The 72,089-nt window shown below is 45.7% G+C and overlaps 1 long non-coding RNA gene across 1 annotated transcript; it reads right to left on the reverse strand.

The window, feature by feature from the left end:
* Positions 1 to 5,273: 5,273 nt before the first annotated feature.
* On the reverse strand, positions 5,274 to 23,164 carry LOC139055483 (uncharacterized). Its single transcript, XR_011511791.1, has 2 exons — positions 23,004 to 23,164; positions 5,274 to 5,453 (listed from the first exon to the last, which is right to left on the reverse strand). It is a non-coding gene; the product is annotated as an uncharacterized lncRNA (long non-coding RNA).
* Positions 23,165 to 72,089: the final 48,925 nt, after the last annotated feature.

Consider the following 72,089-nt stretch of genomic DNA (forward strand, 5'->3'; position numbering starts at 1 on the left):
CGAGACATTGTCATGGGAGAACAAGCTGGACGTCAACCCCGGCCTGGTGTCCTGCGCCAACAGTCCCGGAACGAGTCACCATTCCACCGTGAATGACGGGTTCATGGAGGAGCTCATGGCCATCGCCGACGACTAGTGCGGCAAGAAATTAACATTCTATAGACCGCGAATGAGAGGATTTGAAACGCACCGAATAATGCACATGAGAGCAGTGCGCGAGAGGGAAAATAGTCACATGACCTTTTGTTCTAACAGTTGCATTGTTGGAGGTGTTGTACAGGAACCAATAAATTCGTTCTTTTATTCATCTTCCATTGCGTGCTTTGGTTTCTGCTTTTGTTTTAGCAGTTCACGGTATGCAGGACTTACTCGGGTGTAGGTGGTATACACATTGCTGCCATTACCAAAAAACACACATAGTGTAGTACGAAATGCCAATTTGTGCTTATGTGAGCTTTAAAGCGAAGCTTTCTGCGCGTTTTCTTTCGTCTTTCCCACTGTTCCTGCTGTGGCTGCTGCTGTCGAGGAGCGGTTGAGAGTGGGTATACACCGTTCTTTCATAGGCGCCACCATATTGCTACGCAGTGGCGCCGTCTATGGGCAGTCGGCATGCTGGCTTGGGCGAGCGCTCCATTTCGCATGGCAGGTAAACGCTCGGCGGTAGTTTTTGGTATTTCTGTTCGCGCTCGCACGCTCTATTTGTCATGACGTGCGTGTTCTACGCGCTATACGGTTGTGCGAGACGTGCAGAAGTGGTTTAAGTCACAATGGCCGGACTTTCTACTCTCGATGAGGCGGACGGAGCACGCAGCGCGATGTGTGCGCGCATGTTTGAGCCTACAATCAGCCACAGAGATCAATTGTGCATTACTGACAGTTACATTCCCTAATGGGACGTTATTGCAGTATTTGCCTCTAGTTTTAAGTTGCGGTTTCGGAGCAATGGAATATACACGACGATGGTAACAGCGTGGGAACCATTCTGCTACAATAGGAGCTGCACTGTTATACTTTGACAAGCGTTCAAGCTGTTAGCTGCAGATACCATTGCGTGATTACTTGGTTCTGTGTATGAGGTTTCCACCAATGAATATAAAATAGTTTGGTTAGTAATAACAGCATACCTTACAGTGTGAACTAACTTTTCCAGCAAAGCGACCGTTTACCAACTGTGCGAGCATCCTAAGCAGTGGTAGGTGCTGGATTATAGATAACTTTGTTCAATATAGCGTATGTTCCAAGCATGCGGCGTCATTGTTTATATATCTATAAACGTTGTGCGGCATGACAATACGTGTTTTTTTTTCGGGAAGAGGTTGATAACCAAATTTTTTTTTGGTTGTGTTCGTTCCGTTCTCAATGGCGCACTCACACGTATTACGGAAAATTTGTCTTCAATAATGACCATCGCTTTCTTATTATGCGATCCCTCTCATATGTTGCTTTACAGGGCGAAAGGGCAATGCCGACGAACATAGCTTATATATGTATCATGCTGGTTGACCAACCGCAGTAATCGCTGTGTTGAGCAGCGCCATCGGCCTCATACAGGAAGGCTAGCGTATAGATACAGTGATTCCAAGCCTACTAGAGTTGAAATGCGTGATAATGATGCGCGTGTACCACAATTATTTGATAGCGCCTACCACTTAGATGTTTCGTGGTTGCCTTAGGTTGGTTGCACACGAACATGCGCTCTTACGTTTTATGTTTTAGTCCCTAGGCCGAGCGATCAGATAGTGAGCAGATTTACCATTTCATGCTGGTAACACAGAGACACCGGTTCTATTCGTTTAATTAAAACGGATATACGCAAAGTAGTTCACAACACTTACACACACCGTCACATGTTACACGATAATGCGCGTCACATGTTTGCGCCCTCAAGCGCGTACTGTAGTTACCGGTGCACCTAAAGGCTTCCCTGACGACCTTATATGAACGGACATGCGTAAATTTCACAAAGTCAGATCTAAACCATCCCGAAATAGTTCCGCCGCTCGCGACAGCAATACCGTGAAGCAGCACCGCGCAGGATCGCCCAAGCCAGAGAGGAGGGAAGGCTTGCCATGAGTTTAGCCATGCGCGCTTTCCTCCTCGCTCAATGAGAAGGTCTATATACATGGAAAGAGCTTGGTAGGGAAGAGACACAAAGAACTCGTTTGGACCGCACCATGTCGAATGTGCACATTGGCTCCTGGACCTTCCGGGTCAAGGCCACATTAGCCTTTTGACAGCTGTTATTTTCCGTGACCCCACGCAAGCCCTTACCTTTTTACCAACGTGCCAATCCAGAGTTTATCTAGATAGAATGGAAGGAAGGAACGGCAAGAGAAGGCAGAGAATAGGTTGAACAGACGCAGTCGCGAAATGAGTGACTAACAGCCTTGCCACCTTTTGTTCGCCGTTCTCATACAAATACAAGTGAGGAAGGGCGGAATAGAAAAAGCTAACGTGAGACGGCAAATAAACGTTAGATCAACTTAAGCTCAAGGTACGTCACGGTCTGCTTCTGCTATTTATAAAAATAAAAGCATCAAATTAGTCTTGCCGTAAACATACGCAGGACATGCGTAAGCAGAGTCGCGTTACACAACGGAAGCGGCCGCACGTCAAATAAACACTTCTGTGCCCGCCGAAGTAGCATTGCGGCTAGGGCATTGCTCGAGGTCGCAGATTTGACCGAGGCACCCACATTTTTACGAGGGAGAAAAAAAAAAGACACTCGGGCACTTTGATTTAGGGAGACGTCAAGGAGCACCATGACGCCGAAATTAATCCTGAGTGCGCCACTACGGCATGCCTTATAATGCGATCGTGGTTTTGGCACGCAGAGACCCGTCATCAAGTTCAAGTTTAGGGCTTCTGCCATCATGCGATGTGCCATGCGAGGCAATGACAATGCTCAACCCTCTCTGAGGTGACGAAATATGGCGGACAACGCCTAAAGCAAACTCCTCTCCCTTTGTGTTTTGTGTACTAAGCAGAAAGGCAGTAGTGGTGCAAACAAGGTAACGTTCAACATCAGCTCACTACATTCGTGTTGAGAAACCGTTGAAAAAAAGTAAATATTTGCCGTCAACATCATAAGTAATCATGACAGTCAAAGCAAAGAGCACAGAAAGCTTCGCTTACATAGATTCCCACAGTGCGTGGGATCTGCGTACTTTAATTCTTTTCGCGGATCACAATGTGCGCACCCAGTCGACACCCATCGGAAAGAGTGCTGCAGTACTGTCATATGCAACACAGTCTTTTTGTTTCTACACAGGTGAAGTAAAATCACACGTTTGCACAATTCGTTGAATTAGACATGATTTTCTGCTTTGACAGACAGCGAAATCTTTCGTGAAAGCAGGTACATCACATCTATTTTGCGTCTGAGGATATATACGATTCCTTCTAATTCATGTTATACTGCAAGTCTTGCGGCCACCTCTGATTCCGCGATCACGGTTCTTACCTTGATAACTATTTCTCTCGCGTAGGTAGAAAGATGCAGAGGAGGATGACAAGCATTTTCCCCAATTATCTGAACTCTAATCGGGCTCACCTTTTTTTTTTCTCCCACGGCACATCTGATGGTTTACGAAACGGAAAACTCGACTTGTCTCACGATTTCAACGTATGTAATTAGGCAGTCAGGTGTTTACGGCAAGGCCTGCATGGCGATTTTCGAGTTTCTGGCCCGCGTAATTAATTGCACCTAAAATGAATGTCAATTAAGAGAAGCAGACTTGGTATTGTGGACAGTGTTAATTGGTAAACTAACTTAGGATTGTGAAAACAGCCAATCTGTATTACGTATCTATAAAGGTTTAACTTAAGGTTAGTCGCATGACGGTACAATTTTTTGTGGGACCAAAGAGTCCTCTATGCGCGCAGGACAAATTGTCCGCTAAAATGTATGATGCTCCGCTTGTATTAGGCGCTGGAAGTGCTACTAGCGCCCAGCTGCGGCCACCTGACATGGAGGTGCTCGCGACTGCGTGCAACTATTCTACAGTAGGAGAGGAGGAGGTCACCAGAGGCCCTTGTCTACCTGGACGCCACTCTCCACAGGTGCTCCTGCTCTCGGACTTCAAGCATGACCAGACAGCAAAGAAATAATCCACATACCTGGCGACACAATTATTTTCCTTAAGGGTGTTTTGACAGTAATATTTTTGAGAACTGAAATCACCTTTATAGCGGCGCCATTTCGAAAATAATTCACTTCCGAAATGCTTCACCAAAAAATGGTTTGTGAATCTATGCCAAAACGCTAATTCTTGCAGTCTTCAAGCTGAAGATACTATGAGAATGTAGGTGATGAATATCCAAGGGGGACTTCATAATTTATATTTATTGTGTAGCTCTAAAAGTCTCCCACGACATGGAGGATGGTAAACAACTGTTTAGAAAGTTCTCAAGAGTACAAAAGTGTTTAAGAAAGGGTTTTATGATTAGTGGATACTGTAGCAAATGAATGAGCATGAACATACGGTCAGCTAACAGTAACAGGGAACAAACAGACCGTGGCACAACATGGCGTGTGACAAAAGCAACTCTTCATTAGGTGAAGCTGTGCCCACAAAAACAAGCTACATTCCGGAACCAGGACATGCGCCGATGGTTGAAACCTTCTCTGAAAGCGCGTTCATTTCACTCACGCAATAAAGGTTTGTTTCGTTATTGTAGCAATTGTAACACCGCCACCATAGCAAGCACAATGGACCCATTTTATCTTGTAAAAATTTATCCTTCATATTTTTTTTGTTCATTGGGGCGCGCAGTGGGAACACGAATCTCAGGTTTGCTTTCCACCTGCTGCCGGACGCCTGTAGATGACCTCTAGGAAAACTTGTTCTGCCGTGAAGGTGACTTGACGCGTCCGAACGAGCATTCAGATACTGCGCATGCACAAGTTCCCTAAGTTGTCGCACCACAGCTAGCGGTGATTTTTCTTTAGAGCTTATGGGAGTATGGACCAGGTAGCGCGTCGGTGGAGCCTTCTTGTTTTTTTTTTTCATTCGCTTATGATAGCAGTCTTGGTTCCTCATTCTTTCTTATTTAACGCGTCTTTTGGATAAGTTGAAGAAATTCAGAAGTGAGTACACGTGAAGCGTAGCACAAGTCAACCTCCATTCGTTCCCGAAATATGCGGCAATGAAGAAAGAACTGGTGATGAAGCTGCGAATGGACTTCCGCTTCACCCCACCGATGAAAGTGTGCAATGTAGATTTTTTCGGCATTGACTTCTGGAGCTGCGCATGTAAGAAAACAAAATTAGCTTGCATGTGCTGCATTCTTTATTGGCTTTCTACACCGCAGCAGCATAAGGCTATGGGTTTATTGGGTTTTTCATGTTCGTGCGGGGTCAATAAAAATGGTGAGCGTGGGCCGATCCTGGTGGTTGCGAGATACCGTGCTGACCAGTGGTGGAGGCGAAGCAGGCTTGAAGCACTCCGCCCCTATAAATAGTCGTAATAAACGATACGTGAAATACATAAATCAAGATGAATTGTTTCATGTCGATGGGTGTAGTGGAAATATCTCTGAACAGCACATGCACTCACGAGTGGAAGGCGTTGCCATATGCACAAAAGACAGAAAAAATGTTGCATCCATATACCTTTAGCATTCGAGAGAACAATGTCATCGGATTTAGGAACGTATGTGCCGCGCAAATAAAAGACGGCATCGTGATATCCACTGTGTACATATCTCCAGGCACACTTAAGTGCGATATCGAGAAGTTCATGACCGCATACTTTGCATGGTTACGCCGTGATGACACAGCCCCTTTGATGATCGTTGGAGGAATCAATGTGCGCAGTTAATAACCAGGCAAGAAATTGTTCACTCACCTGAGTTGATGCTAGAAGAGTTTGGTTTGAAGGACCACACAAATATTCCACAACGGTCGTCTAGATATTTAACATTCGCCAAGGTTCGGTCTTAGGTCATAAGCGAACCGATCACTGTATATCACAGTAATCACAAAACTATCGTCACAGCCACTGACAAATAATCAAAATAAATATATTTAGCCTTGTCTAACCCTGAATGTGAACAAAGGGGGTTAACTGAGGGGACCTATTTTTTATTAATCATGTTGCCACGGCATAAGGCGGGTGAGGAAACGAGGAGAAAGACGTCAGCTGACGCCACCACGGGACGCAATCTCCCCCATCAGCTTCCCCGTCATCTCGAGATTTTATATGATCGACTTCATCTGAACGCAGTGTTCACCAAAACCTAACGAGATACACCAGCTTGGACTGACCAAGCTCCTGCATTGTGATAACAGTGGTGCATCCGAAACTGTGTAACACATTTTATTGGAATGTGGAGATCACAGAGACGAGATAATGTACTATTTTGTTTGAATAGACTGTTTCCCGAGAATCATTAGATTTAGGAAGATAAATAGGGTATGTGCTTTTCACTTTTTACATTCCTTGAAAACAACGACGTAATTTGCAAACTATAGCATGTTTACATAAACACCCGTCCTATTTGCTCCACGTGTAAATACCAAGATCATATTTTTGCTTTTTCCCCTTCACTAGGCAGAATAGCATGCATGCTCGTGCTTATAGACTGACAGAATCATCTGTATTTCAATGAACAGCTTCACCTCTCTCTCTGTCTATTAAGCGTAACGCGTGTGGATGAACCGCGCAATTAACCTAGACGGAGAAATTTTTTTTGTTTTGTAGGTTTCTTCCTATTCTCAATCCTTGCGAAGTATGGTAATTAGCATGTCTAATTACGCAGTTAAGGAGAATATAAAATATTTCGTGACTTCCTCCATAATATGCAGAGAACGCATTTTGACCGCGATAGAAACTTACTTCGGTTGATAAGTTTGTTTCCTTCTCTATTGTTTCTTGTTTCTTGTACAATTGCTGTGATTTTGCGAGATGTTACTGCCTTGAATTCTAAAATTGGTATCTTCAATAAGCCTAACCAATGGCATGCCATTTGTTGGCTTATGCGCAGGTGTTCCTCTGAAGCGATTCAAGCGATGCCATAGTATCAGGGACGCAGCTGTTGGAGGAAGCATCAGAGAATGCGCGGAGACAGTGTCACATGAGGACAAACTGGATGTCAACCACGGCCTGGTGTCCGGTGCCAACAGTCCCGCAACATGTCACGATTCTACCGTGGATGACGGGTTCATGGAGGAGGTCATGGCCATGGCCGACGATTAGTGCGCCTAGAAATTAACATTCTCTCAACCGCGCATGACGGGACTCGAAAGGCATCCAATGTTGCACGTGTCGCCAGAGTGCGAGAGTGAAAATGGTCACATGACGTTTTGCTTTATTTCCTCATTCATTGTTGCATTTGTTGGAGGACGTGCTGTATAGGGACAAATAAATTCATGCTTTTATTCACCATACATTGTGTGATATGGTGTCTGTTTCTTCATTTTAGCAGTTTACGGTATGCGGGACTTACTCGTGCTTAGGTGCTGTACTAATTGCTGCCTTTAACCAAGAAACACATATCGTGTAGTAGGAAATACAAATTTATGTTTATGTGAGTTTGAAAGTGAAGCTTTCGTAGTCTTTTCTTGCGAATTTCCCACTGCCGTTGCTGTTGCTGCTACTGTTCGGGAGTGATTCAGAGCGTGTATATACAAGGAAGAATCGTGGCAGGGAAGAGTCGCGAGGAAGTTGTTTGGGCCGCACCGCGTAGAATGTGCACAATGCCCTCTGGTACTACCAGGTCGTCACCAAGTTAGCCTCTAGACAGCTGCAATTAACCGTTACCCGCCGCAAGCATTTACCGTTCTACCAACGTCTAAGTCCAGAGGGTAGCTAGATAGAATGGAAGAGAGGAGTGGAGACAGAAGGCAGAGAATGGGTTGAACCGATGCAGTCGTGAATCGAGTGAATAACAGCGATGCACCTTTTCGCTCGCAGTTCCCATACCAATGAAATGGGGGGGGGGGGGGGGTGTAGAGATGGGAAAAAGGTGACGCGAGACGGCAACGAAACGCTAGATAAACTTAAGTTGGAGGTTCGGTACGGTGCAATTTTGCTATTTAGGAAAAATAAGCAGTGCAAATATGTCTAGCGGACAACTTGCGCAAGGCGTGCAGAAGCAGAGTCGCAATAATCGCAATAATTGAAGCGCAGCGCAAGTGTCTAGGCGACAGAACGGAAGTGGTCGCAAGTCATACCAACACTTTTATGTGCGCTGCGATAGCATTACGGCTATGGCATTGTTGGAGGTCGCAGATTTGCCCGAGGCAGCCGCTTTCTTACGGGGGCGAAATAAACGCTCACGCACTTTGAATTAGGGACACGCTGAAGAACACCACGGTGCCGAAATTAATCCGGAGTGCGCCACTACGGCCTGCTTCAAAATCAGATTGTGGTTTCGGCAGGCACTGCCCTATAATCAAATTCAAGTTTAAGGTTTCTGCCACGATGCGATGCGCCATGTGAGGCAATGACCATGTTCAATCCTTTCAGTGGTCATGAAATATGGCGCTCAACAACACTTCAAGCAAACTCTTCGGCCTTTGTGTTGAGTCTAACACATCAACATCAAGTCACCACTCTGGTGTTAATACCAGGTTGAAAATTTGAACATTCGCCTTCAGCATCACTACTAAATATCGTCCATAAAGCAAACAGCACAGAAAGCTTCGCTTACATCGATTCGCACAGTGCATACGATCTGCACAATTTTATGTTTTCGGGGTTCACAACGTGCGGACCTTGTCAACACTCACTGGAAGCAGTGGTGCAATACTGAAATATCCAACACAACTTCTTTTTCTTCACAGGTGAAGTAAAATCACACGTTAAACAATTTATTTTAATTTCACATGATTTCCTGCTTTCACAGTTGCTTAAATGCTTCGCGAAAGTAGGTACATCACCTCTATTTTGCGTCTGAGAACATAGACGATTGCTTCTAGCTGATGATATTCTGTAACTATAGAGGATGTTTCTGATTCCGCGATCACAATTGTTATCTCGGCAGCTACAGTTTTCACGCAATAGAATGATGCAGATATAGGAGGATGAAAAAGATTTTTACCGATTATCTGCACTATACACAGGCTCAGCCTTCTCCATTTCGACGCCACTGCTGAAGGCATATAATATGGAACATTTGACTTTCCTCACGATTTGACCTCTCGTACGTAGCCAGTCTTAGGCTACGATAAGGCGTTTATTGACGATAAGTTCCACTAGCTATTTACACAGCTTCATCTAAAAAAATAACTGCATGCAAATTTTGAGCAATATTATGGCTAATGAGAAACCATGCTATTAAAAAAAAGAAGTAGATTTCAACAACAGCAAGGCTCTGACGTCGGATGAGCGTAAGAACAAGAAAGGCGTACACATGACCATGGTTTTTAATCCGAATCATTTTATAAGAATCTTTCGGCAAGTACTGGAAGGTCATTTTCAATTTTTTGGGCCATAACAAAATAAACTTAAAAATTGGAGGACGCTTAAGCTTCGCCTTCAAGAGTGGGACGCGACAGCGTTCCCGTCGACCCGCCAAGGGGTATAAGACAATGCGCTACGGCACAGCAATCACTTACGATGCGCCCCGCATCGGACTTAGCGCCCACCTATCACGCGGTGAGCGTCAAGCAACGCAGCGTTCGGCGCGGCGACGAAACGTGCGCCTGAGCGAACGAAACGAACCAAAGAACTCGGTGTCTCGGAGGGGAAACGATCTACGCCGCCAGAGAGATAGATAGTAATCTAAACCGGAAGCACGGCGAAGCGTCGTCAGGGGAGAGGGAGTCCCGCGACGCGCCTGGCAGCGGTCCCAATGCGCGCGCGGCGCTCCTCCTGTCGGGGCAGCGCCGTACATTGAGAGGAGGGGGTCTTCTGTGTTTGCCGCAAGATGGCTCTGCGTGTGCGGAAAGCGCAGAAGAAATGCAGCGGAAACGCACTTCGCAACTCGTGTAATTGTGACTTCTGTACGTTACATGTTCATAATTACCGATATACACCGCAGTATAACTTTCCACGGCTCGTTTCGAAGGCAACACCGCATTCACTAGAGGCGCGTTTGCACCGCTTGGAAGCATCGAACTCGTGGCTGAGTGGTAGCGTCTCCGTCTCACACTCCGGAGACCTGGGTTCGATTCCCACCGGGCCAATCTTGGAAGTTGCTTTTTATTTATGAAGCGCCTGCCGTGATTTATCGCTCACGGTCAACGCCGCCGACGCCGACACCCGACGCCGACGACACCGGCTTTTCTGCGACACGAGCTCCTTAACGCTATCGCGTTAAAAATGACAGGAAGTCCCCAGAGACCTTGATCTACCCGGACGCCTCTCTACACAGGTGGTCCTGGTCCCGGACTTCAAGCATGGTTCGACAGTCAAAAGCTGGTGTCAATCCTCCACACGCAGAACCCGTCATAGTGCAAGAAGCAGGTGGCCTTTATACCAGCTGTGCCATTGGAAGAAATAATTCACATACCTCGCAAAGCGGTAATTCTCCTTAATGGTGTATTGACCGTAGTATTTTTGAGTATGTAAAGCGCGTTAGCGTCACCATTTCCTAAGTACCCAGTTTCGAAAGGCTTCATTAACCAAAGGTGTTGTGAATGTCTTGGTAAAGGAATCATTTTTGCAGTGTTCTACCTGAAGAATGTGGGTGACGTATCTCAAATGGTGCCCTAATAATTTATATATTTTGTGCCGTTCTGAAAATTCATTTATGCCACAAGTTTATCATGACATGGAAGATGTATATATTACAGTTTAGAGAGCTTTCAAGTGTAAAAAATATTTCGTAAGGGTTCAATACTAGCTGAGACTGTAACAAATGAAGCAGGATGGGGATAGGTTCTGCTACTAGTGATAGGGAAGAAACAGACCGTGGGTGTACAGGCGTCAGGCACGTACCCAGGATTTTTTTTCGGGGGGGGGGCCCACCACCCCCATCATCATCACCCCCATCATCATCATCATCATCATCGTCGTCGTCGTCGTCGTCATCATCATCAGCCTGCTTTTTGTCCACTGCAGGACGAAGGCCTCTCCCTGCGATCTCCAATTACCCCTGTCCTGCGCCAACCGATTCCAACTAGCGCCCTCGAATTTCCTGGTTTCATCGCTCCACCTAGTGTTTCGTCGTCCTCGATTGCGTTTCAGTTCTTTTGGTACCCATTCTGTAACCCTAATGGTCCAACGGTTATCTAACCGGCGCATTACATGACCTGCCCAGCTACATTTTTTCCTCTTGATGTCAATTAGAATATCGTCTATACCCGTTCGCTCTCTGATCCAAACCACTCTCTTTCTCTCTTAACGTTATGTATAGCAATCTTCATTCGATCGCTCTTTGCGTGGTCCTTAACTTGCTCTCAAGTCTCTGCCCCATATGCACTGGCAAAATGCACTGATTGCACACCTTACTTTTCAATAATAATGGTAAGCTTCCAGTCAGGAGCTGGCAATGTCTGCCGTATGCGCTCCAACCTATTTTTATTCTTCTGGGAATTTCCTTCTCATGATCAGGGTTCCCTGTGATTAATTGACCTAGGTAAACTTACTCCTTCACAGTCTCTAGTGGCCGACTGGTAATCCTGATCTCTTGTTCCTTTGCCCGGCTATTTCAAGTCAAGTCAAGTTTATTTACAACATGTACAAGGTACAGTGTTGAAGGCCACCCTGGAAAGAAAGCTGTAAACATACAGCTTGACGAGGCCAGGGGTCCACCACCAGGCAACATCAGCATCGCACACATCCGCAGTGCAAACAATAAGCTTCGTAAGTAGCTGCAGTAGTACAACACGTGGTACATATCCACTTCCCTGGGCATGCATAGATCTTTATACATACATAATCATTAAGAGCGCATTGAAATTCGGGTGGTTAATGTTAGCGCCACGGAAATATATATTGTTACACTTTAAAAATGAACATTATTAAAAGCAATAATTAAAAGGAAGTTAAACAACAGTAAAGAATGTGCACGTGCAACTTAAAAGAAATGAAATGAATATACATGTGATGCGTACATTGTGATTAGGTATGAAAACCAACTAATTTGCAAATTTTAAACAGTCAGGTGAAATTTATCAAAGACAAAGATATCGCGAAATAGCGTGCGTGATAAAACCGTATCTCCATTTACACATTTCTGCAGTTGATTTAATTGCGCGGGTACGTTGTATATCAGGGTTTGCATAAAGTAGTTTGTTCGATGGTGCCTTATCATCCATTTTTCCGATCCTCGTGTTACACGGGTGCTGGGTCGTTCTACGAGGGCGTTCTACGAGGGCTGACACATTTTTTAGGAATTGTATGGTTTTGTTATCTGCAAATTGTAATTGGTGTAGAAGACGGTATGCGTAAAGATTTTTGACGTTAATTATTCTGCTTTCTTGAAATAATGGTTTTGTAGGGTGCAAATAGTGAACATTGGGAATACAACGAATAGCTTTCTTTCCGAGCAGCAACAGCCTGTTAATGTTACGTTGTGTAGTCGTAGCCCATACTAAGGTGCAATAGTTTATATGCGACCGAAAAAGGGAATGATAAAGCTGGAACATTACACGAGGTGGGAACATATGACGGCATCTAAATAACACAGATACAGCAGACAATTTCTTTGCAACAAGGTTTATGTGCGAGTTCCACATCATGTGACTAGAAAATACAACACCCAAAATTTTGTGTTCCTGTACTACTTGAAGCGAATGGGAACCTATGTTTAAATCGATGCATGACACAGATCTGTTCTTTGCAGAAAAAACAACGGCCTTTGATTTTTTTATATTGATTTGTAGGCTGTTACATAATGACCATTAATCATTATTTATCATTATCAGCATTTATCATTATCTTCATCTTCTGCATAATAATATTCAACCCCACTCTTACACTCTCTCTGTTAAGGTCTCCAAACATTTGTTGTAACTCGTCTGCATTGTTGTTGAATAGAACAATGTCATCGGCAAACCGAAGGTTGCTGAGATATTTGCCGTCGATCTTTACTCCTAAGCCTTCCCAGTTTAATAGCTTGAATTCTTCTAAGCACGCAGAAAATAGCTTTGGAGAAATTGTGTCTCTCTGTCTGACCACATTCTCTATAGGTATCTCCCTGCTTTTCTTGTGTAGAATTAAGGTAGCTGTAGAACCTCTGTAGATATTCTAATGCGAAGGATGAGTAAGTAAGACGAGAAACTATTTACAGGTTATATTTACAACAACGGTTGCAGCGCTGACCGGTTAGATTCACAGCGCGAGCCCAGTTCGTTCTTCCTCCTATTTTCTGGGGTGATGGCGCCTACGCGCCTCGTTCAAACAAACAAATACCTCACGCATATAGCAATATTTTCGAAGATTTTTGCGTAAGCGTTCTGTACTCCTTGATTACGTAGTGCCTCTACGATTGCTGGTATCTCTACTGAATCAAATGCCTTTTCGTAATCTATATAAGCCACATAGAGAGGCTTATTGTACTCTGCAGATTTCGCTATAACCTGATTGATGACATGGATGTGATCCATTGTAAAGTATCCTTTCCTGAAGCGAGCCTGTTCCCTTGGTTGACAGAATCCAGCGTTAACCTTATTCTATTGGAGATTATTTTGGTAAATATTTTATATAATACTTGGAGCAAGCTAATGGTCTCACAATTGTTCAATTCTTTAACGTCTCCTTTTTTTGTGGATTAGTATAATGTCTGCATTCTTCCAGTTTTCTGGGACCCTTGCAGTCGATAGACACTTCGTATAAAGAGCCGCCAGTTTTCCTAGCATGATGTCTCCTCCATCTTTGATTAAATCGACTGTTATTCCACCTTATCCTCCCGCTCTTCGTCGTTTCATGTCTTGCAGGGCCCTTCTGACCTCATCGCTAGTTATGGGAGAGTTTCTGTATCCTATTCATTACTGTTTCTATGTGAACTATCGTGACTCCTCTGGGTACTGTGTACAGGTCAGCTTAGAATTTTTGCGCTGCTTTTACTATATCTTCCAGATTGCTGATGATATTATCCTTCTTATCTTTTAGTGCATACATCATGGTTTGTCCTATGCCAGGTTTCTTTTTTGTTGATTTCAGGCTGCGATCATTTTTTACGGCTTCTTCAGTCTTTCTCATGTTATAGTTTCGAATATCAGCTATTTTCGTCTTGTTGATCAGTTTTGAGAGTTCCGCGAATTGCGTAACGCTGTGCGGCCGCCAGTCCCATACAACCGCGTAGATCGCAGGACTCTGCCATTCTAGACGTACTGCGCTCATTGCAAAAGGTTAGAAAAACACCCACATAAGCACAGCAGAGAAGTGGCTACGTGAGGCGGTTCGACCGATAACTGTAGAAGCGTCATTCAAAACAAGTAATTGTTCTGTACTTCCGGCGGCGTTTTCTCTACTTCCTTTTTAAATAAAAAGATGTTGATCCATAAATGTTCGCATAAACAACGGTTAACTTTTTATTATTCGCTTTTGCTTGTAGTTTGGTTGTTGCCTTTGCTCTCTCCCTTAGTAGATCGCTTAATTTCTCAACTCCTTGCGATTTTTGTTTCCATTTGCCAATTTTGCACGAAAAGTGCTATACAGTTAGGGAAAAACAGACGAGGTAACGGGCGACAGTCATCTTGCTTATGGGTTTAAGGGTTATTGCAGGGTTTCATGATGGACGCTCTTTCACATTATTTTATTTTCCACCTTATCTAACCAATATCACGTGTAGATGGTTCCGGGCATCTGCCAGCGTCGCGGCGAGCCGTAACTCAAGGAAACATTGAAACAAAGGGGTAAGTTAAACGAAGTTGGCGTTTTCCCCGACCGCAACTCATTCCATGAGAGTACAGACCAGCTGAGTAACAGCCGCATCCCTCTCCTGGTCCCAGGATCAGCCTAAACAAAGAAGGCTGAACAAACAAAAGCAACCGCTATGTGCGTGACGGTTGAGTAGATGGTGACAACTGAACGCATCTCGAGTTAATCGCGCGGGTGCGGAATCTATGATAAAACTGTCCTTCACATTACAAGAGATGCCGGTAACTACTGCCAGCTAAAAGGAGTGAAAAAGGCAGCATAATGCTGACCGATGAACAGCTGCGAAGTCTCAACATTGATCTGGCGACGCTTTAGGAATGTGTGAGGAGTGGTGGCGTGGGTGGGGAGGGGGGGGGGGGTAGGCCACTTGATTACGGGGGGGGGGCCCGGGCCCCCCCGCCCCCCCCCCCTGGGTACGTGCCTGACAGGCGTCATCATGTAATGAACTCTTTATTGGGTGAGCCTGTGCCCACAAAACAACTTAGACTCCGTCGGAAATATAGGGACCAGGACAGGCGTCGATCGTCGAAATCTGATCTGTGGCCCAAGGAAGGTGTGACACTGGACAAGTTGGTATTCCTTATTCATATATAACCAGCGCGAACGCAGACGCAGAACACAAGGAGAAGCGATAAGGACAAGGGCTGACATCCAACTGGCAATTTGTGTGTCAGCTTTGCACTGGTCATGTCAACTACGGGTCCAGTGCGCCGGCTATTCACGCATGACTCGTCGAAGAATTCCAGTAAAATCAATGGTGCTCGCGTGCGTTCTAGAATATACACCACTATTCGCATCGCGCATATGCAGTCTGATCACAGATGGTTCAGTGACAACAGTGAAGAATCTTCCGATATATGCAGCCGTGTCTTGCGCTGAGAGGTGGCTTTAACAATGGCCAGAAACTCAAAAGCGGTCACCGTAAAAAGAATAAGCAGCGAACACGTGTTAATATGATGCGAAAAACGGAGTTGTTTTACCCGCATCTGGGTATTTTGACATTTCCGGACCTACGCGTGACTTAATTCCGATGATGTAACTGACGCAAAATGGAAGGAGGTGGGGAAACACCGTGTTCTTCACATCGGCCGTGTCAAATAGCTTAAAAGGTAAATCACAAACAAAACAAAAGCGGCGGTGACATCATGCTCCTCTCCTTTCGCCCTCCTTTGACGGGTCCGAGCGAACATTAAGACATTGCGCATGCGCATTTCATTGAGTTGTCGCATCACAGCTAGCAGCATTGTTTTTTTTTTCAGATCATGGGAGTCTGGAGCAGGTGGCGCGTCGTTGAAGCCCGCTGGATTCCTTTCTTCAGGCGATCATGGTAGCATCCTTGACTACATCGTTCTATTTTATTTTACGCATCATTTTAGCAAGATACAGAAGTTCAAAAGCAACTACATCTGAAGCGTACCACAAGTCAATCTCCATTTATTCCCTAAATATGCGGCAATCAAGAAAGATCTGGTTCTCGTGTTGCGGATAGGCTGGCCTTTCACAACACCATCGAAAGTGTGCTGTGTAGATTTTGTCAGTAGTGACTTGTGGAGCCGGGCTGGTAAAAAACATGTGCTTGCATATATGCGTTGTTCTATTTGCTTTCTTGCGAAGCTGCATATGACCGTCGGTTTCACGCATTTTTAATGTCCGTGTGTCAACTATAAAAATGGTGAGCGTGGGCTGATCCTCGTGTTTGTGAAATATGGTGCCTACGGATGGCTGAGGCGAAGGAGGCTTCAATCACTCCACCGCTATAAGCATTCATAAAATTAAATGCAATATACAAATGAAGACCCACAGTCGATGTTCGAAGTGAAAATATTTGGAAACAGCACATGGCCTCATGAGCGGGAGGCGCTGGCATATACGCAAAGGACAAAATTTATTTAGATCCACGCACTCTTAACTTGCAAGAGGACAATGCCACTGCCATCTGGGATGCCTGCCGCACAAACGAAACACAGAATTGTGATATCCAGTGGGTATATATCTCAAGGCACACCCAAGTTTGATATCGATAAGTTCATGACCACACACTTTTCATGCGTAAGCCGCGAGCACACTACACCTGTGATCATCGTTGGAGACATCAATGGGGCGATTTAATACCCGGACAAGAATTGGTTCACTCAGTTTGTGCTACAAGAGTTTCGTTCGTTGGAACAGACCAATCCAAGTCAAAGGTATTCAACAATGGTCGTCTGTAGATTTAGAATTCGCCACGATTCTGTCTAAGGTCGCAAGCACACCAATTAACTAAATCGCGGTAATCACAAAGCTATCGTCACTGTCAATGCGAAATTACGAAAATAAGTATATGTAACCTTGTCTAACCTTGTTTTATGTGCTACAGATTGCCTGATCAGCCACCAGCACAGATTGGAATGGCTGGTCAATTTCTTTGTTACAGACAACCAATGCGTTTGTCACAAAAAAGCCCTGCGAAAATCTATTGCAACAGCACAAATAAAGAAATTCCTTGGATGGACGTGCTAAAAACACGATATAATTATCAGGCTGATTATCAGTGATAGCACAGACTCCGGATTGTTTAGATCACGTGATGTCTTCTAACGTACACCCAATGCACGGTACGCGGGCCCCTTCACATTTCGCCCCTGTTCGAATGCGGCAGCAGTGGCCGGTATCAGGGCCCGCGGTCTCGGGCTTCGCAGCGCAACATCAAATCTATCGCAGCTTTCTCAATAATAATAATATTTGGGGTTTTACGTGCCAAAACCACTTTCTGATTATGAGGCATGCCGTAGTGGAGGACTCCGGAAATTTTGACCACCTGGGGTTCTTTAACGTGTACCTAAATCTAAGCACACGGGTGTTTTCGCATTTCGCCCCCATCGAAATGCGGCCGCCGTGGCCGGGATTCGATCCCGCGACCTCGTGCTCAGCAGCCCAACACCATAGCCACTGAGCAACCACGGCGGGTTCGCAGCTTTCTCGTGGCCTCCGAAATGCACGGCGCATGGGTAAGCGAGTGAGTACTGAGACACGCGTTATGCGGCCACCGGGCTTCTCTGTCGCGCGTGTTTATCGACGCGCTGCGCCATCTAGTGGCACCGCCGATAAGTCTGGGCGTGGGCTCCGAAACGAGAAACGTCGGTGGGCGCGAACACCGCGAATTGTTTCCTCGTTTGCCGCACACTCAGTGGCATACACTCAGGGACCCAAGAGGGCGAGACGTAAGTTGAAGGGGGGCGCATACCCATTGCATCAAAGGTGTAGACGTGAAAGGCGTTGGTATAAATGTTGCACGTAGCCGGTGCATTTGTGACCGAGCCTGCTGAAAAGTGGAGCTGCTGTGCTTCATGAACCCTTGCGTCATAAATAAGTTGGCAGCGCCCCGCTCGCAACATCTCCGATATTATTCCACAACCACACCGACCACCGGAGCGCTTAGCTTGCGTGCGGGCGAGCCAGATTGCAGGAGACGCAACAACTCCCTGGGGAATAGAAGATAAAGGGGGGGCAAAAAGTAGCATCAAAGCAAGGTACAGCAGAAAATTGCATATTGAAGTAATGATAACACGTCAAATAATTACCACAACCGACAAAAACTTAGTACATATGATGAGAAGTATCGTGTCGATAAGCTTATAGAAAACTGTTGTTCCGCTTAAGAAATCAATAAAAATATTCAGGTCATGACATTTGGTGTTTTCCATGTTTTTTAGGGGGCTTGTAAAAATTTTCATTTAGCAATAAGCATGTGTGTGTCGTGTACTGCGCGCGTCACCAAAACAAACGCAAGCACTCTAAAGTTGCGAACAAGTCTTCGGTAGCGGAAGCTGGTAATACTCTGTTTGCAGCACGGGGATCACAGTTAGATTATAGTTACCACACAGCCAGACGTCTGCCCCTGCGTCTTTTGACACAGCGACCAAGGGTGTTGCCCAATCGCTCCGTGTTACCCGCTTCCCGACGCCGGCTTCCTCCCAAGTATTCAGCTTATTTCCGACTGGTTCACTAAGAGCGAAATGTACCTTACGTGGTCTGCAGAACACGGGTTTGCTGTCCGGTTTTATTAGCATTTGCGCTTTGAACCCGAAAATTGGTCCTAATTGCTTCGAAAAAAGCAGGCGCAAATTCCTGTCTCAGCTCAGTTACAATGTCTACTGACCCTATGGCAGCGCCTTCGTTCCAATTTACCCTTAGTGGACTCAGCCACTTTCTTCCCAGTAGGCACGACCACTGCTTTCCTGCATCATCGACTATTATCAGGGAAAGGGCGCAAATCTGCTTGTTGTATTGTACTTGCACATCGACCGAAACAAGAACTGGGACAAGCTCGCCCGTGTACGGTGTTAACTGATCAGCCACCGCCTTCAGGGGCAGGTGCGCCCACTTCTGCTGATAGATCGGTTCTGCTGAACCGTAGAGCAGTGCGGCTCTTGCGCTGTCCGGTGCGCTCCTGTCGGCCCTTGAAAATCCGAGTGAGGGAGTGTGATTTTCGTGCCGGACCATACCCACATCCGCAGCAGGTCTCCAAGGTGAACAGCCTCTAGTCGATAGACCAATGTAGGTAAGGGAAGTCGGCAAAACGGATCCGTAACCTTGGGAAAAGGATTGGCTCTGAGGGCTGAGCCGGTCGGGCTGGGGTCCAGAAGCAGGAACGGCACTGCACCGGGTCCACACACCGCCCGTCGCTACTACCGATTGAATGATTTAGTGAGGTCTTCGGACCGATGTCCGGCGCGGCCTTTCGGTTGCGCCGGTCTGTTGGAAAGATGACCAAACTTGATCATTTCGAGGAAGTAAAAGTCGTAACAAGGTTTCCGTAGGTGAACCTGCGGAAGGATCATTACCGGATTGTTCGAGGGTGACGAGCGCCATTGTTTCTACCCCGTGTGGGTGAAGCAGCTCGCTGCGCCCGACGCTTTCCGCCGCTGGCCCCGCTTGGACGCGGGGACGGCTATACCCGAACATGCCGGGGATTGTCCGAATTTTGAAGGGCGCCCCGTGCCAAATTTGTTGGCCACAGCGTAATAAGATAAATATTACACACTACACAATAGCTTTCCTCAAGACAGCTCACACCCATATGACGTCTTGGGGAGGCCAGAGCAGGGCTGCAAGGACCGACGTGCGGTGGGGCTCCCCCTCCCGCGCTGGTCCTCTCCAATCGTCCTGAACACTAAATCTTGCTGTGGCCAGCAACACCACAAGAACTGTGGTAATTTATGTTATAATCCATTATCATTTATGTTATAATCCATAGAAGTGGACTCCAATCCTCCGCAAAACGCACCACGCGCAACCGGAGCACCCGAGCAAGGGACAGGCAGAAGGCGGCAAGGTCTGATCCCAATTAAACCCGGCATGGTTACCTCACCATCATGGAGAGTTTTTTAGAGGAATCGATATTGTTTGACTATCCAGACGATGACAATGCAGAGTGGGATTTGGAAGAAGAATGGATTGATCAAGATCCATTGGATGCGGATGAGTTTCGTCTGCCTAATGATCCCCCGGATTGGATAAAAAAGGACTATGACGAAATCATCTCTGTTGACTATAATTTAAACTCTCCTCTCATAGCAGATGAAGTCGATGCTGCCCTCGCCGCTCTGAAATCGAATGACCCGCTCCCTCTTCGATTTCGCTCAAAGCAAGACACAGTTGCGGCAGTAGAATTGTTGTCTAAACAAGGAATACATTGGGGTCTTTACCAAGATTCACAGGCATTCCACAAATGGGTAGGAAATCTTCTTGTCCAAAGTACTCAGCTGCCACATCATTTAACACAAATTTTGACGGGTGCAGCAATGTACTGGAATCCGTGTTTCAATGTTCTAACTACGTATTTCAAAAGATGGGCAGACGTGTCCCTGCCAAACTACCAGCTCCTCAAGAAGCTGCCCTGTCTGCGGGACTCTAACCTAAGAGAGGTTTCAGAGCGAGTGTACCATGACATTGAGACATTCTGGGTACTACATTGTTTGACCTTGATGATGAACAGTTCACATCCTCGGGAAAGGAGGAACCTTCGTCTCCAATCCGCCACCAATTTAAGGTGGAAGGTCACGGAACACCCAGAGGGAAGATTTCTGGCCAAGGGTCATGCTCCTCTCTATGGTGACGTTATTGTTGTTAAAGGTTATTTGGTTTTAATTCGCCAGCAAATTCTGTTGGACCGTAACATGCTCCTTATGGTGAAAGACTTGTACGCGGCGCGTGCCTGTTCTAAACTAGCGTTGCTTGGTCGACCCGACACGGAGACTTGCAAAGATCGTCTACGGAGCTTGGACCGTTTTTATCAGGCCGGTGACCGGGTCATGGCAAGTTGTGGCAATGATTGTTACGCAGCCGTCAAGTTGATTGAACCACACGCCAACCACCGGATCATTCAACTATGCCAAGCCTACAAACCGGATATTCGAATTTCAAGCGACTTTGAGCGGTTTTTAACTGAAGCTCGCGCAGAACTGATTGGAAAGGGAATGAACTGTAGTGACTGGTTTGAGTTAATCCTGAACGAACCAGATCACGAGACCGTTCTACTGTTCTATGGAGCCTTTCGACACTGGGGGCATCCCTTTTTGGATGCCCCCAGTGTTCCACATTTGTGGACCCGGAAAGCTGGTGGCTCCCTGCGCTGCTGCAGAACTATTGGGGCTGCTCCGGCTGCCATTGGGGCTGTCTTCTTGGTCGTCTCTGGACGAACTTCTCTGACACTCTTCTTGGTCGTCTCTGGTAGAATTCCGTGTTCCGGGGGCAGCTGCTGTAGCCGGCGGCTTGCTCGATGTTCCGGGACGGCGCTGGTGTTGTCTTTGCGGTCCGGGCTTGAATTACGGCTTGTCGGGGGCGTCCTGTACATGAACGTAAAGCACCTCCACTAGATGTGACGTGGTGGTTACGTTGAATAACACAGTAGCAATACTGTGAACAACAAAACTAACTTTTATTGGGCGAACCTGTGCCCACAAAACAGGCTACACTTATAGCAGAACAATAGCGGCGAACACAGTCGGCGATCGTCGAAAATAGAGTCGTAGAGCAGTGCGTAGAGCAGTGCGATCGTCGAATAGAGTCGTAGAGTCGATCGTCGTAGAGCAGTGCGGCTCTTGCGCTGTCCGGTGCGCTCCTGTCGGCCCTTGAAAATCCGAGTGAGGGAGTGTGATTTTCGCGCCGGACCGTACCCACATCCGCAGCAGGTCTCCAAGGTGAACAGTAGTCGATAGACCAATGTAGGTAAGGGAAGTCGGCAAAACGGATCCGTAACCTTGGGAAAAGGATTGGCTCTGAGGGCTGAGCCGGTCGGGCTGTGGCTTTGGCAACAAGAGCGGACATTGCCTTTGGCATCACCGTCACTGAGGCGCCCATGTCTATTTGCATGGTCACGTTGTGGCCCTCTACATCCACGGTAACATAATACGCGGACTTGTTGGCGATACTACACATCTGCAAATCATTATCCGATTCTTCCGCGGAGTCGTCCACCCAATTTAGTTCTTTGCGTAGTTCGGTTCCCCTTCTGCACACCGTCCTGAGATGACCTTGCGTGCCACAGTTGTGGCACTTGTACCTGTGGTATCGACATGTTCTTTCCGAGTGGTTTTTTCCACATCAGAAACATTCTACCGGTTCTGTCCTGGCTCCTCGCCTGCGGTTTTGTCTGACGGAGAACTGTTGGCCCGAGAGCTTGCATATTTGCCTGCTTTCAGCTGTCAGGTCCCTCTGACGAGCTGCTTCATAAAACTAAATTTGTTGCGACTGATTCGATGCCATTTCGCGGTTCAGAGCGATTTTGCAAGCCCCTTCAAAGGTCAGAACCCCGGCGTGAGCCGCAAACAGCTCCCGCTTGGTGCCCGCGCATCGCAGCCCCGCTACGAGCCTGTCCCTCAAGGCTTGATCAAGAAAGCCACCGAATGCGCAACTTCTGGCTAAATTCTTCAGCTGGAGTATGAAGTCTGTCACGTTTTTTGTTCAAACTGTACGCGGTGGTTTAATCTGCTTTCCGCTAGGATGGCTTTTCGGGGGCTGTAATGGTTCTTCAGAACCGCTTTAGCCTCATCGTACGTTTTACTGGACGGCGCATGGGTGTACGAGCAGGTTTTTCAGTATTTCCTATGATTTCGGTCCTACGACCGTCGAGAATACGGCTAATTTCTTGCTGTCGGCTACTTCACTTGCATGCGCGTACAACTCGAACCATTCCACGTACGAGTCAAAACTTTCGGCCTTCGCGTAGAAGCAATCGACTCTTCCCACCTTTGACATGTTGCCGTTGCCTCGAGGTTCCGCCGCCCTGGCGTGGTTGACTGCCGCGCTTGTTAGCATCTGCCGTGGTGCCGGGAAGCCACTTGCGTCGATCCCATCCTCGTCGCCATGTGTCCTGTACTGCGCGGACGGTGACGCGCGCAGGCGCACAGCATGACGAGAAAGAAGACCAACGGGCTCCGGAACAGAGAATCATAAAGAAAGGACTACAACAAGAGCGGACACTGCCATAGAGCCCAGCGGCCAAATTGACTGCAGCGCACCAAGCCGTGGATGTTAAAACCCGAAGCACACTTCCGGTTCCGGTTTTATGCGCGCGCGTTTTGAATATTAGCTCGTGCGCGTCTCACCGGCTCAGTTTTTTTTTGCTTTTGCACCAAATATTTCTTTCTTATTTATTAAATAATTATTTGCAAATCATTTTATTAAGTAAAATTGATTGCGAACGATCTTAACAAGCCTCCATTTGAATATGGGCCACGTACAATTTCATAAGGACGCAGGACACCTTGTGATATGAGGAAAAATTAACGTTTATTTTATTCTTTGTAAATGCTCGTCGCGGGCTTTTTGTGCGTTCATCCAGCGTTGTGGCACCAGGTAAGCAGTAGTTTCCGCAGGGAGCTCCACCAGACGACGTGAGCTGAAAAAATTACAAGCGTTGTTTTGGTATTAACATGTAAGAGTTGTGCCTGTAGAGGCGAAGCGTGCGAAAGTGGCGAGTGGGCGGCGTTACAAACAAAAGAAGTTCGTGTTTACACACACGGCGTAGAAAATACTCGACTCATCCCAAGCAATACCGTACATACAACAAACACATTCTAATTCCAAGCATTCCCCTCTTCCCAATACTTATTTCCTGCACTTTATTAGCACGAATGCGCGGGCAACGGCGCGTTTCGCGAACTTCGCTAATGATGATGATATGTGGTTTTTAATGGCGCAAGGGCCAGTTATGGCCAAAGAGCGCCATGACAAATGGTAGTTTAAAGGATTTATTCTGAATGGCGTGGACAGTGAATTTATTATGGTAGGTGTGACATGGCTGTATAAGGGCCTAAAAACTTTCGCTGTAAATGACGTAAATACATAGCTAGTAAAATAATGACACTGATTAGTTATGGACGTGGACGATGGCAGTTGTGTTTTGATAAAAGCATATGAAAACGAGACAACAGTTACACGAAATCATTAAGACGGCCCTTGAATGTAAGGGCTGGTAATCACGTGTTAAAATTTCTTGGACAAATTATTTTCAGAATGTCGGTTTCAGCTAAGAAATCTAAAACTATTTGCAGTTTAAAAAGCGGTTCATCACTGAGAAAAAATGCAGGGTGAAGTGGTATATTTTCCCGATATGCAGAAGGGAAATACTTTTTCCTCTCTGTTTCTTTTGCAGGGCACTGGATAAGAACATGGAGGACCGTTAGGCTATCGCCGCACCTACTACAAGTAGGAGGATCCCCGCCAGTCAAGAGGTAGGAGTGAGTACTGAAAGTGTGTCCTATTCTTAATCGGCAAAGAAGTACTTCTTTGTACCGTGCTGTTTTGTCACTTATCCAATTCTGCAGTTTTGGTTTTATAATACGTAACTTATTCAATGTTTGTGTATCCCACTCTGCTTGCCAATGTTTCCTCAATCTACGGCGCAGAGAGGGCTTTAGGTCTGTGGCAGGAATGGGGATATTTCCATCTGTGTCGCTAAAACTCACTGACGTAGCATTTTCGTCAGCAGCTACGTTGCCTTTTATACCTTTATGGCCAGGTACCCAGCATAGGGTAATCGCTTGGTTGCACATATACGCGAAGCACAACAAGCTATACAGCTCATTCAAAACTGGATTACCATGATTTCGCAAGCTAATTAGGGCTCTCACGACACTTAATGAGTCTGTAAATACAACAGCCTTAGCGATATTTCTGCGCCTTATGTTTTTAATAGCCGAAAGTATAGCGTACGCTTCTGCCGTGAAGATACTAGTGTGTGGGTTTAGTGGTCCAGATGTTGAAAATGAGGGTCCGAGAGCTGCGTACGCAACACCAGCAGGAGACTTTGAGGCATCTGTGTAGTATTCGTCACAGGAATACTTCTCTTTAAGTTCTAGAAAATGCGATTGTATGTGGGCCTCAGGTGCTTGTTTCGATATTTCTAAGAAGGAGATGTCACATCTTATAGTCTGCCACTCCCAAGGCGGTGGAAGCCGTGTAGGAGCCATTAGGACATTGTGTAAAAGAGGGACCCCTGTGTTTTCTGAGAGCGCTTCCAACCGGAGGGACAGAGGAGGCCTTGTGGCCGGGTGGTTACGAAACAGCCTAGCAGTGGACAAGTCGCATATAGTGGAAGGATGTTTAACATCTGAGCTAACTTTCAGGGCGTAGGAGAAAGTTAAATATGTCCTTTGGTAGTGCAATGACCATTCGTTTGATTCGACGTAGAGGCTTTGCACAGGGCTAGTCCTAAAGGCGCCTGTAGCAAGGCGGATACCTAAGTGGTGAATAGGATCTAGCATTTTCAAAGCGCTGGGTGCGGCAGAATTATAGACTATTGCTCCGTAGTGAAGCCGTGTTAATATTAGGCTTTTGTAAAGTTTTAGAAGGCACCGTCTGTCGCTTCCCCAAGATGTACGTGATAAGAGCTTCAGCAGATTGATAGTCTTGAGGCACTTTGCCTTAAGGTACTTCAGGTGTGGCACAAAGGTTAGTTTACTGTCTAGAAGGATCCCTAAGAATTTGTGTTCACAGCTCACAGATAACCGTTCTCCATTGAGATTGAATACGGGTTCCGGCAGTATACCTCTCTTTTTAGAGAACAGAACGCATGTACTTTTTCTCGGATTTAGCTTAAAACCATTTTCGTCCGCCCAATTAGATAATTTATTTATGCAAAGCTGCACATGTCGCTCACAGATACTTGGATTACATGATTTAAAACCTATCTGGATATCATCTACGTATACAGAATAAAACATATTACGTGGTATGGCAGTCTGGATGGAGTTCATTTTGACAATAAAGAGAGTGCAGCTCAGCACACCTCCTTGTGGAACACCAGCCTCTTGCGTAAATGGACGAGACAGAGCGTTACCAACTCTAACACGGAAAGTGCGATCCGAGAGGTAACTCTGAATGACGCATAGCAAGTTGCCTCGAACTCCCATTTCAGACGGATCACGGAGGATTCCAAAGCGCCAGGTTGTGTCGTATGCCTTCTCCATATCTAAAAATACGGACAGGAAAAACAGTTTATGGACAAAGGCATCACGGATATTTGTCTCGATGCGGACAAGGTGATCTATTGTGGATCTACCCTCTCTAAAACCGCACTGTAAGGGATCGAGTATCTTGTTGCTTTCAAGAAAATGGATGAGGCGACGGTTAATCATTTTCTCAAATAATTTGCATATACAACTTGTCAGAGCTATAGGCCTATAACTGTCGGGTGAGGAAGGGTCCTTGCCCTCTTTGAGAATGGGGATTACGATTGCTTCTTTCCAGGCAATCGGAATGTAGCCTGCGGAGAACATAGAATTGAAGAGTGACAGTAGTGTTTCTTGGGTTTCAGGGTGTAGGTGTCTGATCATCGCATACATTATTCTGTCACTTCCTGGGGCGGACTTGTTGCAATAGTTCAGTGAGGCCTGGAACTCAGCCATTCCAAATGGACGATTGTATGCTTCATTGGATGAGCTGTTCCCACCCAATTTCATTTGTTCTGCTAGTCGCTGGTATTTTAGGAATGTATCTGTATAATGAGATGCACTTGAAATGTGCTCGAAATGTGCTCCTAGACAATCTGCCTGATCCTCAAGAGTGTCTCCTTGTGTACTTAATAAAGGTAAGGGATGAGTTTCGCGACCTTTTATTTTGTTCACCCTGTTCCAGGCTTTTCGTTCTTCTGTATACGAGTTAATGCTGCTGATGTAGTTTTTCCAACTTTCTCGTTTAGCGCGGCGGCGCGTTCTTCTACCTTGCGACTTGATCGCCTTGAAATTAATCAGATTCTCTGTGGTTGGGGAGCTACGGAGGACGCTCCAAGCCTTGTTCTGCTTTTTCCTGGCTTCCCTACACTCCTCATTCCACCATGGAATACGTCGTTTCGAGGGCAACCCATTTGTTTGGGGAATGCATACTGATGCAGCCTCAATAATGAACGCTGTTATGTATGCTACTGCGTCGTCTAAGCAAAGTTCAGAGATATTATTCCAGGGCAGCTGTGTGAGTTCACGAAACTTTGTCCAGTCGGCTGAGTCAACTTTCCATCGAGGAAGATATGCATGACACTCACTTTGTTTTTTAAGGTTTAGAACGATGGGGAAGTGATCACTTCCATAAGGGTTATTAATGACATCCCACTGCAGATATGGCACAATTGTACTAGACGCTATGCTTAGATCTATCGAAGAAAATGTTCTGTGTGTAGAGCTGTAAAATGTTGGCTTTTCCTTGTTCAGCAAGCAGGAACTTGAAGAGAACAGGATGTTTTCTACAAGCCGTCCTCTCGCATCACAGCGAGAGTCGCCCCACAGTGGGTTATGCGCGTTTAGATCACCGACGACTATGTAAGGGTGATGCAGCTCATCAATAAAGCTTTGAAATGTTGTGCTAGAGAGTTGATAACTTGGGGGGATGTATATGGACGTGATAGTAACTAGTTTATTGAATAGTACTGCTTGGATAGCAACTGCCTCAAGAGGGGGTCGGAGTTGCAGTTGCCGACAAGCAACGCCTCTGTCTACTATTATTGCTACACCGCCGGACGATGCAACAGCATCATCTCGGTCCTTCCGGAAAATAGCGTATTGCCTAAGAAAGTTTGTCTGCGTAGATTTAAGACGTGTCTCCTGAACACACAGCACCTTTGGATTGTATTTGTGTAAGAGTTTTGATATCATCGAGGTTGTGGATCAGGCCTCTCACGTTCCAGTGTAATATTTGTGTATCCATCTTGTTTGTGTTTATGTGCGGTGTGTCAAGAGATATCACTTAGGTTGGTTCAAGGGACCTTTCCAGGCCCCTTGATGCGGGGTATTTCTTTTTTGTTGGCGCGCTCCAGGGAGCAACGCCGTGCCTTCGGCGTCTCAGACGCCGGAGAAGTTTTTGTTACATCCATCGCCTCGTCAGAGGCGCTGGATGACGCCCGCTCAGCGGGCACGCGCGGGGGTTTTTCGGGCCTGTCTGCGCGAGCAGTGGCCCTGGGACCGGCAGGCTCGGAGGTCTGCTGGCCCTTCGTCGTAGGGGGCGGAAGAGCCGTGGCTGCTCCCGCCAGGGGGGCTGATGGCGTAACCGCCGTCACACTCCGTGTGACTTGCGCGGCCGCCTGAAGATGTAGCGCTGCCCCCCGGCGCGCCACATCGGTGTAGGAAGGACTGGACTGATTTTGGAGTGCGAAACGCTTACGTGCCTCTGGAAATGATAGGTTCAGTTTTACTTTCAGTTCTATGATTTGTTTCTCTTTTTTCCAAGTAGGGCATGATCGAGAGTAGGCGGGGTGGTCTCCTTCACAGTTGGCACAATGGTTTGTTGATGTACAGGTGTCCGAAGCGTGTTCAGAAGAACTACACTTCGCACAAGTAGCACGTCCTCTGCAGTTCTGTGACCCATACCCAAAGCGCTGACACTTGAAACATCGACGTGGATTTGGGATATACGGTCTCACGCGAAGCTTACCGTAACCGGTTTCTATTGTTTCAGGTAGGTTGCAGGTTCCGAAAGTAATGATTATGTGTTTGGTAGGTATTTGCTTGTCATCTCGCCTCAAGGTTATTCTTTGAACTTTGACTACGTTTTGGTCTTGCCATCCTTCAAGCAGTTCGCTTTCGCTCAGTTCAAGGAGGTCATCTTCTGAGACGACCCCGCGCACTGTGTTCATTGTTCTGTGTGGGCCCACTGAGACGGGAATTTCCCCAAATGCTACAACTTTCGACAGTTTGTCATACTGCACTTTGTCGCGGAGTTCCAGAAGAAGATCGCCACTTCCCATCTTCGTTACTTTATAGCCTGGGCCAATTGCTTCAGTGAGAGATTTAGCTACAACAAATGGTGAGATCATTCTGACTGTTTTCTTATCGTTCTGACTATGTACAACGTGGTATTTTGGGAAAGATTGTTTTGGCTGCATAAAGAAAGTGAAAGTCTCGTCGGTGCGCCCCCTCTTCAGGGAGCGATGAGGTAGCGGAGGAAAGTTATTTGCCATATAGAGCAGGGAAATTCGGCGGCGATGGTGGCCACCCACCACCGAGCCCAACAAGGGGACGCTACAAGGTTGGAAGAATACCTGCAGACGCCAGCCATGCATCGCCGCTATAACCTAATATATATATACCCAAGGCAGGATATATTACACACGGTTAACCCTAGCCGCCAGGAAATACGGAAGTAATAAGAAGTGAAGAGAAGACAGGAAAGATGGAAAAGTGGGAGAGAAAGACGAAGATTGGAGAGGAGGACAGGAAAAGGCGACTGCCGATTTCCCCCGGGTGGGTCAGTCCGGGGGTGCCGTCTATGTGAAGCGGAGGCCAAAGGGGTGTGTTGCCTCCGCCGGGGGGCCTTAAAGGTCCAAACACCCAGCATCGGCTCAACCCCCAGGATCCCCTTTTCCCCAGACACGGCGAAGCCGCGCACGGCTACACGCGGGAGGGTCCAACCCTCGTGTGCTCGGGTACGTGGTGGCGCAACACACCAAACGCCTGCTGACGCAGACGCCCCTGCGGGGGCGAACTTGGCTACAACCGACGCGATAGTACGCTACGAATACACAGAGGTGGCCACAACACAGGCTCTCAAGCAGAGCATGCTGGACGCTCGCAGAATTCCTTCTACTCGCACTCAAGACCAAATGCGTGGGTGCCGTTCAGAAGACAAAATTTTCGAGTTACTAGTTCCTGGCGTTTGAGCTCCTTGGCTTATCTCTTGTGCATTCTGCAGGCGCAAGAAACGCACTCCCGTGTTATCACTCTTGACGATTGGTCATCGCGTTTTCGACAAGCGTGGGTACCGAAAGAAGGCCTAAATTGTTGCGGGGACATAAAAATTGCCACAAACTTGTCGCAGTAAGATTCTGTACGCGCCAAACTGTCACCACGGCCGAGCTGCTTTTCGCTGCGTCACAACAGGCGCGGCAAGTTGGCCTCATAACATAAAAGTATCGAAAAGAATTTTAAAGCGCGAAACCACGCACCACGGCCGAGCTGGTTTTCGCTAACCGAGTCACAGCGCCTGGCCCACTGCGCTCGAAAGCTAGCCCAAAAGGTAATGAAATTAGTTTCAATAATGTTGGCAGTCAGAGAAAGCGCCAAAAAAAGTCCCAGTAAAATTCAGTACACGCGAAACTGCGTCACAGCACCCTGTGCGACTAGCGTGCCCAAAAACTACCGAAATTAGCTCAAATATTATTGGGGCTTGTAGGAAGCGTCGCAAACATCTCCCAGTACGATTCTTTATTTCAAATTAACTGCTCCACGACGGCCACCCTGGTCTTCGTTAACTAAGTCACAAGTCTAGCCTAGGTGCCGGGCAGTAAGCCTAATTGCTTGAAGTGCATCGCAGACTGTCGAACTAAGTTTCTCACCTTGCCGTAGTCCAATAGTGCAGTGCTGCCATGTCGAAGTTCCGAATGAACGCAATAATTCGCCGGGAGGCCACCAAACCAGGCTAAATCCTAAAATAGAAAAACAGGCAGACGGGGGCCCGAACAGTCCAACGCTCAGATGCGCGGCCGGTCACTCTCGCTTCGGCGGTGTGTCTGACGAATGACGCAAACATCGGGCTCGTCATTCGCCGGTTCGCCTGTCGCTAGGCAACGGAAATAAGCCGCAAAGTTTAATTTAATTTACACGCAGATATTTTAAAATTTTCCGGGAAAGAATAAAAAAAATAAAAGAATTTATGTTAATCTCATTTCACATTCTTCTTTTTTTCGATGCTCGCGGCCCCAATTAGTCGATGTTAATGCTATAGCGTGACGTGTTTCCTGTTTCCAATTTCGCCGAGTGTCCGCTCTTGTTCAATCCCTTTCTGTATGAGAGAACGCTTTATCGGGAACAGCACGCGCATCTTATACGCGCTGGCGGTTTCTTATCCGCTTCTGATAAACACTGAACGACGCCTGTCGGCGCTATCACAGTGTGTTATATCAGTACCTCATCTAAGTGTACAGAAAACCCCACTTGTGTTAGCTCCTTTTGCCGTAGTGGCTAAAAGCCAAAAGCCAATCGCACCTTTGCGGCGCTTTTCTGGGAAAATTGTGTGGCACGGGTGTAGGACCGATACCTATACCGGTATCAGAACGCCTGCTTCACCATCGAATAAGCTGTGTTTTGTCGTATACTGTCCCAGCGCAGGCAGTGGTATCTGCAGTTGTGACGAACACATCTTTTCTCACTGACATCGCTTTGAAAGAGACTCCAGATTGGGTGCTGTAAGAGGCCACGTCGGTAGCCAAGCTTGAGCAGTGAGCAGTGTATAGTCGGAGAGCTATTATTTGCGTTTGTGAAATCTGCTGGACTGTATGAACAAACGTTACACTCACTGAAATGCCTATTGCGTGCTACATTTTTGCAGTTTTTTCCTCTCTCCAATTCGTTTTTGTAATTTTTTCCCATATACCTTTTGTTTTTCTTTTTCCCATTTCCAGCGTTTAGAATCAGCAGCCGGCGCCACAATAGTGTACAATTTTTTTTGTAAACTAAAGTCGGGTACAACTTTAGAAAAAAGGCGAGGCCCCGCCCAGATGACCGAAGTGCGACAGAGGAATGCCTCCGCGACTAAAATAGCCCATTCAGAAATTCCAACAAGACTATGTTTGTTGGTATGCTGAACTCTGGCATCTCGGCTTGTCGGCCTGTTGGCTTGTCGCGCTGTTGGCTTATCGGCCTGTGGGCACATTGGCCTGTTGGCGCATCGGCCTGTTGGCGCATCGGCCTGTTGGCTTATCGGCCTGTTGGAGCTCATGGCCTCAGCCTATTTGGCCTGCACATACACAGCCCTGTGTTATTTGGCATAAAATAAGCCTTTCTCTGAATACCTGAAATTATTTTTATTTACCGAAAGTACTACAGTCTACAAAAAAGCTTGCGGCACAAACAATCACTGCCTTCACACGTCGCCCGGCTTCTGTGCAAGGTGCTTTCAAACATTCTTCATCCTTTTTTCTGGTCTTCATCGTGCACATCGCTGCCCATGCATCACTGCCCAAGAGAGCTCCAAATAAATAGCAAGGAGCAAATTGAAAAAAAAAAGCATGTTTATAAATGCAGTTGGAATGTATATGTATACAGTGAAGCGTTCCATAAATATGCATGAGGCTCGAGTGCTATAACATGTGTTTGTACTATTTTAGTCAATGTGAGTGTACAGTGAATTTAGGTGGGATGTTGGCAAAGAATGCAATGCACCTGTGAATACAACCAGCGTTATAGGGGTTGAAAGAGGCAAGCTGGCTTTCTTCACTGTTTGTTTTGGGGCCCCCAACCACTTCTTAGAGGCACAGATGGGACCATCCACAGGGATGCATCATCCCACAGACAGGTATGAGCCATTCAGCGGGAACACACAAGCACCAGCCACCGTCGGCAAGAGAGGTGCAGGCAAGTTCACTAAGAAAGCTTCACTTTAAAGAATTATGTGGATCTCGTACACATATGTGGGAATCAATGCAACTGTTCATTTGTGTTAAATAGCAACACACTCTTCGTTATTTTCTTTTTACGTGGTTACAATCTGTCATGAGCAGCTTTAAATGGTGCGGACTACCCTTAATGTCTACACTGGAGCACAAAAAGTGGCCGACAATGACTCTTGCATAATAACCTATGGTCACTGAAGTGTTTAAGAGAAGTCTATCTGTTCATGTTGCAAGAGAATGTAGATTTTGTGCATGCATTTCTCGGTAGCGATGCCATGACATGGATAAAATACCGATTGGCCAGGTAGCATGCAAGTGCATGTGCATGCAACAACGTATTGACAAGCCTTTTTGGTTATTTCTGGAATATATCTTCCTGGCAAATTCATTATTTCAGATTCGTGATTATTCGGATGATTAGGCACCGACCACCATGAACCCCCGACCCTACGCTCAACAGCAGAAACTATAGTAACTACGCCATGTACTGTGGTTTTACTTGAGCGATAAACAGCACAGCTAAACTAAACACACGTTGACAAAGCACAACCTTTCATTGACAAAGCACAGGCAACATAGCCAACCTTACACATGCAAGAGGCTTCTTGGTCCAATACTTCAGCATACTTAATGTTATGATTTATGAACATTGCAAGGTTCAAAAATCTGAATAAGTGAACTGCACACTGGTCGGCCACCTCAGTTGAAACAGTAGTCCAGTGTAAGATCTAAATGCACAACACTGCAAACCTTTTAGTGAGGCCACCTTCTCGGGGGTTAAAGTGGGCCTCGGCTTCATCTGCCCCTTTACCCGGTACTCATTTGACAGTATTCCTGTCACGTTGCCGTGCCTCAGTTGATCAGGCATTCAATAGAAAGTGATTGCCATGTAGCAAACAGGGAATCCACTGAGGCCCGAAACAAGATGACCCAGCCTCCTTTTCGAGCCACCGGTCGCTCCCAGCATAGATCAGGAATATAAAGAATTGCATTAGGCAATATATTTCAACATGCGCAATAAATACCATTTAGAATATCCTGAAACAGCATGAGCTGCATATGCCTGTGTTGGTACACATTAAATCTGACAGTTCTGGCAATTCACCCTTCTGTCTTTTCTTAAATGAGAGCCCACCGGGGAAATAGCACAAATAATGAATTGTTTTACAATATTCTGTGCATGACTAAGGCGAACTAAACAAAATTTTGGCTGTGTAGAAAGCCTAGCCCAAAGCAGCATATCCAGGCAAAATTTCGCATTCGAAATACAAGCGGGAAAAAGAAGCTAGCAAAAAAATATGACTGATCGCTCTTTCATAGGAATCAATGGAACACAAAAGTGAAACATGTCTTCACAGAAGCGGTTGCGTGTTTATTGTACTTGAAGAATGCTTTAAAATACATATGAACACGGGTTACTACATGGATATAGAGAATCGCTGATGTCAGTAAATTTAATAGGTACTTGGTGAAATATGCCACGGATGTTCACCAAAATTTCGCAAATTTTAAAACACCCTGTAAAAATTCATTAATTTATGTAGATATTCCTAGCGCTTTTTCTTCAATCACGTAAAGATGGAACTAATTTAATACCTTTCATAAGACAGAATTCAAGCTACTGAGTGTCATTTGATATACAATGACAGAATGATCTCATGTCTGGTGCAAATTCTCTACACTGGTTACCACTTTTCTAATTAGTTCCGAGTAAGATTCATTTTACACGGACCTTTTCCGCCAAAGAAAATGGTGAAGAATGATGCATATGTGCAGTTTTTGTTTCTTCTTTTTAGCAAGGTTTTCAGACACATATTATCCCTCAGGTCCCAAGTCATTCCCGTAGGCTGACATATCAGGTACATTACCCTACTAAGGCTATGCATTGGACAAAGAAAAGCAAATATGTGTTCACAGAGGCTTCCGCTTATTGATGCACTTTTTGCTGAGTATAAACTTTCAATACCCTTCCATAACGAACCAGTTTGGAGCAGCTTTTGCACTGATGAATATGGTCTGTATACCTCTAAATAAATTCTGTGTGCAGTCAAATTTGCCCACCATAGTCTACTGTAGTTTAAAAACACTGTGTAGACAAATTCCAAGAGGCATGAATCAGATAAATATTTATTTTTTTCAAACAATATTGCCTCCTGAAGCTAGGGAAAGTATTAAGATATAAAAGTATAGATGACGTAAGGAGCCAATAATATATTGCGACATTCAATAACAGATCAGGCCACTGCCGATAGGTATAAATGCAAAGGAATGATTGCAGTGAATGCAAATCCAGAGAAAAGAATCCACAATGATTTTGCAATATACAACAGAACTTAAATATAAGAAAACGTTTAAAAGTTTACAACAGAACGTAGTTTTTTTTATTTCCATAATGTAAATCATTATGCAGTTTTCGGCCGCATAATTTTCCTTGTTACAATGTAGGCAGTGTTTTGCACCTTTCACTAAGTTACAAAAATATGGCTACGGAACAATATGTGCGATCGCGAAGAGGCGAGCAGTGCGAAGACTACGACGACGATGAGAAGCTAGCGCAGGCTGTTGTCTCTTGGCCAAGCGCCGTGTATGTTATTGTAAATATACTTGTACATAGCTTTTCGTCTGCGTCTTCCTACGCAGCATATCTGGTGGAGGTGGACATTCCCTGTACCTCGTCACGGAGATTCGCAGTGGACGGTACGTCGAGCCTTCCCTCATGGCTCCCGGCAACGACAACCGGACTCCCCCTGCTCCGACACCTGCTGCCACTTCGACGACCTACATCACTCTCCCCGCTCCCCATGATCCTGGCGTATTCTCGGGCAAAGATGGGGAACACGTCGATGACTGGATCAGCCTGTATGAACACGTCAGCCGCAATAACCGGTGGGACCCTACTATTATGCTCGCCAACGTAGTCTTTTACCTCGTTGGCACACCTAGAGTTTGGTATCGCACGCACGAAGACGAGCTCGCCAGTTGGGATTCACTTAAGACACAGCTTCGGAACTTGTTCGGCTACCCCTACGGGCTACCCCTACCCCTACCCCTATGTTGCCCCATACGTAACAATATGAACACACAGGCAGAAGCACTCAACACCCAGGATGCCTCATCTAAGAATAATTCACTTGAAATATACAGAATGTGCCAGTAGGAAACTGCCTAATACAATGGAGGACCGGAGCATGGCATAGAATGTCATATTTGTAATATCAATGTAGAACAGAAGCTAAAAAGAAGGAAATGGAGAAAATAGACGTCAGTTACATATAAATTACAAACATTGTATACAGTAAAGCATGAAAGTTTATGAACATTACAGAATTAATTGGACGCAATGGTAGTGAGCATAGCATGGCTGCTTAATAAAAATGTACTGAAGATCTACGGAATATAAAACATGAATACACATTGACCAAACATTGTACAAATATGAGGCACTACACAACAGTCACAGGACAGAAAGTATCATCAAAGTATGTACAAAACACAGAATTCCTGTGAGAAATGCACTTGTCTGCCAAGATCTACCAGTGCTTGCCAGACCAGGGCCCTTATGGACATCACAGGCGCCCTAGACTAAAGGCTGCTACTAAACAACCAAAATTACTTATGTTTCTCTCTCTCTTTCTCAGCATCACCAACTTTAAGATCATATAGAATTTGGCATCTATATAAAGAATTGTAAACAATTCTTGTAATAGACAGGGGCTGCAACTCGTGCTTTTAACTCTGTGGTTGGCTTTCATGGCAGCCTTCTACTGATAGCTCTGCTGCTCTACATTAGGCATACTACAGTAGTCATCTTGTTGCCTCATTCGGCATATAACTGCAGTAGTATTTTAGAGCGCAGCTCTTTGGCGTCCGTTCCTGGGTTTCGCGTCGGCGTTGTCGTCGGCCTCGTAACCAACTCCGCCCCCCTTTCATCCCCCCAGCGCTAGCAGCGACCGACTGATACCGCTGGATGCCGCTGACGCCGCTAGAGAGTCAAGATAACGTGACTGCATAGAACACCGTCGCCGCCATGCAGAAAGAGGAGGAAAGGGTCCCCCCCCCCCCTGATTCTTAGCGCTGCGGAAGCGAGGGTATCATATTGTTTGTGTCGGCATCGGCGGCGTTGTCCCTGAAACCAACTCCGCAGCTGGGGTTGACTCACTATCGGCGTCAGCGGCATCAGTCAGTCGCTGCTATCTCTTCCCTCCTCCCTTTATCGTGTTGTCCGCTTGCTGCACGCGCTTCTGCCCCCATCGTTTGCCGCTGGGTGTACACGCCGCCCCCCTCCCACCCCTTCCTGCGAGTCTCCGGTTGTCAAAGCGCCGGCTCGAACTTTGAAGTTGGCGAACTGTGCGCCGCAAAGTTGCCCAACGGCTTGCTGGTAGTAGCTGCCTACTTCGCCCCTACCGCACTCACGAAAGACGTCGTGCACTTCCTGCAACTCGCATTAACCGTCCATCGATCCACACCGATGTTAGTAGTGGGGGACTTTAATGTTGACATAAAGACAAACAGCAATTTCCTAACAGTTATGCGGGAGAACATCCCGTTCCTCTCGCTCGTAACGCGTCCCACGGCTGTGACAACCTCGCGAGGCACTTGTATAGATCTCGTCTTTGAGAATCAAGCATTGGTGTACCAAGTCGAACATATATCAGTCTATTTCTCCGACCACAAAGCTTCCTTCATGACTGTCAAGAACTGTTAGTGGAGTCTTTGTTAAAGGAATACGTGTGAAAAATAAAAAAAAAATTCTGTGATAGCGCATACATGTGTTGCTCGATTTCTTTGCCTCAATCTATCGAAAAGGTGAAACAGCTTATTTGCTGCGCTCAAATTTCGCATTAGGAAGTAACGTAATCGTCGGTAATTTTTTCACTGGACAGATGGTAGTTTGACAAGTAGTGGTTTGCCATTCAGGCACTGCTCACTCAGAAGAAAATTGTCACAACCCAGAAATGTTCAGTTAATGGGACCAAATCATACTGTGATACATTGCTCTTGCTCTCTATCAAATGTATTGGTATCTATACACTGGGCAAAAACACAAAACATAACACACAACTGTTTTCCTCACACATTATCTGCCTACCCATTTTGACTCAAGTGAAACCAACACTGCAAGAAAAAGCAATACTCAGAACCGAATTAAAGAACAGTGGCTTGCTTAAATTGCTAGGTACAGTTGGCACAAAATAACCTACTGATTTTCTTCCTAATCACATAACACCCAGCTTTTCACCAAAGATACCAGAGGTCAATAAGGTCTTTTGATTTTGAACGCTGCCGAGATCTGCTTTTACTTCTGTATCATCGGTCACAGAACAGTGCCAAAAACACTGAAAACCTGACAGGGAAAGGTGCAACGTGAATTTGAACATTTTTTGCGATTATCTCACTTCACAAACAATAAAAGGTTAAAACATCTCATTTTGACAAGTCATAGCACTAGTAATTTAAAGACTTTTCACACATTTGCATAGGAATACACTTGATATGCTAACCTGCATCCCAAGGAGGTCTTAATTATACCAAAATATGCAGAATCATGAACAAAAGCCTGGAGAAAAGCCTTCCTTGCAGTGTAGGCTTGCAGCCTGAAATTTAGTTGCATGACATGCAGATGTGTTTGATTGTGAGGTATACGGAGTTGCTGCTGTGGTTGTTGTGTGGCCCAGTTTGTGCGAGTACTGCACAGCGAAGGATGATTTCACATGCTGCTGTATCGGTTAATTACTGCAAACGAAGGATGCGGGTTGGCTCCGCAAAGAGGGGACAAAGGAGACACCCCATGAAAAGAAATGCTGCTTAGTGGTTTCGTTGTAGAAGAGCTGCCAAATGCGCACCCTTACTTGGAACAAAAAGGAAGACGCTTCGAGCTGAATGGGAAGCCTTCGGGGAGACTGGCGTGAAAAGGAGGGGGTGTGTTTGAAGTCATCGCTATAGATGCCCCCGGGCTTTTCAGATGTCACGTTGATATTCTCGGCCACTACTGCGGTTTGTTTGTGGGCCTCGGCGGAAGACGGGAAAACATAGTGACAGAAATGAGGTGACGTGACACACAGCCACCCAGTTTCAGTGTCGCTGTTTGAAATCTGTGCTCGACTTTTCAGAATGCCTTCAGAAAACGGAGATATTTTTACGACTACCGAGAAGGCTGCAAGTGATGGGTGCATTTATGTGTGATCGGCATCGGGTCGCAATTACGGTGTTCGGGCCGTTCAAGCAACCTGGCCCACAGCTGCAAGGAGTGACAGTGTTCTCGATGCTGGCAGGGCAGCCCACTGTGAGGCATCAATAGCCATGGCTTCGTGGGAACATTCTTTGCAGCCAGCATGATGTCTTCTTACAGATGGTCAGCCCATGGGCTGGTGCATAGACAAAGGGGAACGACACTAGCAATTTATGGTTACAAATGCAAACACGAGCCTCGCCTCTGGTGCTGAACGACATCAAGGCCAAGTGAGGCACACATATCAATAGCCGTGGCCTCGTGGGAACATTCTCACGGCCAGCATGCCAACTCCTTACAGATGTTAAGCCCTCAGGTTGGTGCATAGACAAAGGGGAACGATACAGGCAATTCATGGCTGCAAGTACAAGAACGAGCCTGGCCTCCAGTGACAAAGGACATCATGGGCAATACGAAGGGTCTAACGTAGGGAAGAGTGAAAAGACATGTGTATTTTGGGAATCTATCCCCTTGCATGTTCTAGATTGTGTCGTCATTTTAACCAATGTCATGTCCATCCCAAAAGCTTCGGGGCTAGTGGTTGCAATGGTGTGAACTCCCCATGTGTGATAGCCTGGTTTTTGACTCTGTAACTGAGAATTTAAAGAGTCATGTTTGGGTTGCGTGAGGATGAGCAGAGGTTTGGGCTTGGACCCAGACAGGTACCTTGGCGTTTGAATAATGTGTCTGTTTACTGTATAATGGTTCTTCCTTTGCCCGGCCACCACGTACTCGAATCATCGACGGATGCCGACTTCGGACCTTAGACACCTTCCCTCCTTAACTAGTGTTAAAGCTAGCACAGTATAACGGGCGAAAAATTAACCATCCCCTTGTATTCAGGAATGGCGCCTCCGAAGCTACTTCTGTATCAAACTAGTCACTAATGTACTTAGAGAATAAAATTACAGTTGAATTTTTTTCATTATATCTGACTTCAACGATCATTGGTCAACTGTATGCTGAACTGTAGCCATATTCAAATAGGTTCATCAACTATACAAGAACATGTGCACAACACCTTTTTAACACTGGACTGTTTTACGTCTTGAATTACACAATCCAGTTTCTTTGTTCTGCACATTACTGTTATCTGGAATCTTCGCTAGTCACGCAAGAACATCCTCTGCTAGTAACGCCCACCATTCTAATGATGTGCTGCACTGAAGCTACTTAGAGCCATATGTCAGGACGTCTCAACAAATATGGGAATTTTTATGCGAACAAAAAGTGATGAAAATGAATGGCAGAGTACTCAAGAGAAGAAAAAGACGTGGCAAATTTCCTACTAGAAATGGCTTCACGGACAAGGCTTACAGAAAGCAAGGCTGCCCAAGTGACATCGGGTACTTTTCCACAGAAGTTTGTGAACACGATAAATAGTAGCAACGTAAATACATTCACAGGCCTGCCATCATTCGATGTTCTGAATGCTCGTGTGACGTGCTACACAAAAATTCACCCACTTTCAGGACGGCACCAGTTATGTGTAAAAACAATTGCATTGACATTGGCGAAATTGAAGCATATTTCCACTGCATTCTTGAGTCACCTTTTTAACTGTTCTCTAACTAAATGTAGCAACATAATTGCAGAGACTGCTCAGTTGATGTGTGAAATTTTAAAAGTAACTGTGGCTGTGCCACCAAAAGATGAATTCCAGTGGCACGTTTGCATATTCGGCATTAGGTGATTCACCTGAAGTCGTGCCATGGCTGGCGATATTGCAAGTAGCCTGTATTGCTTAGAGGCATTTGTGCGTGTGACCTTGGCTCCATCAAAGCGTGGCGGCCTTGAGCAAGTGCGGTCTTCTGTTTGGAAATCCAGCATTTTTTATGCCACTCAGCCACTTCATACTTTTCAGACACGGTCGTTGCCATGTGATCTACATGCTGCACTTGTTTGCATTGGCCAAACCTGCAGACTTCAACTTCAACACACTTTTTGTAAATTAGCAATGCACATTCTTTTGCAACTTGTATTCTTCATTGAAGTGCTGATTTACACTACGCATTCTGATGCAAGTTTTCATCTTATGGTATTCCGAGATATTTGCAGTTCACTTATGATCTGTGTGCATAGAGTTGTGGTTATTCTTCAATGGCTGTTTGTTGTCCCTTTCCTTACTTGTATTTTTTCACAAAATAAACCACATGCACTCAATATTTTGTTCACTGTACTTGCCTCATACGTTTTACTCAAGCCCATTTTTGTTGCACTTTTTAGCATATGAGGGTATATCTGGCCAAACAGAACATGAGAAGTAACATGGAACAGTGTCAAACCTGCATACGATGAGTATTTAAAAAGTTTGGCCACCAGAGTTGAGTACTCTGAAAGAATGGTTTGATTCAAATGACCCCGGCTGGTATATGTACCATAATTTTTGCTTCTTCCCAGTTTGTTGAATGCAGTGCAAATGGCTGTCCTGGGAAGCATAACTAAACCACTGGTAATACAACATGGGGAGACACTTGTGCAGACTTAACATCAGTGAATGATAATTATTGACCTCCAGAGAGCATACAGAGCTGTCCTTACTATCAACATATCAATAAATGGAAAGTAAGTGACATAAAAGTTTAACATGCACTTAAAGCACTTAACAAACACTTAAAGGGGCACTGAAACACTTCTGACTGATCATAGTTACCTCACTACAAAAGGACACCGCCTGCTGCAAAAATTTTTCGAATCATTGAACTGTAAGCGGAATTAGTAGCTATTGCACTGATGCATTGCTTTCTCCTTTCGCCTCAGCTAGTGTGCTGGAAGCTACACGGTGCATGGCAAGGTAGCAAGGTCCTGGTCAAGTTTTTTTTTTACACATTGCTACTTGTGGTTCAGGCATGTGTGGCACTCTCTAAACGCGAGATGGACGCCTGGAGCTACATCACTTACAGAGAACAATAAATACACACGGCTGTCTGATCGTCCTGCGAACAGAGCTTGTGGTGGTCGTGGTATCTATATTATACGGCATGCCAGTTTCAGGGCCCCTTTAAGAAGGGCAATAACAAAGACAACAAAAGTTGGTTTCATGAGTTCTGCCTGAGTCGCCACTGATATCACGCAGTTGCTCGAGCACAAATTGTGAAACAATAACGTATGAGCCATAGGAGACGAACAGTCATGTCGGCAAAAAAAGAAAAAAAAAGCAGGATATGTATTGTGATAGGTAACCCCAAGCGCCACAGCACAAGGTGAAGCTAAGTTGCAGTTCGGCACATAATAGGATCTCTTCTGCTTACAACGGTGCACGCACATGAACATTTCACTTTACTACGATCTTTGCAATATGAACAGCATTGAAACGCAATGTAGAGATGAAACATTAAAGGGACTGATAACTACACCAAATGTTCCAGGAGAAGGTGCCAGGAGAAACAGCCGAGATGTGCTTGCACTTTTTCGACAATCCAGCAGTGCACGAACACTTTGCCTCCACGATCGATGGGTCCCGGAATGCGTCGGCGATTCTCACCACAATCTCGTGCGGGTCCGCTGTCACGCCGGAGGTTTGCACATACGCGCGACCACTTCTACTTAATTACTCTTTGTACCACTGGTACCGACTAAAATGAGGTGCTCGGCGTCCACTACCCGTTCTCCTCCCACAAAACAGCGCGAATTAACATCGCAGTGCAACAACCTAAAGTTTTCACCAAGGAAAGCGTACGCGGGGACCTCCGTAAAGCCGCCATACTGCACAGTGTAGCCAGACCGGGTCAGGCTTCGCAGCGCCCCCTAATGTTGATTTGAGTTGCTAATACATTATGGTTTATGGGGAGAATGGCGGTGCCGCGAAGCAGACCGAATAATCGAGCATGTCCGAATTTTTTGAGTCCGAAAAATCGGTCGGCGACTATACACTGTTGCACCAAAAGGAAAACTAAAGACTTAGGAGGGAGAGTAAAAAGCGACAAGTCAAGCACTGAACTTCAACTGATTTTATTCTTACAGCAGAGCAGGGAGAATCAACAAATGCGCATACATACATCAGTATTGTCTAGAGCAATCACAGTGATGTTTTTAACAGCTGCATCTCGTTGTCAAAGAGGAAAACAGACACCACTAATGCAACTCGTGCCTCTCTCTTTTATGCTTTTTTAAGTATTTCCACTTCTGCCAAGTATCTTAATCTCATGTAGTAGTGGCTGGCACGTACCTGCTACGCGCATTGCCTTTATTAATTATAGACAATTCATGCTGCTGGGCCTGGTCATTGACACATTTCACATATGGTCTAGTGTGGTTTTTCTGGCATCCTGACCTTTTTGTTAACGCGACTCATATATGGACACAGTCCAGCTAACTTGCGTGGTGCTGAGAAAACAACTGGCACACCAAATGTAGCAGCATTGAGGCATATCTCATAAAAGAGATGCACGAGGTGTATCAGTGATACGTCTGTTTTTCTGTTTGACGAGATGCAGCTGTTGAAAACATCACTGTAATCGCTCTAGACAACACTGATGTGCGTATGCGCATTTGTTGATTCTCCCTGCTTTGCTGTAAGAATAAAATCAGTTGAAGTTCAGCGCTTCACCCGTCGTTTCTTACTCTCCCTCCTAAGTCTTTATTTTCCTTTTGGCACAACAATGCATTCATTAGAAACATTTAAAACTTGGCCGCGGTAAAAGGAGGGCGCTTACCAAGTTGGGAAGTTTGAAGTTGTGACGGGACTTGGCGCATCATCCGCTGCAGTTTAATCATGACGAAAATATAGCTGCCAACTGTGGATTTCAGAAGCCACAAGAGAATTCACTCGTTTTGAACCGTGCAAGGGTAATCACACATTCAAGGCATGTCTCTTGTGGGTTTCAGAACAATGCCATGTAGTGTATGATGGCGGTGGTCTTTGGAGACTGGCACGCGTAGCTCTCTAAGTCTCATGCACTGCACTGTTCTCCATGTGACACTGCCTGCAACCTTGACGGCACTCATTCTTGCACTGTTCTCTTCGTGGAGCTGCACCTATTTGAAACAATTGTTTTGCTTTCTCTATCAATTTCATAATTTCAAGGTTAGACTGTTAAATATGAATGTTTGCTACCATTAAGGTGGGAAAATTTTATAAGTTTAATCCTTTACAAAAAAGTAAATTTCTTCGTGTGGTTGGGTTTAATCCCACTTTTATAAAACTTGCTTGAGGTGCAGAAATTGGAAATTATGGGGTTGTATCAGAAATCGAAGGGGCTAATCTTTATATTATTGTTTTATACAGATGTGTTTTAATGTTAAGAGTACTGCTGAGAAAAAACATCCCTTCATATCTATTACAGGTGCAGATTGGTGTGGGGTACGTGATGCCACTGAGCAAGTGGCATTACATATTATAACCCACATGTGATGCGAAGTGCACAATAAACGTTGCACGACATTTGTGGACGCCACTAGAAGCAGGCGAAAGAAGCATGACTGGCCAGGCCTGCCGTACAATGTCCGAGGCATCCGGCAAGCTTCCAGCAACACCGGATAAAGTGGCTGCTGTAAAGAGTAAGTCAGCAGTCACCTCGTTTAAGAAACATGACAGTATATATGTAACAGTTATGTAGATGTGTTAACATTGCATGATATATGCATGACAAAGAAATGCCAAAGCAAGAATGAGGGATGTGCCTATGTGTATTATCTTTTTGCTCTGCTGTATATCCACTCTCTCTCGGCATATAATATAAATGTACTGCAATTACGAAAAGCAGCAGAAAATAATTTTCAGATATTCGTTTCTGGCAAAAACCGCCCACAATGTTTCTACCGTAATTAGAGGTTAAATGAAAAAAAGATTAAGAAAGTCAAATGGCTACATGTGCCTTAAATTGTACATGAGGGATTAATCCTGTTAGGACCTTAATTGGCAGCTCGAATTACGTTCGCCTGCTACTTATTGTCTAAATAACAGAAGCGAGCATTTAAGCACCTCATTGTCTCTGAAAATTCTGATGTAGACTTGGCATGTGTTGTAGTTTTTCATGCGGCAGTTTTCATTTCACTGTTCTTGAAAAAATGCTTCTGAAAAAAATTACGTTCCGACACAGCTTGGCAAATTTTATGGTCTGAAAAGAAGTTTTTGAAACCACTGCCTTCCAATGTGTTGACTGTGGTCACCTGGTCTGCCACTTTACAATGTGTAGCGTTCACAGCCATGCAATTGCAAAACAAAACACTGTTCTGATGATTGAAATTTGTAAGATATGGCCTATCAGCACCTTCAGTGTTCATTTTATTTGAGCATATAAGAATAAGAAAAGAAATGCTACACAAAGAAAGCACCTCGTACGTTAGTCGCATGTACGCTGTGACATGGATAGCTGATTTAGCTCTACGCAAAGCATCCTATAAACTTTCATGCCTGTCGTCGGCGCCAATGAAAGCGAGGTGGTGGGCATCACGCAGAGTTGCAGCACTCGCCGCCAGCCTAGATTAGAATGGACGACTATATAGTGTGGCTGTAACTGGCAATCTTTTTCTGGGCAGATTCAGTTGTTTTATGGATCAAAGTACCAGTAACTCTTGTACTGGCATGAAAGATTTGACGCAGATTCCGTTTTCTAAAGAATGTTTTGAAAACAAATGACCATAAAAGAAGATTCTTCTGTATTATTCTAAGATGCTTGTTTAGACTTTTTTCCATTTAGGATGTAGGTTACCTTAGCAAAGTAGCGATATGGAGATTGAAAACTAGAACACAAGAAATTTGCGGATCCCATGAACTGTGAGTATCGATGTAAGTGAAGCTTTGTATGCTGTGTGCTTTGATTGACAATAATGACAAATGTGTAATTTCTTTAGCACGTAGTCCAATATGAGAGTGGTGATATGATGTAAAATGTTTTCGTTGCATGCACCACTGCTGTGTGTCTGCATTGTCCACAGAACACACAGGAAGACGTTACTTGAGGCGTTGTTGCAAGTCATTGTTCATAATCTCAGAGGGGGAATTGAGCATTGTCATGGCGTCACATGGCGCACCAAATTGTGGCACAAGTATGAAACCTTCATTGAATTATGGGGCTGTGCCTACTTGAATTAGTTGTTATAATTGTATTTATACATTGATGCAAGCATTCGCGGTCTGCACCACATTTTGCTGTGTAGCGAAGACGCTCCTCTTCTCTGCGACGCTTCTTTCGGGCCTGGGTGTCTTTGACACCGAGTGCATGCCTGCACGCCTTCGAGCCATCCTGCTGGCGCGTGTTTACGGGCTTCTTCTACACACATGACCAGCACACTGTTGAGACTCCAGCTCAAAGCGCTCTCTTCAGGCTAAGGACGATTGTAATGTTTACACTATCACTAGCCCAGCAGCTGCATGTTTGTCGCATAGGAATTAAAGACAGGCACACCACGTGCAGTACGCGCAAACTGATATGCTAGCACAGCAGCGCTGGCCAGGATATGCGGAGGTGAGCGCCATATGATGGTGTTGCAAGAAACACAGCTGCACGCATGACGAAACTATAGCAGCAGCAGCGCCAATAAAGTTGGGAGAAGAGGCAGAGAAAGCTTCACTTTCAAGCATTGATTATAATTGCCATCATTAGCAGTTAAATAAAGCTTGCAAACCAGCCATGACTACGGCTTTTACATAAAATTATTTGTCTATATATAGGGCAAATGCTAAAGTTACGACCCGCTTGCCCCCAACTGCACGAGCAGCAGGTAAAGGTAACAGATGATGGAGGGGACAAACCAGGCAGCTTACACCTTGCAGCTCTCCTGCATGCGTGGAGACAGTGTAGCTAAATTGTGGCCTCTCAATCTGACATGAATTTGGGTGGTGGTAGAGCCGACAAATTATGCTTTGTGCAGGCTTTGAGTGAAGCTGCCATGCGACTTAACCTTGCAGTACAGCCGACCTCCCGATGAGAACAGGTGTAGCTTTGGCAAAAAACCATGTAAATCTGCAAAACAATGTGATTCAAGTGTATGCATTCTCACTACAAATAAAGCTGCTCTGGCTTGCACACTGGGTAGCATATGTTTGTTTGTAATATTTGATGCATTTTAATATCTGAAACATTGTTGAATCGATTTTTTGCTTGAAGTGATTGCAGCAGATTTACTTGATTCGCTTATTGCTACAAGTCATTGCAAAAACAATTTACTTATACATTTATTACACTCGTCCTTTAGACAGCCTGGAGAAGTACATCAGCCAGCATCCAATGGGGCCACCAGCACCATCTCCGGAGCACCGCATAGCGTCAGCGCGGAAGCACTTACGCAGCTTCTTCACAGAGGCAGGTCGCCAGGGAAAACGAGTCAGAAAGTGGATAGTTGAAATCTTTTTTCAATGAAAGGTGATTATATGCAACACAGTATGGTGCTTTACATTGATTATGGCATGAAAATGGCCGCATATACTTCACCACATGTAGATACAGATATACACTTTGCACTACTCAAGATCACATGAAGATCACCGTCGTGAGCTTCCCAAGTACAGTGGCTGCTCCTTCAATTCGTTGCACAACTTGCATTTGACCTGCTGTGCCCACGATCATATCCAACATGCCGCCCAGCACCCACCGTGCCACCCATCACCCACCATGTCACCCAGCACTCAGCATGCCACCCATCACCATAATCCACCATGATGATGGGTGATGGATTCCACCATGCTCAGCAACGGGCAAATTTTCAATAGGGATACATACCTTTAACCAAGCTTACAGGGTGTAGATAAATGCGCTTTACTCGGCACCCCTTTCCCGTATAGCCCAGACCTCATGCGTCTTCATGCTATTAAAGCCAAATGGCGTAGAAATGCTGCGGTTCATAACGGAAAAGCCACCAGCTAGGTTTCGCTGTAACTGAGCGAAGTGAAAAAAAAATACCCTCTTCGACTGTCACGGCCACGACGTCCCCACTGATGGAAAAACAATTTCAAGATTTGGCTATCCTGGACGTTCAATCTTCAGAGTAACACCATTCGAGTTAAACAATACACAACGCTGAATTGGAGCATGAAGTCGAGCGAAGGAAACGCGCCCGATATACGGAACAATGAGATATAGAGCAGCCAGTTTGCAGCTCGGACGCTAACACTGCTAGGAAAGACACCAGTTTTTTTCCCCGCATACCGTAAACACTCACGACAGAACGTCAATGGTTTGAGTGTGGTTTAGTCTCGTTTTCAAACCTATTTATGCGTTCATTGGGAGAGAAGCACGATGTGGTTGTAATTTTCGCCTTTGGTGTTGCTGCCGTCGGCACAGGTGGGAATGTATGGGCCGGGACGCTGTAAAAATATTCCAGTTTTTCTGTATTACAAATGCGCAAAAACTCCTCCATTTTATGTTAAAATGTGTCGGATTCAGCCCATGTGGGCGAGCGCGGCTCGAGTATGGGCGGGGCCTGAGATACTTTGACCTTGCACGGACACTTCCTAACCAACCACTTGATTGGTTCGTGGAGTGGCAGAGGGAAAGGGAAAGGCATGTGTTGCCTTGCGAGTGACCAAAATTTTATCTTGCGCCTGAAATCACTCCGTGCGGAGGTGTAGCGCTGTCACTGCACAGAGAAAAGGAACCATGCCAGCTGAACTGGAACCGGTAATCGCCATGGGCTGTGTGGCCACTACTTGCCAACCATCGTCAACTCCAACATCGAAGCGAGTGCGTTTCAGCCTTCCCAGTGGCCGGGTGGTGTGCCCAAGGAGAGTGGAGCTGGCTGCACGAGATACAGTCATCCTGGCTACGGGCGCTGCAGTGGCCTACAAGCGGGCTGCAAGCGGTGATGCTGTTCCTGAGCCCGGCCCTTCATCACGACTCGCAGAGTAGAAGCGCATTGTATATCGTGGTGGTGAGTACTATTTTTTTGCATTGCAGGGTTTATGACTGTTTTACTCCTTTAGGATTCTTTTGTGCTTGGTTTATTCGTGTGTACTGTAATTTGTTGCCTGACGTGCAAGACATGTGCAGGATGTCTCAGTTACCATGACCCATGTTTAAGAAAAACACCGAGCCTTCGATGCAGATAAAAACACTATTTCGTTCGCAGCAGCCTCGAGAGTGTGGCCATCGTTTTTGTATAATTCCTAATTATTAGGTTTGTGATCAATGTTGAAGAATATAATTAATATGTTTACAGCAGGCATGCCAACATGACAAATTAGAAGAATTTGAACGTATTACCATGACTTAATTTGACGGCGCGTACCTTTCCTGTGGCCTTTCTTGCCACATTATCATGAAAGCCGCCCAAATATCTGAAAAAGAAATAAAGCTTTCCGCTTGCTTGTCCTCACAGGGCCGTCCTCAAATAGGTGTGCCGTTATTCTTTGCGTATTTCGCCAAAGCGCTGGGCTTACCATTTTGAAATAAACGTATTTTGTTCTGCAACATTTATATCTAAAACATTTCACGCGAATTTCGTTTAATGTGGATCGTCTACTGCTCTTCACGTTCGGATTCGTATTACGTGCGAATGTGTGGCTTACGCGGGAGTTTTTTTTTGAAGTTTTAGGATTGGTAGTCCGTTTTGCGTTCTCACAAAAGGTTTGCACAGAAGCGATGCTTGTGGCTAGCGGGAGTTTCTCGAGCAAGCCAACATTTACAACCTGACCTATCAATGCAATACGCAATGTTTTTGAAGCACCGTTTTGGGTGGGCAGCCCTGCTGCAAGCACCACGCTGCCTCAGCATTTCTTTTTTTCTTTTTAGTACAAGGCGTCCTGACAAACTCTGGACAAGATTTAAAAATTCGCCGAAACACTTGAGCAGGGCGTGAATAATGTAGTTTGTTTACGGTTGTACGCACAACGTCACACTGATATTGTCGTGTGCCAGATTTCATAACTATTCAAGGTTTTTTGTTCAAGTTCGCAAGTTATGCTACAGCGGAAAACTTCCAATATTAAAACTGCACAACTTTCTATGAAATATCTTGTTCAGCAGCTTATATTTCCTACTTTATAAGTAATAGCAAAACGAGAACAAGGTGAAGTCCACTTGTCGAAACGTTGCCTCCCGCTTTCACCTTGTTCTCGTCTTGCACATCTTGAATTTCCATCTCCCGTCTTCCTCCTGTTTTACTTGGTAAGCAATAATTTCTTGCGCATCCCACGGAAAGACTGTGATATATGAAAAAGATAGGATCAACAAGGTTCTTTGGAACTCTCGAAAACTTTATAAATGTAGGTTTGTCCCTATTGTCAATACTTGTGAAGTGTGGTAATTAGCATGACTAATTAGGCCGTTGAGAATATAAAACATTTCGTGACTTGTTCCGTAATATACATAACACGCATTTTGACTAGGATAGAAACTTATTTCGGGTGATAAGTTTGTTTCCTTCTCTATATTGTTTCTTCTTGTACAATTCCTGTGATGTTGCGATATGTATGTTCCTTCCTTGATTTCTAAATTTCGTATCTTCGAGAACCCTAACCTATGGCCGTCCATTTATTGTGCTATGCGCAGGCATTCCTCTGAAGCACTTCAAGCGATGCCGCAGTATCAGCGACGTGTCAGTTGAAGAAACCATCAGAGTTGGCGCCGAGACAGTGTCACGGGAGAACAAGCTGGACGTCAACTGCGGTCTGGTGTCCTGCGCCAACAGTCCCGCAACGTGTCACCAATCCACCGTGAATGACGGGTTCATGGAGGAGTTCATGGCCATCGCCGACGACTAGTGCGGTAAGAAATGAACATTCTCTAGACTGCGAATGAGAGGATTTGAAACGCACCGAATGATGCACATGAGAGCAGTGCGCGAGAGGGAAAATAGTCACATGACCGTTTGTTCTAACAGTTCATTCATTGTTGCATTTTTTGGAGGTGTTGTACAGGAACCAATAAATTCGTTCTTTTATTCACCTTCCATTGTGTGCTATGGTTTCTGCTTTTGTTTTAGCAGTTCACGGTATGCAGGACTTCCTCGGGTGTAGGTGGTATACACATTGCTGCCATTACCAAAAAAAACACACATAGTGTAGTACGAAATGCCAATTTGTCCTTATGTGAGCTTTAAAGCGAAGCTTTCTGCGCGTTTTCTTTCGTCTTTCCCACTGTTCCTGCTGTGGCTGCTGCTGTCGAGGAGCGCTTGAGAGCCTGTATACACCGTTCTTTCATACGCGCCACCATATTGCTACGCAGTGGCGCCGTCTATAGGCAGTTGGCATGCTGGCTTGGGCGAGCGCTCCGTTTCGCATGGCAGGTAAACGCTCGGCGGTAGTTTTTGGTATTTTTGTTCACGCTCGCACGCTCTATTTGTCATGACGTGCGTGTTCTACGCGCTAAATGGTTGTGCGAGACGTGCAGAAGTGGTTTAAGTCACAATGGCCGGACTTTCTACTCTCGTTGAGGCGGACGGAGCACGCAGCGCGATGTGTGCGCGCATGTTTGAGCCTACAATCAGCCACAGAGATCAATTGTGCATTACTGACAGTTCCATTCACTAATGTGACGTTATTGCAGTATGATCCTCTAGTTTTGTGTTGCGGTTTCGGCGCAATGGAATATACACGACGATGGTAACAGCGTGGGAACCATTCTGCTACAATAGGAGCTGCACTGTTATACTTTTACAAGCGTTCAAGCTGTTAGCTGCAGATTCCATGGCGTGATTACTTGGTTCTGTGTATGAGGTTTCCGCCCATGAATATAAAATAGTTTGGTTAGTAATAACAGCATACCTTACAGTGTGAACGAACTTTTCCAGCAAAGCGACAGTTTACCAACTGTGCGAGCATCCTAAGCAGTGGTAGGTGCTGGATTATAGACAACTTTCTTCAATATAGCGTATGTTCCAAGCATGCGGCGTCACTGGTTATATATCTATAAACGTTGTGCGGCGTGATAATGCGTGTTTTTTTTTCCGGAAGAGGATGATAAGCAAATTTTTTTCGGTTGTGTTCGTTCCAATCTCAATGACGCACTCACACGTATTACGGAAATTTTGTCTTCAATAATAACCATCGCTTTCTTGTTATGCGATCCCTCTCATATGTTGTTGTTTTACAGGGCGAAAGGGCAATGCCGACGCACATAGCTTATATATATATCATGCTTGTTCACCAACCGCAGTAATCGCTGTGTTGAGCAGCGCCATCGGCCTCATACAGGAAGGCTAGCGTATACATACAGTGATTTCAAGCCTACTAGACTTGAAATGAGTGAGAATGACGCCAGTGTTCCACAATTATTTGATAACGCCTACCGCTTATATGTTTCGTGGTTGCCTTAGGTTGGTTGCACACGAGCATGCGCTCTTATGTTTTACGTTTTAGTCCCTAGGCCGAGCGATCGGATAGTGAGCAGATTTACCATTTCATGCTGGTAACACAGAGACACTGGTTCTATTCGTTTAATTAAAACGGATATACGCAAAATAGTTCACAACACATACACACACCATCACATGTTACACGATAATGCGCGTCACATGTTTGCGCCCTCAAGCGCGTACTGTAGTTACCGGTGCACCTAAAGGCTTCCCTGACGACCTTATATGAACGGACATGCGTAAATTTCACAAAGTCAGATCTAAACCATCCCGAAATAGTTCCGCCGCTCGCGACAGCAATACCGTGAAGCAGCACCGCGCAGGATCGCCCAAGCCAGAGAGGAGGGAAGGCTTGCCATGAGTTTAGCCATGCGCGCTTTCCTCCTCGCTCAATGAGAAGGTCTATATACATGGAAAGAGCTTCTCTGAAAAACCTTCTCTGAAAGCGCGTTCATTTCACTCACGCAATAAAGGTTTGTTTCGTTATTGTAGCAATTGTAACACCGCCACCATAGCAAGCACAATGGACCCATTTTATCTTGTAAAAATTTATCCTTCATATTTTTTTTGTTCATTGGGGCGCGCAGTGGGAACACGAATCTCAGGTTTGCTTTCCACCTGCTGCCGGACGTCTGTAGATGACCTCTAGGAAAACTTGTTCTGCCGTGAAGGTGACTTGACGCGTCCGAACGAGCATTCAGATACTGCGCATGCACAAGTTCCCTAAGTTGTCGCACCACAGCTAGCTGTGATTTTTCTTTAGAGCTTATGGGAGTATGGACCAGGTAGCGCGTCGGTGGAGCCTTCTTGTTTTTTTTTTTCATTCGCTTATGATAGCAGTCTTGGTTACCTCATTCTTTCTTATTTAACGCGTCTTTTGGATAAGTTGAAGAAATTCAGAAGTGAGTACACGTGAAGCGTAGCACAAGTCAACCTCCATTCGTTCCCGAAATATGCGGCAATGAAGAAAGAACTGGTGATGAAGCTGCGAATGGACTTCCGCTTCACCCCACCGATGAAAGTGTGCAATGTAGATTTTTTCGGCATTGACTTCTGGAGCTGCGCATGTAAGAAAACGAAATTAGCTTGCATGTGCTGCATTCTTTATTGGCTTTCTACACCGCAGCAGCATAAGGCTATGGGTTTATTGGCTTTTTCATGTCCGTGCGGGGTCAATAAAAATGGTGAGCGTGGGCCGATCCTGGTGGTTGTGAGATACCGTGCTGACCAGTGGTGGAGGCGAAGCAGGCTTGAAGCACTCCGCCCCTATAAATAGTCGTAATAAACGATACGTGAAATACATAAATCAAGATGAATTGTTTCATGTCGATGGGTGTAGTGGAAATATCTCTGAACAGCACATGCACTCACGAGTGGAAGGCGTTGCCATATACACAAAAGACAGAAAAAATGTTGCATCCATATACCTTTAGCATTCGAGAGAACAATGTCATCGGATTTAGGAACGTATGTGCCGCGCAAATAAAAGACGGCATCGTGATATCCACTGTGTACATATCTCCTGGCACACTTAAGTGCGATATCGAGAAGTTCATAACCATGCATATTTTGCATGGTTACGCCGTGATGACATAGCCCCTTTGATAATCGTTGGAGGAATCAATGTGCGCAGTTAATAACCAGGCAAGAAATGGTTCACTCACCTGAGTTGATGCTAGAAGAGTTTGGTTTGAAGGACCACACAAATATTCCACAACGGTCGTCTAGATATTTAACATTCGCCAAGGTTCGGTCTTAGGTCATAAGCGAACCGATCACTGTATATATCACAGTAATCGCAAAACTATCGTCACAGCCACTGACAAATAATCAAAAGAAATATATTTAGCCTTGTCTAACCCTGAATGTGAACAAAGGGGGTTAACTGAGGGGACCTATTTTTATTAATCATGTTGCCACGGCATAAGGCGGGTGAGGAAACGAGGAGAAAGACGTCAGCTGACGCCACCACGGGACGCAATCTCCCCCATCAGCTTCCCCGTCATCTCGAGATTTTATATGATCGACTTCATCTGAACGCAGTGTTCACGAAAAGCTAACGAGATACACCAGCTTGGACTGACCAAGCTCCTGCATTGTGATAACAGTGGTGCATCCGAAACTGTGTAACACATTTTATTGGAATGTGGAGATCACAGAGACGAGATAATGTACTATTTTGTTTGAATAGACTGTTTCCCGAGAATCATTAGATTTAGGAAGATAAATAGGGTATGTGCTTTTCACTTTTTACATTCCTTGAAGACAATGACGTAATTTGCAAACTATAGCATGTTTACATAAACACCCGTCCTATTTGCTCCACGTGTAAATACCAAGATCATATTTTTGCTTTTTCCCCTTCACTAGGCCGAATAGCATGCATGCTCGTGCTTATAGACTGACAGAATCGTCTGTATTTCAATGAACAGCTTCACCTCTCTCTCTCTCTCTATTAAGCGTAACGCGTGTGGATGAACCGCGCAATTAACCTAGACGGAGAAATTTTTTTTGTTTTGTAGGTTTCTTCCTATTCTCAATCCTTGCGAAGTATGGTAATTAGCATGTCTAATTACGCAGTTAATGAGAATATAAAATATTTCGTGACTTCCTCCATAATATGCAGAGAACGCATTTTGACCGCGATAGAAACTTTCTTCGGTTGATAAGTTTGTTTCCTTCTCTATTGTTTCTTGTTTCTTGTACAATTGCTGTGATTTTGCGAGATGTTACTGCCTTGAATTCTAAAATTGGTATCTTCAATAAGCCTAACCAATGGCATGCCATTTGTTGGCTTATGCGCAGGTGTTCCTCTGAAGCGATTCAATCGATGCCATAGTATCAGGGACGCAGCTGTTGGAGGAAGCATCAGAGAATGCGCGGAGACAATGTCACATGAGGACAAACTGGATGTCAACCACGGCCTGGTGTCCGGTGCCAACAGTCCCGCAACGTGTCACGATTCTACCGTGGATGACGGGTTCATGGAGGAGGTCATGGCCATGGCCGACGATTAGTGCGCCTAGAAATTAACATTCTCTCAACCGCGAATGACGGGACTCGAAAGGCATCCAATGTTGCACGTGTCGCCAGAGTGCGAGAGTGAAAATGGTCACATGACGTTTTGCTTTATTTCCTCATTCATTGTTGCATTTGTTGGAGGACGTGCTGTATAGGGACAAATAAATTCATGCTTTTATTCACCATACATTGTGTGATATGGTGTCTGTTTCTTCATTTTAGCAGTTTACGGTATGCGGGACTTACTCGTGCTTAGGTGCTGTACTAATTGCTGCCTTTAACCAAGAAACAGATATCGTGTAGTAGGAAATACAAATTTATGTTTATATGAGTTTGAAAGTGAAGCTTTCGTAGTCTTTTCTTTCGAATTTCCCACTGCGATTGCTGTTGCTACTACTGTTCGGGAGTGATTCAGAGCGTGTATATACAAGGAAGAATCGTGGCCGGGAAGAGTCGCGAGGAAGTTGTTTGGACCGCACCGCGTAGTATGTGCACGATGCCCTCTGGTCCTACTGGGTCGTCACCAAGTTAGCCTCTAGACAGCTGCAATTAACCGTTACCCGCCGCAAGCATTTACCGTTCTGCCAACGTCTAAGTCCAGAGGGTAGCTAGATAGAATGGAAGAGAGGAGTGGAGACAGAAGGCAGAGAATGGGTTGAACCGATGCAGTCGTGAATCGAGTGAATAACAGCGATAAACCTTTTCGCTCGCAGTTCCCATACCAATAAAATGGGGGGGGGGGGGAGGGTAGAGATGGGAAAAAGGTGACGCCAGACGGCAACGAAACGCTAGATAAACTTAAGTTGGAGGTTCGGTACGGTGCAATTTTGCTATTTAGGAAAAATAAGCAGTGCAAATATGTCTAGCGGACAACTTGCGCAAGGCGTGCAGAAGCAGAGTCGCAATAATCGCAATAATTGAAGCGCAGCGCAAGTGTCCAAGCGACAGAACGGAAGTGGTCGCAAGTCATACCAACACTTTTATGTGCGCTGCGATAGCATTACGGCTATGGCATTGTTGGAGGTCGCAGATTTGCCCGAGGCAGCCGCTTTCTTACGGGGGCGAAATAAACGCTCACGCACTTTGAATTAGGAACACGCTGAAGAACACCACGGTGCCGAAATTAATCCGGAGTGCGCCACTACGGCCTGCTTCAAAATCAGATTGTGGTTTCGGCAGGCACTGCCCTATAATCAAATTCAAGTTTAAGGTTTCTGCCACGATGCGATGCGCCATGTGAGGCAATGACCATGTTCAATCCTTTCAGTGGTCATGAAATATGGCGCTCAACAACACTTCAAGCAAACACTTCGCCGTTTGTGTTTAGTCTAACACCTGAACATCAAGTCACCACTCTGGTTTTAATACCAGGTTGAAAATTTGAATATTCACCTTCAACATCACTACTAAATATCGTCCATAAAGCAAACAGCACAGAAAGCTTCGCTTACATCGATTCGCACAGTGCATACGATCTGCACAATTTTATGTTTTCGGGGTTCACAACGTGCGGACCTTGTCAACACTCACTGGAAGCAGTGGTGCAATACTGAAATATCCAACACAACTTCTTTTTCTTCACAGGTGAAGGAAAATCACACGTTAAACAATTTATTTTAATTTCACATGATTTCCTGCTTTCACAGTTGCTTAAATGCTTCGCGAAAGTAGGTACATCACCTCTATTTTGCGTCTGAGAATATAGACGATTGCTTCTAGCTGATGATATTCTGTAACTATAGAGGATGTTTCTGATTCCGCGATCACAATTGTTATCTCGGCAGCTACAGTTTTCACGCAAGTAGAATGATGCAGATATAGGAGGATGAAAAAGATTTTCACCGATTATCTGCACTATACACAGGCTCAGCCTTCTCCATTTCGACGCCACTGCTGAAGGCATATAATATCGAACATTTGACTTTCCTCACGATTTGACCTCTCGTACGTAGCCAGTCTTAGGCTACGATAAGGCGTTTATTGACGATAAGTTCCACTAGCTATTTACACAGCTTCATCTAAAAAAATAACTGCATGCAAATTTTGAGCAATATTATGGCTAATGAGAAACCATGCTATTAAAAAAAAGTAGATTTCAACAACAGCAAGGCTCTGACGTCGGATGAGCGTAAGAACAAGAAAGGCGTACACATGACCATGGTTTTTAATCCGAATCATTTTATAAGAATCTTTCGGCAAGTACTGGAAGGTCATTTTCAATTTTTGGGCCATAAAAAAATAAACTTAAAAATGACAGGAAGTCCCCAGAGACCTTGATCTACCCGGACGCCTCTCTACACAGGTGGACCTGGTCCCGGACTTCAAGCATGGTTCGACAGTCAAAAGCTGGTGTCAATCCTCCACACGCAGAACCCGTCATAGTGCAAGAAGCAGGTGGCCTTTATACCAGCTGTGCCATTGGAAGAAATAATTCACATACCTTGCAAAGCGGTAATTCTCCTTAATGGTGTATTGACCGCAGTATTTTTGAGTACGTAAAGCGCGTTAGCGTCGCCATTTCCAATGTAACCCAGTTCCGAAAGGCTTCATTAAGCAAAGGTGTTGTGAATGTCTTGGTAAAGGAATCATGTTTGCAGTGTTCTACCTGAAGAATGTGGGTGACGTATCTCAAATGGTGCACTGATAATTTATATATTTTGTGTCGTTCTTAAAATTCATTTATGCCGCAAGTTTATCATGACATGGAAGATGTATATATTACTGTTTAAAGAGCTTTAAAGTGTAAAAAATCTTTCATAGGGGTTCAATACTAGCAGAGACTGTAACAAATGAAGCAGGATGGGGATAGGTTCTGCTACTAGTGATAGGGAAGAAACAGACCGTGGGTGTACAGGCGTCGTCATGTAATGAACTCTTTATTGGGTGAGCCTGTGCCCACAAAACAACTTAGACTCTGTCAGAAATATAGGGACCAGTACAGGCGTCGATCGTCGAAATCTGATCTGTGGCCCAAGGAAGGTGTGACACTGGACTAGTTGGTATCCCTTATTCATATATAACCAGTGCGAACGCAGACACACAACACAAGGAGAAGCGATAAGGACAAGGGCTGACATCCAACTGGCGATTTGTGTGTCTGCTTTGGCACTGGTCATGTCAACTACGGGTCCAGTGCGCCGGCTATTCACGCATGACTCGTCGAAGAATTCCAGTAAAATCGATGGTGCTCGCGTGCGTTCTAGAATATACACAACTATTCGCATCGCGCATATGCAGTCTGATCACAGATGGTTCAGTGACAACAGTGAAGAATCTTCCGATATATGCAGCCGTGTCTTGCGCTGAGAGGTGGCTTTAACAATGGCCAGAAACTCAAAAGCGGTCACCGTAAAAAGGATAAGCAGCGAACACGTGTTAATATGATGCGAAAAACGGAGTTGTTTTACCCGCATCTGGGTATTTTGACATTTCCGGACCTACGCGTGACTTAATTCCGATGACGTAACTGACGCAAAATGGAAGGAGGTGGGGGAAACACCGTGTTCTTCACATCGGCCGTGTGAAATAGCTTAAAAGGTAAATCACAAACAAAACAAAAGCGGCGGTGACATCATGCTCTTCTCCTTTCGCCCTCCTTTGACGGGTCCGAGCGAACATTGAGATATTGCGCATGCGCATTTCATTGAGTTGTCGCATCACAGCTAGCAGCATTGTTTTTTTTTCAGATCATGGGAGTTTGGAGCAGGTGGCGCGTCGTTGAAGCCCGCTGGATTCCTTTCTTCAGGCGATAATGGTAGCATCCTTGACTACATCGTTCTATTTTATTTTACGCATCATTTCGGCAAGATACAGAAGTTCAAAAGCAACTACATCTGAAGCGTACCACAAGTCAATCTCCATTTATTCCCTAAATATGCGGCAATCAAGAAAGTTCTGGTTCTCGTGTTGCTATAGGCTGGCTTTTCACAACACCATCGAAAGTGTGCTGTGTAGATTTTGTCAGTAGTGACTTGTGGAGCCGGGCTGGTAAAAAACGTGTGCTTGCATATATGCGTTGTTCTATTTGCTTTCTTGCGAAGCTGCATATGACCGTCGGTTTCACGTATTTTTAATGTCCGGGTGTCAACTATAAAAATGGTGAGCGTGGGCTGATCCTTGTGTTTGTGAAATATGGTGCCTACGGGTGGCTGAGGCGAAGGAGGCTTCAATCACTCCACCGCTAAAAGCATTCATAAAAAATAAATGCAATATATAAATCAAGACCCACAGTCGATGTTCGAAGTGAAAATATTTGGGAACAGCACATGGCTTCACGAGTGGGAGGCGCTTGCATATACGCAAAGTAAAAAAATTATTTAGATCCACGCACTCTTAACTTGCAAGAGGACAATGCCACTGCCATCTGGGATGTCTGCCGCACAAACGAAACAAAGAATTGTGATATCCAGTGGGTATATATCTCAAGGCACACCCAAGTGTGATATCGAGAAGTTCATGACCACACACTTTGCATGCGTAAGCCGCGAGCACACTACACCTGTGATCATCGTTGGAGACATCAATGGGGTGATTTAATACCCGGACAAGAACTGGTTCACTCAGTTTGTGCTAGAAGAGTTTCGTTCGTTGGAACACACCAATCCAAGTCAAAGCTATTCAACAATGGTCGTCTGTAGATTTAGAATTCGCCACGATTATGTCTAAGGTCGCAAGCACACCAATTAACTATATCGCGGTAATCACAAAGCTATCGTCACTGTGAATATGAAATTACAAAAATAAGTATATGTAACCTTGTCCAACCATGTTTTATGTACTACAGATTGCCTGATCAGCCCCCAGCACAGATTGGAATGGCTGGTCAATTTCTTTGTTACAGACAACCAATGCGTTTGTCACACAAAAAAAGACTGCGAAAACCTATTGCAACCGCACAAATAAAGAAATACCTTGGATGGACGTGCTAAAAACACGATATAATTATCAGGCACGCCGTATGCGCGACTCCGGATTATTTAGATCACGTGATGTCTTGTAACGTGCACCCAATGCACAGTACGCAGGCCCCTTCGCATTTCGCCCCTGTTCGAATGCGGCAGCAGTGGCCGGTATTAGGGCCCGCGGTTTCGGGCTTCGCAGCGCAACATCAAATCTATCGCAGCTTTCTCAATAATAATAATATTTGGGGTTTTACGTGCCAAAACCACTTTCTGATTATGAGGCATGCCGTAGTGGAGGACTCCGGAAATTTTGACCACCTGGGGTTCTTTAACGTGTACCTAAATCTAAGCACACGGGTGTTTTCGCATTTCGCCCCCATCGAAATGCGGCCGCCGTGGCCGGGATTCGATCCCGCGACCTCGTGCTCAGCAGCCCAACACCATAGCCACTGAGCAACCACGGCGGGTTCGCAGCTTTCTCGTGGCCTCCGAAATGCACGGCGCATGGGTAAGCGAGTGAGTACTGAGACACGCGTTATGCGGCCACCGGGCTTCTCTGTCGCGCGTGTTTATCGACGCGCTGCGCCATCTAGTGGCGCCGCCGATAAGTCTGGGCGTGGCCTCCGAAACGAGAAACGTCGGTGGGCGCGAACACCGCGAATTGTTTCCTCGTTTGCCGCACACTCAGTGGCATACACTCAGGGACCCAAGAGGGCGAGACGTAAGTTGAAGGGGGGCGCATACCCATTGCATCAAAGGTGTAGACGTGAAAGGCGTTGGTATAAATGTTGCACGTAGCCGGTGCATTTGTGACCGAGCCTGCTGAAAAGTGGAGCTGCTGTGCTTCATGAACCCTTGCGTCATAAATAAGTTGGCAGCGCCCCGCTCGCAACATCTCCGATATTATTCCACAACCACACCGACCACCGGAGCGCTTAGCTTGCGTGCGGGCGAGCCAGATTGCAGGAGACGCAACAACTCCCTGGGGAATAGAAGATAAAGGGGGGGCAAAAAGTAGCATCAAAGCAAGGTACAGCAGAAAATTGCATATTGAAGTAATGATAACACGTCAAATAATTACCACAACCGACAAAAACTTAGTACATATTATGAGCAGTATCGTGTCGATAAGCTTATAGAAAACTGTTGTTCCGCTTAAGAAATCAATAAAAATATTCAGGTCATGACATTTGGTGTTTTCCATGTTTTTTAGGGGGCTTGTAGAAATTTTTATTTAGCAATAAGCATGTGTGTGTCGTGTACTGCGCGCGTCACCAAAACAAACTCAAGCTCTCTGAAGCTGCGAACAAGCCTTCTGGTAGAGGAAGCGGGTAATACTGTTTGCAGCACGGGGATCACAGTTAGCTTATAGTTACCACACAACTAGACGTCTGCCCCTGCGTCTTTTGACACAGCGACCAAGGGTGTTGCCCAATCGCTCCGTGTTACCCGCTTCCCGACGCCGGCTTCCTCCCAAGTAGTCAGCTTATTTCCGACTGGTTCACTAAGAGCGAAAGGTACCTTACATGCTCTGCAGAACACGGGTTTGCTGTCCGGTTTTATTAGCATTTGCGCTTTGAACCCGAAAATTGGTCCTAATTGCTTCGAGAAAAGCAGGCGCAAATTCCTGTCTCAGCTCAGTTACAATGTCTACTGACCCTATGGCAGCGCCTTCGTTCCAATTTACCCTTAGTGGACTCAGCCAGTTTCTTCCCAGTAGGCACGACCACTGCTTTCCTGCATCATTGACTATTATCAGGGAAAGGGCGCAAATCTGCTTGTTGTATTGTACTTGCACATCGACCGAACCAAGAACTGGGACAAGCTCGCCCGTGTACGGTGTTAACTGATCAGCCACCGCCTTCAGGGGTAGGTGCGCCCACTTCTGCTGATAGATTGCCTTTGGCATCACCGTCACTGAGGCGCCCATGTCTATTTGCATGGTCACGTTGTGGCCCTCTACATCTACGGTAACATAATACGCGGACTTGTTGGCGATACTACACATCTGCAAATCATTATCCGATTCTTCCGCGGAGTCGTCCACCCAATTTAGTTCTTTGCGTAGTTCGGTTCCCCTTCTGCACACCGTCCTGAGATGACCTTGCGTGCCACAGTTGTGGCACTTGTACCTGTGGTATCGACATGTTCTTTCCGAGTGTTTTTTTCCACATCAGAAACATTCTACCGGTTCTGTCCTGGCTCCTCGCCTGCGGTTTTGTCTGATGGAGCACTGTTGGCCCGAGAGCTTGCATATTTGCCTGCTTTCAGCTGTCAGGTCCGTCTGACGAGCTGCTTCATAAGACTAAATTTGTTGCGACTGCTTCGATGCCATTTCGCGGTTCAGAGCGATTTTGCAAGCCCCTTCAAAGGTCAGAACTCCGGCGTCAGCCGCAAACAGCTCCCGCTTGGTGTCCGCGCATCGCAGCCCCACTACGAGCCTGTCCCTCAAGGCTTGGTCAAGAAAGTCACCGAATTCGCAACTTCTGGCTAAATTCTTCAGCTGGAGTATGAAGTGTGTCACGCTTTCTTGTTCAAACTGTACGCGGTGGTTTAATCTGCTTTCCGCTAGGATGGCTTTCCGGGGGCTGTAATGGTTCTTCAGAACCACTTTAGCCTCGTCGCACGTTTTACTAGACGGCGCATGGGGGTGCGAGCAGGTTTTTCAGTATTTCCTATGATTTCGGTCCTACGACCGTCGAGAATACGGCTAATTTCTTGCTGTCGGCTACTTCACTAGCATCCACGTAGACTCGAACCGTTCCACGTACGAGTCAAAACTTTCGGCCTTCTCGTCAAAGGTGGGAAGAATCGATTGCTTCTACATGTTGCGGTTTCCTCGAGGTTCCGCCGCCCTGGCGTGGTTGACTGCCGCGCTTGTTAGCATCCGCCGCGGTCCCGGGAAGCCACTTGGGTCGAACCCATCCTCGTCGCCATGTGTCCTGTACTGCGCTGACGGTGACGCGCGCAGGCGCACAGCGTGACGAGAAAGAAGCCCAACGGGCTCCGGAACAGAGAATCATAAAGAAAGGAATACAAGAGCGGACACTCCCATAGAGCCCAGCGGCTGAACTGACTGCAGCGCACCAAGCCGTGGATGTTAAAACCTGAAGCACACTTCCGGTTTCGGTTTTGTGCGCACGCATTTTGAATACTAGCTGGTGCGCGTCGCGCCGGCTCCGTTTTTTTCTTGCTGCTGCAGCAAATATTTATTTGCAAATCATTTTAATAAGTAAATTTGATTGCGAGCGATCTTAACAAGCCTCCATTGAATATGTGCCACGTGCAAATTCATAAAGACGCAAGAGACCTTGTGAAATGAGGAAAAATTAACGTTCATTTTATTCTTTGTAAATGCTCGTCGCGGACTTTTTGTGCATTCATCCAGCGTTGTGGCACCAGGTAAGCAGTAGTTTCCGCAGGAAGCTCCACCAGACGACGTGAGCTGAGAAAATTACAAGCGTTATTTTGGTATTAACATGTAAGAGTAATGCCTGTAGAGGCGAAGCGTGCGAAAGTGGTGAGTGGGCGGCGTTACAAACAAAAGCAGTTCGTATTTACACACACGGCGTAGAAAATACTCGACTCATCTCAAGCACTACCGTACATACCACAAACACATTCTAATTCCAAGCATTCCTCTCTTCGCAATACTTATTTCCTGCACTTTATTAGCACGAATGCGCGGGCAACGGCGCGTTTCGCGAACTTGGCTACAACTGACGCGATAGTACGCTACGAATACAGAGGTGGCCACAACACAGGCTCTCAACCAGAGCATGCTGGATGCTCGCGCAATTCCTTCTACTTGCACTCAAGACAAAATGCGTGGGTGCCGTTCAGAAGACAAAATTTTCGAGTTACTAGTTCCTGGCGTTTGAACTCCTTGGCTTATCTCTTGTGCGTTCTGCAGGCGCAAGCAACGCACTCTCGTGTTATCACTCTTGACGATTGCTCGTCGCGTTTTCGACAAGCGTGGGTACCGAAACAAGGCTTAAATTGTTGCGGGGACATAACAATTGCCACAAACTTGTCGCAGTAAGATTCAGTACGCGCCAAACTGTCACCACGGCCGAGCTGCTTTTCGCTGCGTCACAACAGGCGCGGCGAGCGGGCCTCATAACATAAAAGTATCGAAAATAATTTTCAACAGTGTTGGGCGTCAGAGAAAGAAAAGCGCCATGAACTTGTCAGTGCATTAAAGCGCGAAACCATGCACCACGGCCGAGCTGATTTTCGCTAACCGAGTCACAGCGCCAGGCCCACTGCGCTCGAAAGGTAGCCCAAAAAGTAATGAAATTAGTTTCAATAATGTTGGCAGTCAGAGAAAGCGCCAAAACTTGTCCCAGTAAAATTCAGTACACGCGAAACTGCGTCACAGCACCCTGTGCGACTAGCGTGCCCCAAAACAACCGAAATTAGTTAAAATAATATTGGGGCTTATAGGAAGCGTCGCAAACATCTCCCAGTACGATTCTTTAATTCAAATTAACTGCTCCACGACGGCCACGCTGTTCTTCGTTAACTACGTCACAAGTCTAGCCTAGGTGCCGGGCAGTAAGCCTAATTCTTGAAGTGCGTCGCAGACTGTCGAACAAAGTTTCTCACCTTGCCGTAGTCCAATAGTGCAGTGCTGCCATGTCGAAGTTCCGAATGAACGCAATAATTCGCCGGGAGGCCACCAAACTAGGCTAAATCCTAAAATAGAAAAACAGGCACACGGGTGCCCGAACTGTCCAACGCTCAGATGCGCGGCCGGTCACTCTCGCTTCGGCGGTGTGTCTGACGAATGACGCAAACATCTGGCTCGTCATTCGCCGGTTCGCCTGTCGCTAGGCAACGGAAGTAAGCCGCAAAGTTTAAATTAATTTACACGAAAATATTTTAAAAATTTTCGGGAAAGAATAAAAAATAAAAGAATTTATGTTAATCTCATTTCACGTTCTTTTTTTTTCGATGCTCGCGGCCCCAATTCGTCGATGTTAATACTATATCGTGACGTGTTTCCTGTTTCCAATTTCGCCGAGTGTCCGCTCTTGTTCAATCCCTTTCTCTATGAGAGAATGCTTTAATCAGAACAGCGCGCGCTTCTTATACGCGCTGGCGGTTTCTTATCCGCTTCGGATAACAAACACTGAACGTCGCCTGTCGGGGCTATCACAGTATGTTATATCAGTACCTCATCTAAGTGTACAGAAAACCCCACTTGTGTTAGCTACTTTTGCCGTAGTGGCTAAAGGCCAGAGATTAGCACGGAAAGTAAGCCGTATTTTACTCGTGGTGTTTCGATTACTGTCAAACTGCGCTTCACGCTGGATGAAATAAAGGATGTAATGAAAGGCATGCAGGTTAATCAGAGCCAGTTCCGATTGGCTACTGTGCATGGGAAAAGGGGGATAACAAGAGAAAAAGAGGAGGAGAGATAGAGATAGACCCGAGCACAAACAAACCACGTGCACTATAGAGCCATAAGTGACGCTGTTCTTGGCGTCTATCGTGAAGCCACGTAGATTGCACGGATCTTAGTAGCGCGAATCGAGTCCTCTGTGATCATGTCCTTTTGGAGAACTGGCCTGGAGCTTTGTGTATTCATAGCGGATGATTGTCTAATTGATCCCCCACTCTACCCATAACTTGCCTCACGGCACTATAGCGCGATCAGACACACATAATGTGTGAAAGCGCGTCTTCAAAGCGGCAGATGTCACTTGTGGGGCTGTTGGCCATTCCAATAAAGACTGCATAGGAGTTGGTAAATGCTACGCCTAGCCGCAGACTGTATACCATGGTCTGTTCACGTCGTGGTAAACCAGGTGGTAGATGCATCTATTGCCGGAGACAACGAACATAACAGACACATGGTGTAAACGTTCGATACCCCCAGTGGAAACGTGCATTCACGGGACTTCAGTCGCAGGCCAACAGAGGAGTGTTCGCGAAAGGGGAATCGAGACACGTCCAACTTCATGTGCGGATAGGGCGGCTACGTCGGCGTGGTCACTCCCGCTGATATTAGAATGTCCAAGAAGCAATTGATATATTATGTTGTCTCCCTTGCCATGGCTGCGATGACATATCTGTCGAATTTCTGAGGCCATTTGTTCATTGGGTCAATCGTGGACTGGGCGTTGTATCCAATGAAGGGCCGCCATGGAATAAATAAAAACCGTTCATTGATGCAATGGTTCCTCATCAGCGAAATGAAGTGCAGCATGGAGTGCCGTAAACTCTGCACTTGTCGGTCTGGTCACATATGAAATATTCAACTAGTTTTCTCAAGATTTTGTCCGGATAATGATTGCAGCAGCAGTGCTGATGAGTTAACGCTACTGAAAAATCTGTGTAGACATGTTCCCGGACTCTGTGCACGTTGTAAATGCAGGGGCGGCGCTAAGGAGGTGGATAGGAGTGCGCCCCTCTCTCGGATATTGCCGTCTGACCTCCCGCCCTTTCTCCAGTCAAAGTGCGGCTGCCACGGTCGGGACAATCCGCGACATCGAGACGTGAGATAGCCGCAGAAAGCTACTACAGCGGGCACTGAAGTGTTGACTTGACATGAGGACGCTACCGTGGTGTGACGTGTACCCCGCGATTCCTTTAATTAATGTGGCCTTTTCTTTTCACCCCCTGCGCAAGTTGTCCGCTTGACATATTTGCATGGTGGTTCTTTCTCAGAAGTAGCAGGGATGTAAGTATGTTACCGTACCTTGAACTTAAATTTATCCCATTTCCACGCAACCGCTGTTGTGTGTATAGTAGTAGTATTTCGTTGCCTTGGGGGGGGGGGGGGGGTGTCATGTCATCTTTTCCCTATCTCCTCCGCCCTTTCCTGTGAATGGGAACTGCGAGCGAAGAGTGGCAAGGCTGTTATTCACTCGTTTAGCGGCAGTGTACGTTCTACACTATATCTGCTTCCTCTCCACCTTCCTCGCAACCATTCTATCTAGGTAGCCTCTGGAATTGCACGTTAGCAGAAAAGAAAGTGCTGCACTTTCAGCAATTCTTTTGCGGAGGGTCATGGATAATTACCGCTCTCAAGAGGCTAATGTAGGGAAACCCAGGGAGCTCCAGAGGTTATGTGCACATTGGACGCGAGTTTCCACATGAGTTTCTCGTGTCGGCTTCTCTGCCGCGCTACGGTCATGCATACACACCCTCTGAACGCCCCCTTGCCCCTTTGCCCCCGACGCGTTGTGCCGGATAGCAGTAGCTGCAACAGTGGGAACGTCGAAGGAAGAGGATTAGAAAGCTTCGTTTAAAAGGGTGTATATTTACATTATGAACACGGCCTCCAGGTACGGAAGTCCACTTCATGTGGGGGCATATTAAAGGTCAGAATTCACACCTGGACACATCAGGCCGTCTGAACGAGATGTCGTAGCTGTTTATTCCTTCGCCTTCCTTCGACTAGGCTATGGATTCTGATGACTGTATCACGCCGAATCACAAACGTAGAATCGGATGCAATATCCAGCCTGGATTTTATGCCGTTCCGTCGAAGTCCAACTTCGACGGCATGATAAATGTCCTCGTATTGCAACCTGTCGTAAGAAGAACAACAAACATTGACACCAAGGACAGCATAGGTAAAATTACTTGTACATTTAAATGAATTAAAGAAATTATAAATTAATCGAAATGAAAGTGGATGAAAAATGCTTGCCGCAGGTGGGGAACGATCCTACATCTTCGCATTACGCGTGCGATGCTCTACCAATTGAGCTATCGTGGCACCGTTTTCCAATCTAATTTCTTGGGTGTTTATGTTTCCTACAAAAACCCTGGGAGTGCTAGCCAGTGCCACCAATGACAAATTTTGCGGCGATATGGAACATCGTTTCAGCCGCAGACGTCACGAGTATGTGGTCTTTTTGTGTGAAGGCTAGTGTTCAATAAACCAACGCGTTCTACCTGAGGGCATCAATGTTGCCGGATTGGATACCATCTTTATGTATTAAGCGCGAAAAAAGGAGTCTAACCGAGGAGCCCGATTTTTAATAATCATATCAAAAGAAGCCAGTAAACATTGACACCAAGGCCAACATAGGGGAAATTACTTGTACCTAATAAATGAAATAAAGAAACCACAGATATAAAGGAAGTGGATGAAAAAACAGCTTGCCACAGGTGAGGAACGAACGCACATCTTCGCATTACGCGTGCATTGCTCTAAGAATTGAGCTACCACGGCGCCCCTTCCCCATGAACTTTTCTTGGGTATTTATGTTTCATACTAGAACTTTGGGAGTGTTAGCCAGCGCCACCAATCACAAACCTTGGCGGATCACAAAACGGCATTTGTGAATGGTGGATATTGTAACTGGAAGAAATCCACAGAGAAAGATGCTGGTTTCAGAAAGCACGAAAACTCACACGCGCACTAGTCTTGCCAGACATCGTGGGTTTCCTACACGCAGAAAAAGTCTGGAGGACAGATCAGGTCAGTTCAACACATCTCAGCGACACATACTCCAGGGAGGTACAGGAAACTCGTCTTTACATAGCAAGAGTCGCAGATGTTTTGCGATTCACTGCTATTCAGGGGCTCGAACGGAGACGCCAGGATGAATGTGCCACAAGTGAAAACAAGGGAAACTTCGTTGAGCTTTTGATATCGTTTGGCACATATGAGAATATTGTCAGAAAGAGACTGAATGGTATAGGAGAGAACGCGAATGACGTTCATCATTCGATACGAGACCAGATCCCGGAAATACTCAGCGACATCACATTAACAAGTATAAAGAAAGAGACGAAAAGCTCTGAGTACTCTGCACTTATTGGCGATGAAACCAAGGACCTAATTAACCAAGACGTTGCAATTATCAGTTGTAGTAAGGTACTACGCAAGTGGGGCTGTTCTTGAGGGGTTTCTTGGATTTCGCAAAGCTGAGCAGTTGGATGCCAAGTCACTCCTGGTCTACGCAAGGGAAGCGTTGAATCGCTGGGGCATGGATTTTCAGCTCTGCATTGCTCAAACATATCATGGTGCGAGCGTCATGAGCGGTACCTCAAGAGGCGCACAGACGCTGCTCAGGCAAAAAGTTCCGCAGGTAGTGTACGTCCACTGCGCGAACTACCACCTCAATGTAGTCATCGTGTATGTCTCATCGTGTAGTCGTTGTGTATGTATGTGTATGTAGTCATCGTGTATGTATAAGTGTATAACTGTACCTGAAGGTTATGTGGAAAAATGAACCCACTTTCCACACTTTGAAATTTCTTCTATTTGTTTTTTAAAACAGTCCCAGATTGACTTGAACAACCCTCGTATAATCCCAGAAAACGGACACATTAGAAGGCTAGAAGCTTGGCCCCCTGCTGAAAAAAGAAACTTCCTGGCTGCATGGTTGAGACGTGAAGGGCACGGTAAGCCCATCTCAGTCCATGAACGCAACACGAAAGACTGCTTGGGCTTGCGTAAAACAACACGGAGAAGCTGTAACAGCTGGATGTACTTGCATGGCAGGGCGAGGAAATGCCTGTAGCCACGTCGGCCCAGTGTTATGGAAAATAGAAATGGCTATGTCAAAAGGCTACACTACAACTTCTTGCGCAGACAGGGCTGCATTGTGTAACAGTGGCACAAAACGCAATGTTGAACCAGCCACGCTTCAAGAAATAACTTTAAAGGTGCAGAAGTAAATTGCGGACGATTCCCCCCCCCCAAAACGGCAAAGACCATCATTTGTGCCAATGACCCGAGAAGAAATCCACAAATTTCATGCTGAGTCACCATTTGCATACCTATTTGATACCCCAGGCAATTAGAATTGACTATATCCTAAAGGGCTTTAACACTTTCTCAAATTACTATCATTATTTGCATGTCTTTAGACAGTCTTACAAATAAAAGGCCAGAGCACTGCTGAGTGATACTCAAAAAGACAAAAGTGCAAGCATTAGACCGTATATCGATGTTTTGAACTCCTTTTATATCTCTGGCCATTATAGAAGCTGAACACTGACAGCACGTTAAGTTTTGGTAGAGCTGCGGGTTCAGTTCTAGACCGATGTCTGTGGTGTGAAAACAGTTAAGCTTCTTTCAGGACTGTTATGTAAATAAATGCTTCCACTAGTTTCATTTTAACGTAATACGGTAAGAGAAACATACACTTTACTGCAAGCTAAGATGTGCAAAACACTAGTAGAACAGTGTGTAAAAGGTGTGAATTAAGTCTCAAGAGTTGGTTCATTAAAAATTAGTTTCGGGGAAAGAACACACTCAATCAAACCAGTTCACTGTCCGATGCCTTGAGCGACAGGATGTAGAGATAGAGGGAAAGGAAGACAGAAAGGGGGCTGTAGTGCAAGGCTGCAGAATAATTTCAGCCACACAGATACTTTTATGTGGATGAACAATGCATAGCACATATATGTCTTTTTACAGCTCCGGCTCGCGCCCTGCCGCAGTGGCCCAGTGGTTATGGTACTCGGCTGCTGACACGAAAGATGCGGGTTCAGTCTCTTGACGCAGAGCCGTGCTCCCGCAAGGGCTGCAGAAAGCAGCGTCAACCTTTCCTTATCCCTGCAAAAACGACTTCTCTCTCGATCTCGGCTGCATTTCGATGGAGGCGATGATGATGATGTGTGGTGTTTTATGGCGCAAGGGCCAGGTTTGGCCAAAGAGCGCCATGACAGGTGGTAATTTTGACGATGTATTGTGGATGACATGCACAATGAACTCCTCATGGTAGATGTGATACGGCTGTAAAAGGGCCTAAAATTTGTAGCTGTAAGTGGCGTAGAATATATAGTTGCTAAAATAATGACAGTGACTAGGCAGTGATGTGGGCTATGGCAATGGGTGGTCGTTAAAACAGTGTGCAATAAAACAACACTAACACCAAAGTTTTAAGAGAGCCCTTGAATGCAGGGCTGTTAGTCGTGTGCTAAAAATTGCCTGGCCAAATGATTTTCAGGATGTCAGTTTCGTCTAAAAAATCTAAGACTGCTTGCAGTTTGAAAAACGGTTCGTCACTAAGAAAAAATGCAGGGTGGAGAGGTATATTTTCGCGATATGCAGAAGGGAAATACTTTTTTCTCTCCGTTTCTATTGCAGGGCACTGGATAAGAACATGGATGACTGTTAGGCCATCGCCGCACCTACTACAAGTAGGAGGGTCCCCGCCAGTCAAGAGGTAGGAGTGAGTGCTGTAAGTGTGTCCTATTCTCAATCGGCAAAGAAGTACTTCTTTGTACCGTGCTGTTTTTTCACTTATCCAATTCCGCAATCTTGGTTTTATAATATGTAACTTATTCAATGTTTGTGTGTCCCACTCTGCTTGCCAATGTTTCCTCAATTTATGGCGTAGAAAGGGCTTTAGGTCTGTGGCAGGAATGGGGATGTTTCCATCTGTGTCGCTAAAACTCACTGACGTAGCGTTTTCGTCAGCAGCTACGTTGCCTTTTATACCTTTATGACCAGGTACCCAGCATAGGATAATCACTTGGTTGCAGATATATGCGGAGCACAACAAACTATACAGCTCTTTCAAAACGGGATTCTTATGCTTTCGTAAGCTAATCAGGGCTCTCACGACACTTAGTGAGTCTGTAAAGACAACAGCCTTAGCGACATTTCTGCGCCTTATGTGTTTAATCGCCGAAAGTATACCGTATGCTTCTGCCGTAAAGATACTGGTGTGTGGGTTTAGTGGCCCAGATGTTGCAAATGAGGGTCCGAGAGCTGCGTAAGCAACACCAGCAGGAGACTTTGAAGCATCAGTGTAATATTCGTCACAGGAATACTTCTCTTTAAGTTCTAGAAAATACGATTGTATGTGAGCCTCAGGTGCTTGTTTCGATATTTCTAAGAAGGAGATGTCACATCTTATAGTCTGCCACTCCCAAGGCGCTGGAAGCCTTGTAGGAGGCATTAGGACATTGTGTAAAAGAGGGACCCCTGTGTTTTCTGAGAGTGCTTCCAACCGGAGGGACAGAGGAGGCCTAGTGGCCGGGCGGTTACGAAACAGCCTAGCAGTGGACAAGTCGCAGATAGTGGAATGGCAAGGATGTTTAACATCTGAGCTAACTTTCAGGGCGTAGGAGAAAGTTAAATATGTCCTTTG

Source organism: Dermacentor albipictus, chromosome 2 (genome assembly GCF_038994185.2).
Source record: "Dermacentor albipictus isolate Rhodes 1998 colony chromosome 2, USDA_Dalb.pri_finalv2, whole genome shotgun sequence".
Classification (NCBI taxonomy): domain Eukaryota; kingdom Metazoa; phylum Arthropoda; class Arachnida; order Ixodida; family Ixodidae; genus Dermacentor; species Dermacentor albipictus.